Source organism: Salvelinus sp. IW2-2015, linkage group LG27 (genome assembly GCF_002910315.2).
Source record: "Salvelinus sp. IW2-2015 linkage group LG27, ASM291031v2, whole genome shotgun sequence".
Classification (NCBI taxonomy): Eukaryota; Metazoa; Chordata; class Actinopteri; order Salmoniformes; family Salmonidae; genus Salvelinus; species Salvelinus sp. IW2-2015.
In genome coordinates, this window is record NC_036867.1 from 10,951,407 (window position 1) to 11,023,495 (window position 72,089).

Consider the following 72,089-nt stretch of genomic DNA (forward strand, 5'->3'; position numbering starts at 1 on the left):
CCTTCCTTTCAATCCTTTTCTCAAAAGCGTGAGATTTCTTTGTTTGATAGTTTTATAATGTTTTGGGCCCCCCAGAGCTGCATGTCCCTGGCCCATAGATGTGGTTAGAGATGCCTGTCCCTGGCCCATAGATGTGGCTAGAGCTGCATGTCCCTGGCCCATAGATGTGGTTAGAGATGCATGTCCCTGGCCCATAGATGTGGCTAGAGCTGCATGTCCCTACCCGCGTCCCAAATGACACCCTATTCCCTATATAGGCCTGGTGCACTACTTTCACCAGAGCCCAAGCTGTGGTTAGAGATGCCTGTACTTCAGCAGCAGCTTTATAGACCCGTGGCGCAGTCCTCTAACAGGGCCTGCTGGGCCTTGCTATGGCTGCAAATCTCCAGTGTTCACATACTCATCCCAGACTCTGTCCCTAAGCACTGTGTGTATGTGTGTCTGTGTGTCGTCACAGCCTGGGAGACCATCCGTGGCATACGTGGACCGGGAATAGGCCTTATTAGAATATTTGTTTTCGTATATGGAATGTTTTCAGGCAATTGTGAATGGTAGTCAGGCCCAAATGCAGAGGACCACATCATTCAAAGCAGGGATGGTGCATATCTGGCTTTTTATTTAATTTTTGAGAGCGAGAGAGAGAGAGACACAGAGGAGAGAGGGACAGATGAGAGAGAGACACAGAGGAGAGAGGGACAGATGAGAGAGAGACATAGGAGAGAGAGAGAGATTTGTGCATTTCAAAAGTGATCTTCCATTCTTACAATAATCCCTTAGGTACAAGGTGGCGGTGGCTGTGGAGGAATGCCACACCATAAGTTGTTGTTGTTATGTTGTGTTGTTGCCATGCTGTGTTGTTACCATGCTGTGTTGTCATGCGTTGCTGCCATGCTATGTTGTTGTCTTAGGTGTCTCTTTATGTAGTGTTGTGGTGTCTCTCTTGTCGTGATGTGTGTTTTGTCCTATATTTAAATGTTTCATCTCAGCCCCCGTCCCCGCAGGAGGCCTTTTGCCTTTTGGTACGGCGTCATTGTAAATAAGAATTTGTTCTTAACTGTCTTGCCTAGTTAAATAAAGGTTAAAGTAAAATAAAATATATGTATTTTGTCTCCAGTTAATGGCTTCCTCTGATTACATGGAAAATAGCATGCAACTAAAATAATGCGTAACTAAAGCAGTGTGCAATTAAATGATATATAGTATGATTTACAGTCGACTAACTATATACTGTTCAAACATAAATACCATGAGTACAGATGATGTGAAACTGTTTATAGGAGAAGAAGGAAACACTGAGGGAATCAAAAAGTGTGTTCCAAATGGCACCCTATGCCCTACATAGTGCACCACCTCTAACCTCAGAGCCTTAATGGGGAATAGGGTGCCATTTGGGATACAGCCAATGTCATCTAACATTATGTTTTATCCGAACAGCTACGTCCAACCACAAAGCGAAYGCCAGAGTGTTCAGCTTGCGTTCCTGTTAGAAAACGGTTTGTCTTTCAGACACAGCGTGCTGCTCTTTGTCCAATCTCTGAGAGTGTTACATCTTTGACGTGAGGAGGAAGGCAGAAGCCACAACTTTTGGACAAGGCTCTCATCACACTCCAAGCAGATAGGGCTGGTACTGGTAGGCCTATAGATATGCCATAGATAGGATTTGTACTGGTAGGCCTATATGGGCTCAAAGCTGGACATGACAATGAACAGTTATGATTACGAACAGATGGCCCTTTGATGGCCCTTTGATGATATGCAAGTGTATGATAGTGGACCCTACAGTCTTGTCAGGGGTGTGAAGCACCAGTAGACAGATGGAATTTATGTTTAAAATGATGGTATTTATTTACGGGTACATCATCAGACGTTGACCAAAATAACAAAGGGCCAGTTCACTGAAGCTGCTGGCTTCTAAGGCAGAGTGCCTTCAAACTAGGCAGAGTGAATTCAAACTAGGCAGAGTGAATTCAAACTAGGCAGAGTGAATTCAAACTAGGCAGAGTGCCTTCAAACTAGGCAGAGTGCCTTCAAACTAGGCAGAGTGCCTTCAAACTAGGCAGAGTGAATTCAAAGTAGGCAGAGTGAATTCAAAGTAGGCAGAGTGCCTTCAAACTAGGCAGAGTGCCTTCAAACTAGGCAGAGTGCCTTCAAACTAGGCAGAGTGCCTTCAAACTAGGCAGAGTGCCTTNTAGGCAGAGTGCCTTCAAACTAGGCAGAGTGCCTTCAAACTAGGCAGAGTGCCTTCAAACTAGGCAGAGTGCCTTCAAACTAGGCAGAGTGCCTTCAAACTAGGCAGAGTGATCAGATTCAAAAGGTCAGTGATAAAATGGAACTTGAATTCTAAATAGACAATATTTAACATTTCTACTAGTGTGTTATCATTTATATAACAAACGCAATGCATGTTCGAAAGCTTCTAGCAACAGGAATATGCTTGTAGACGTGAACAACTGACACAAACATTAACAAACATGGGCGCAACTTTGGTTTTAGAAGTGGGGGGGACATAATATCATTTTTATTTTATCCAGACGGCTAAAAACTCCAAACAGCCTACCCCACCTCTCAGAGACGTCCGCATGGTCCTAAAGCGCACCGTTGCCTGGTTTTGTATCACATTCCCAGGATAATACTGGAGGGGCCAAAATGCAATTTCAGAATGCGGGGGGGACATGCCCATCCCCAGTGAAAGTTGTGCCCCTGTTAACAAACATTTTGCAAAGTGTGTTTGGCTCCAAAACTGAGCAAAATGAACTGTAGGCTGCACCATTTTATACTTCAGCTATACATGATAAGACTTTTATCTGCGTTTGGCTTGGGTATAGTTCTGCCTCTACAGATTCTATCTAACTGTAGTTGTGATGAGTGGATGGATATGAATTCCTAAACTGGTCTGCTATGTTACTGTGTCTGGATGTACCTTCCCTGATGCATATCTACATCCCTATGCATTCCCCTGATGTAGGTTAGACAAATGAAGCCTATCTGTTCCGCTCTGTCTCATCACCTCTCACTGATAGATTCCCACTGTCCCCTCATAGACTCTCATAGAAGGGTCAGGGCCTGATTTATTAAGCATATCAGAGTAGAATACTGATCTAGGATCAGTTTAGCCATTTAGATCAGAATGAAAAATATTACATAGACAGGGGGGCACCTGATCCTAGATGTGCACTTCGAGTTCGATATGCTGATGAATACAGATGTTTAGTGTTTAGAGAAACAGATACGGTACTGGACTACTGTAGTGTGCATACTGTGCTGTTCCCAGTGGAAATTGGAAGTCTATGGAGCATTTCCTATCATTGGGTTATCGTTTGTTTCTGTTTAAATTTCCTCTCAGGGTGAATGATGCTCATCTGAATGCTAATGGTTGGTGTGGTGTGTGTGTGTGTGTGTGTGTGTGTGTGTGTGTGTGTGTGTGTGTGTGTGTGTGTGTGTGTGTGTGTGTGTGGTTGTGTGTGTGTGTGTGTGTGTGTGTGTGTGTGTGTGTGTGTGTGTGTGTGTGTGTGTGTGTGTGTGATGTGTGGTTGTGTGTATCGTGAATTGTTGTGTGCTGTGTTAACACTAGCTGTAGAGTTAGGAAGTATGTGCTTTGCGTCGTCTGTTAAGTTTCAGCGTTTGACCCACTGTAATTGAAGAATGTGTGTTGTGCTTCGAAGGCTCAAAACCGACTTCGGGTGAATGCTTCTCATCTGAAGATAGTGGATGTTTAGCGTAAAGTCTGTATATGTTTTGTTTTAAGTTAGGGGTTGTAACGTGTGAAGTGTGATGATTTGTGTGAGTTGTTTTGACATGTGTTCAGCCTGTAGTCGTCGAGTGTGTTATCTAAGTTCTGTTTTGTCTCTACAGGCTGCAGGGGGACAGTCTGTCAGATGCCAGTAGACCAGAAGAGGACCAGCACCATGGACCCTCCCAGCACGGTCACCTCAACGTGGACCTCTCCATGGATCTTCTCATCCCCTGCTCCCAGAGCATGCTGCTGTCAACATGCCTGATGGAAATGGGCCTCATGGACCCCCCATCACTTACAACCTGTGCCTGATATCTCCTGTAAGTTAATAGTACACAAATATGCATCAAATCATCGCACCCTATTCCCCATACAGTGCACTATTAGGATGCCGCTAATAGGACCTACCCACATATTCCTTTGTCAGCTCTCGATATGTCAAATATGGCATTACTCTTACTCTTTCTTTTTGTGTGTTTGTGGGTTGTCTGGAGTAGGTTGTTTTCCCGGGGTGGACACAGCGCCGGTACGAGACCAGGATGCGACAGTGTGTCTCAGGTGTCTTTCCCAGTAAGTGTCTTCCATCCTTCTGTCCCTCCCTCTCCCTCCTACCCTCTCTCTTCCCACCATCTGTCACCAAACAATCCAGCTCACCTTACCTCATCAATTATCACTCCCACCATTTCCCCTTGCCCCCCCCCCCCCCCCAAACCTGTTTTGTAAGACTGAGCGCTAGACCCGTCTCAATAACCCTGCTATTAGGCCGAGGCCAGGCTTTAACCATCCATCTTTACAGGCCACGGCAGTTTACACAATGGACAATATAACTGTGATACAGCGGAACAAGTGATACATCTAATTAGGCTTTCCCTTCATATCACTTTACAATAGTTTCCCTAAATGTCACTTTACGATAGTTTCAGGGCTTTTTCTGCCATTTGTCTGTTAAAATGCTGAGTTTCGGTTTTAATCCGTTTCTATGTATCTGTAACTACCGACCAGAGATAGTGCTATTTAGAATCATGATACTCTTGCCCCACATAAAGGGCTAATAAAGAGACATTCACTATTGTTCTGCGTACTGGTCTGCGTGACAACTGTGGAGATCATGGAGGTTTATAAGGTGCTCCACAGATGTGGCTACAGGCAAAAGGGTAGACGAAACGACACATTAAATTCATTATTGTTCATTGGCTGGCTTTCGTGATAACTCCACCTGCTACGGGAGTTCATAGAGGGATTTGGAGTCTGCCCTATATAATACCCCCCCCCCATGGGCCCTAGTCAAAACTACACTATAAAGGGAATAGGGTGCTATTTGGGATGCAGCCCTGGTGCTGCATTGATGTAGCCATCTGACAGCTAACTAACTAACACATGACAGATTGAGCGTTGCGGTGCCACAGACACTCACATGCTGTTAATAAAGCAGTCTGTTTATGTAGACGGCGATACCTTGATGCTTAATTATCAACACCAAGTGTTGGAAAAGCCTTTAACAGCTTTTTTTGTAGAAATAAAAGGGATTTGGAGCTGCACCTCGTTGTGTGTGTGTGTGTGTGTGCGCACCAGATGGGCGGAGGCTCCAGACTAACTGGCAGCAGGACTGGTGTGAGACAATATTCAATTAAAAGCTGTAACCGGGTCGACGTTGATGGGGTTAATGGCAAAATAGCATTCTCTCAATGCTGCTAGAAAGAATATCTGATATCTTCCTTGTTCAACTCAATTAATAATGATAATAATTCAGGGGATGGGGGTGCTTATATTTGTCCGGATACACACTTGTGGGTGTGTCTTGTACAAGTGTGTCATGGAAATGTGTTTCTGGTATATTCCAACTCCTCCTGAGAAACCCACAGGGAGTGGGGTCACGATTGTCCAGCAACCCTGGAGCAATTGGGGCGAAGTGCCTTGCTTAAGAGCACAGCAACAGATTTATCACATTGTCGGCTCCGGGATTCAAACCAGTGTCCTTTCAGTTACTGGCCCAATGCTCTAACCTCGAGGCTACCAGCCACCCCCAATTGTGTTGGATTGCATTACAGGGAACCAACTGCATCCTCGGCGTTCCAGCTCCCTACACTCTGCAGTCCATGGGTCACAGTACTGACACACAAGTAACTCATGATTTTGGCTGTCTTCACCACTGTACAGTACAGCACATGTACTCTCCATTACTCTCCTCACACGGTCTCCATAGGTTCGAGCGGTTGGCAGTGTTAAGAGCAAGCTTTTAATATTCTAATTTTTCCCATATGGAAACACCAAGTGTGAATGTCTCTCTCCCGCCACCTACTGCTGTTTTTAAAGCCTAGTATTCAACCCAAATGGCACCCTATTCCCTACATAGTGCACTACTTTTGACCAGAGCCCTATGAGCCCTGGTCGAAAGTAGTGCAATGCATAGGGAATAGGGTGCCATTTGGAACTCATCCCACATGTGGTTGTTTTCCTCTTTAATGGKTTATTTTGGGCCCTTTTTGAAAGGATAATGTAATTTGTCTTCCTAATAGTGTGTTTGTTTTACTGGGCCTGCAGGGCTCTGGGGCCCTGAGGAGCTAACATGCTATGGGAAACAACATGTAATACTTTAATGAGTTCTGTTGAGTCACTTCTTGGGACAAACAATGGTTACTGTCATACAATGGCCGAGCTCTCTGTCTGTCTATCTACTGTATCTATCTCCACTCACTGCCTTTCCTATGGTTCACTGGCTGCGTCCCAAATGGGACCCTACTCCCTATGTAGGGCACTCCTTTTAACCATGGCCCATAGATGTCTGGTGAAAAGTAGTGCACTAGTATGAAGGGAATTTGGTGGCATTTGGGAGGTAATCATGGGACACAGACAAAGTATGTCCTGATTTTCTGTATGGAAAAAGCTAACTATGGAAAATAAAAAACACAAGAGTATAGACGTTTGTTTTCAGTCAATAGGGCATTTTTCAGTGGCTTCCTGTTTGTCCCCAGGTAAAGGATATCTTGTATTGTATACAGTCCAGCATTGAGCCATATAACAAAGCAGACTTGGATAGCTGAACACACACACACACCACACACACTTATGTACATTCAACTGAAATGTGTCTGCCACATTTAACCCAACCCCTCTGAATCAGAGAGGTGCGGAGGGGGGGGGTTGCCTTATTCGACGACCATGTCATCGGCGCCCGGGGAGCAGTTGTTGTTGGGGGTTAACTGCCTTGCTCAAGGGCAGAACGGCAGAAAGCAGAACACTGTTAATGGTTAACATTAATACTGCTGCAACAGCATTAGGACTACCATCTAGCTGTGCCAGCTTCTCTAGGTGATAATTGACTCATAAAGGTTATGTTCCTAAAGCAACAGCCGGAGTAATTTCCCAAGAATTTCTGCTCAATTTCCTTCATAAGTGTCAAGCACTATGTTTAATCAAACCTAGCCCTCGTAGCCCTTCGACTGGGTGTTACCGTCGTCAAGATTTTTCTAAATGTTTACATTTTTACAAGTAACAAGAACAAGATAATTAGCATGATGCAATGCTATGTGTATGTTTCTATGTTTCAGGGCAGGAATGTGATGGTTTATGTTTCCAGGGCCATTTGGATGTAGTTCAGCTGATATATTGCAGGGCCTCTATTCCTAAGTGTGTGTGTGTGTGTGACCTCTCTCGTCTCTTCCTGGGTCTTTAGTATTTGGCACCGGCCACCTCTCCACTTTATCAATGGAGCCAGCATGCTCCCACACCTCTATGCTAGTATATTATACACCTGATTATCGGCAGACCCAATCTCAATGTTTTATACTCCAGGGAAGTGTCATAAATGGCACCCTAATCCATATATAGTGCACACCTTTTGACCAGAGCCCATTGGGCCCTGGTCAAAAAGTAGTGCACTGCAAAGGGAATAMGTTGCCATTGGGGACATAACCAAGGTAACCCAATAGCTGTTTTATTCCCCTACAAAAGTCTCCAGTATTTCCAGACTTTCCATATTAGTGGTTTCCTTTCATGTGGTCTTGGTGCTCCACGTTCACAATGATTGTCTCAATGCAAAAAGTGAGTTTAGAAAACAGCTATCCTGAAGAACTGTAGGAGCTCCTGCGTTGCCTTACATGTGTCCAGTCTCCCTGGTTCCTCTAGGCTGGGACTGTTTCATTCCGGTCCTGGAGGGCCAAAACACTTCTGGTATTCATGCTCTGCTTATGCACAGGGACTGATTCAGACCGGGGACACCAGGTGAGTGCAATTACCCAGCAGATAGAAACAGAAACCCGAAGTTATTGCCTCCCTTAAGCTAATCTGGTCTGTGACCACCACTGCCTTTCCCCCCATTGTACCCTCAAGACTAGGGCTCTATCTCAATTCGTCTTTCCGTGATTTCTTGCATCCTATTTCCTCAACGCCTTCTCAACTGTAATGGAGGAGGTCCTTCCCCTCAGACCTTCTTCTCCAATGTGTTTTGAGAAGAAGGTGAGTAACTGAAGAAAGGTGAATTGTGAAAGAGCCCCAGTAGGGCCTACAACCGACACTTCTGTGCCACCTCCGTAGTTGCTGTTAGCATGATACCTGGCTCACCTGCCATTGGCCAAACAAACAAACATGCGTGTCTAGGGCAGTATAATCGTTAGGGCCACTTCATGGCTGTTGCATCGCATATTTCTCTTCCTTTTCGCACCCCTCTCTCTTTTCGCCTCGCTTCTCTCTTTCACACACAACAGTCCACCAGACAGACCCGACAGCAACACTCGCAACACACACACACACACCACACAACACCACCAAAAAAAACACCACACACCACCACACACCCAACCACAACACACACACACACACACACACACACACACTAACACACCACACACACAACACACACAACACACCACACCAACCAACAAAACACACAGCCACCAACACAAACAACACACACACACACAAACACCACCCATCAGCCAGGAGTCATAACTAATGTCTTATTTAAATTTAGTCCAAACCCCCGGCTGCTTGGGGTTTTCATTTGTTAGAACAAACAATAGCAAATTACTCACCTCCAATGGACCCGAGAAACAAAGAGCCTGGAGAGCTGGGAGCGAGGAGAGATCGTACTGCTGTGGTTTCTACTAAATATAGTCTACTAATTCAACTTTAAGAGAAACAGTCTGTTTGTCGGCAATTGATTGCTTGTGACTGCATGCAGAGCAGGGCTAGAACCCAAGCCGCTCGCTTGCTCTCCCGCACCGCACTCCGTATTAGAAAAGAAAGGCTGACTCTTTGAACTTTAGTGAGCGTGAGTTTTTTCCTTCCTTCGAGTTTTCAGTTTTCACTCTTCATGGGCCAACGTTCAATCAAACTTGCCATGCAGTAATCCCACACAGCAAGGTTAATCCCACACAGCCAGGAGATTTATCAGAAGTAACACTGTTGAAGCAAATATTTATCACTATGGCACATTGAGTGTTTTCTGCGTAGGTTAAGAGCATGCAGCCATATAAATGCTATTGTAATGTTGCTGGTTGCAAAACACATACTGTCTATATTAATAACATTAATTCTGAAGTATATGTATTTAATAAAACTTTAACCAAACATTAGGAACACCTTCCTAATATTGCATTGCACCCCCATTTTGCCCTCAGAACAGCCTAAATAAGTCGGGGCATGGACTCTACAATGTGTGGAAAACGTTCCACAGGGATGCTGACCCATGTTGAATCCAATGCTTCCCATGGTTGTGTCAAGTTTGCTGGATGTCCTTTGGGTGGTGGACCAATTTTAATACACACAGGAAACTGTTGAGCGTGAAAAAGCCAGCAGCGTTGTAGTTCTTGACACAAAACACTGTGCCTGGCACCTACTACCATACCCCATTCAAAGGCACTGAAATCGTTTGTTTTGCATATTCACCCTCTGAATGGCACACGTACACAATCCATGTCTCAGTTGTCTCAAGGCTTAAAAATCTCCTCCCATTCATCCACACTGGGAAAGAGCAGGTGTTCTTAATGTTTTGTATACTCAGTGTACARCAATACAAAACAGATCATATAAATACAAAACAGTTGCCCAGAATTCATTTGCAATAAAAAATGATTTTCTTCCATTGCATCCGTGGACACCCACTCCATCATCCTTCAGCTAACCTAACACAACCCTAAGTCAAAACACACAATGTTAGTGTATGGTGTATGGTGCAAACACACACACACACACACACACACACACACACACACACACACACACACACACACACACCACACACCACAACACACACACACCACCACACACACACACACACACACACACACACACAACACAACACACCACACTCCATCATCCTTCAGCTAACCTAACACAACCCTAAGCCGACAGACACACACACACACACACTCCATCATCCTCCCACTAACCCAACCCTAACCCCACAGCTACAGGAGGATATTAATAATATGTGGTCTAACGCTTCAGATAATACATTCCTGTTGTCTTGGCAATGGCTATGGACTCACCTAGGTTGCATCCCAAATGACACCCAATTTATTCCCTATATAGTGCACTACGCTTCACCTGAGCCCAATGGTAATATGTAGGGGAGGGGGTGCCAATTGTGACYCGGACTAACGTAGAATGTGGTCGGTTCAGCTCCCAGGCACACAGACCCAATGACACGACTGATTCAGAGCAGCCAACAGCAAACAGGATATTGACAATAACACAATTACACTCCTGATTCAAGCCTCTCCTCTCTCCTTTCTTCTCCTTTCCTCTCCTTTRCTCTCCTCCCCTCTCCTCTTCTCCCCTCTCTCTTCCCTTCCCTCTCCTTTCCTGAGAGACTACAAAGGCAGGTCTACTATGACATACTGTCTACACYCTGGGATACACAAGGCCAGCCAAACCATGGTCTTCTGGAGTGCTGGATTGTTATAGTTCAACAATAGCTCATCATTAACTGGCCAATTTTTGCYTCCCAAATGGCACCCTATTCCCTATATAGTGTACTGTTTTTGACCAGGGTCCATAGGGCAAAAGTAGTGCACTGTACAGAGGATAGGGTGCCATTCGGGACACTTCCAAGGGCAGCCAAACAATGGAGGTGTTCTAGGGTGCTGCTGCGTGCCTGCAACAATAGTCCATCATTAACTGACGGGAAAGGGATGAGGACAAAGCAATGGGGGAGTATGAAAGAGACACGGAGGGAGAAGAGTTCAACACCTTAAATGAACTGTCCAATGTTTCCAGATTTCTATGAAATGTGACCTATAATTACTTACAATATGAGTGAAATAGTTTTCCTTTCAAAAAATGGTTGGGGAGAGTGGAGCGAGTTGAGCAAAAGGGGTAAGTTGAGCCACCCTTGTTTCTCAGAAACCATACACAAAATGAATCATTTGACCAAATATTTAGGAAGAGGTCATCATTTCATGGAGTCTGTGAAGGAACCACATGGAAAAAGTGGTAAGACAGTTAGGTCCAAAAAACAGATTTTCACCATGTCAAATGAATCTATCGTGTTTAAGGTTTAATGATGCTTGTATCTAAACCAAAGTAGATCARTTTAAGTTGGGYTCTCTATAAGCTTCAATATGAGSTCCTWAACCTGCATGAAAGTYCATCCTTGTAGCTGTGTGGGCTAATATAGTCAYAATGTTTGRCTTGGGGTAAYTTGAGCCAATGTTTGAGCCAATGGCAAGTTGAGCAAATGTAAGTGTTTTCMTCCCAGGCAWAATGCAAGGCATTATRGCTGMGATATGAGGTAACAACAGGGCCTGGCCTATGTTAAGTGTTTGTTAGGTGTTAAGCCTGTGTTAAAATMATTAAAAGACCAAACAGTGATCGTGATTGTGTTGAATTGTGAGTGGGAAATAAAGATAGACATGGTTTTAAAAAGGTAGTGGTAATATTTCCCTCAGTACAGAAATMTGTAGGCGGCTTAACTTACCCTATCCCGCGGCTCAACTTCCCACTGGGCACAGACGTCATTTCAACGTCTAGTTTTGATTTACATTTGGTTGAGTTGTCAACTAATTTGAATTTAACGTGAAATCAAACAAAAAAATGACACCATGTCATTGGATTTAGGTTAAAAGTTGGGTGAAATACGGAATTCCTTTACTTTTATTACTTTTTGCAAATCCAATCAGTTTTCCATGTTGATTCAATGTCATCACATTGATAATAAAAAAATTACATGACGTGGAAACATCGTTGATTCAAATAGTTTTTGCCCATTGGGATACCCCCTATAGTTGTGCCAAGAGACCACTTTCTTTGAACAAGCTATGTTTTCAAAACTGTAATATTTACATAAATTCCAGGGATCCACAACATCCTAAAATATACAGTATGTAGATATCTTTGTTAGAAAGAATACTATATTTACCTTGGTAGAGTGATGCTGAATGTAGACCGCTGATTGGTCAGCTCATCCTCCTCAGGAGTATGACATAATACTCTATGAGGAAGTAGCAAGCATTTTTTAAACTGTAAGTTTGAGGTGGGGTTATTGACGTTTTTTTTCTTGCAGGTTGGTATTTATTGAGATGACTCATGTACTGGAGGCAGTTCTTCAGAGTGGTCACTAGCTGGCATAGCCACAAAGTCATATAATCAGATTTTTACTGTAACTTTAACCCTAACCTTAACCACACTGTTAACCCTAATGCCTAACCTTACATTTTTGTTTTAACACATTTTTACGATATAGACAATTTTGACTTTGCAGCTGGCCCATCTAGCGGAAACCGCTCAGTTCTGCCTCCAGGGCAAGATTCATGATAATAAACATCAACCTGCTGTTTTGTTTCCAATTTATGCTTTGGCCACAAATATGAATACAGAACGACAACATTGTTTGGGTATTACTTGACAGATTATGAAAAAGGTTTCACTGGACGGTTACTTCAACTACAGTGCCTTCAGAAAGTATCACACCCCTTTAGTTTTGCCCGCAATTCGTGTGTTACAAAGTGGGACTAAAATGGATTTAATTGTATTTTTTTTTGTCAATGATCTACACAAAATACAAATTCTAACGTTTGTAAAAAATGTATGAAGAATAAAACAAACATATCTTGGTTGCATAAGTATTCAACCCCCTGAGTCAATACATGTTAGAATCACCTTTGGCAGTGATTACAGCTGTGGGTCTTTCTGGGTAAGTCTCTAAGAGCTTTCCACACCTGGATTGTGCAACATTTGCCCGTATTCTTTTCCAAATTCTTAAAACTCAAATTGGTTGTTGGTCATTGCTAGACAACCATTTTCAGGTCTTGCCATATATTTTCAAGCAGATTTAAGTCAAAACTGTAACTTGGCCACTCAGGAACATTCACTTTCTTCTTGTTAAGCGACTCCAGTATAGATTTGGCCTTGTGTTTTATGTTATTGTCCTGCTGAATAGATTAATTAATCTCCCAGGGTCTGGTGGAAAGCATACTGAACCAGCTTTCCTCTAGGATTTTTCCTGTGCTTACAGTAGCTCCATTCCATTTATGTTTTATCCTGAAAAACTCCCCAGTCCTTAAGGATTACAAACATACCCATAACATAATACAGCCACCCCTATGCTTGAAAARATGGAGAGTGGTACTCAGTAATGTGTTGTGTTTGATTTGCCCCAAACATAACACTTTGTATTCAGGACAAAAATGCATTGCTTTGCCATATTTTTGCAGTATTATTTTAGTGCCTTGTTGCAAACAGGATGCATGTTTTGGAATATTTTTATTCTATACAAGCTTCATTCTTTTCACTCTGTCAATTAGGGTAGTATTGTGGAGTAACTACAGTGCTGTTGATCCATCCTCAGTTTTCTCCTATCACAGCCATTAAACTCTGTAACTGTTTTAAAGTCACCAATGGCCTCCTGGTGACATCCCTGAGCGGTTTCCTTCCCCTCTGGCAACTGAGTTAGGAAGGATGCCTGTATCTTTGTAGTGACTGGGTGTATTGATGCACCATCCAAAGTGTAATTAATAACTTCACCATGCTCAAAGGGATATTCCATGTCTGCTTTTTATTTTATTTTTTACCCATCTACCAATAGGTGCCCTTTGCGAGGCATTGGAAAAGCTCCCTGGTCTTTGTTGTTGAATCTGAGTTTGAAATTCACTGCTCGACTGGAGAACCTTCCAGATCATTGTATGTGTGGGGTACAGAGATGAGGTAGTCATTCAAATATTATGTTAAAACACTATTAATGCACACAGAGTGAGTCCATGCAACTTATTATGTGACTTGTTAAGCARATTTTTACCCCTGATCTTATTTAGTACGTGCTTCTACACCGWCATTGCTTGCTGTTTGGGGTTTTAGGCTGGGTTTCTGTACAGCACTTTGATATATCAGCTGATGTAAGAAGGGCTWTATAAATACATTTGATTTGATTTGATTTAGGCTTGCCATAACAAAATGGTTGAATACTCAAGACACTTCAGCTTTTAAATTTGTATTAATTTGTAACAATTTCGAAAACATTATCCCACTTTGACTTTATGGGGTATTGTGTGTAGGCCAGTGACCAAAAAATCTCAAATTAATCAATTTTAAATTCAGGCTGTAACACAACAAAATGTGGAAAAATTCAAGGGGTGTGAATACTTTCTGAAGGCACTGTATATTTCTCACTGTAATCTACATTATTAGCCTGGTCCCAGGTCTGTGTGTGTTGTAGCTAACTTCTATATGGTTCCTTGTCATGCCAAACATGCTGAAAACAATAGTTTGGCTAAACCTACTGTATGTTACTGTTGATCGTTATGTAGTGAAGTGAGTTYGACTTAAAGTCAGTGGCACCCACGGCCCAAGGGGAATTTCCTCTTTGTCTAATAGTTAATATGTTTGTTTTCCACGCTGGGGGACCGAGTTTCGGATCCCACTACTTACAATTATTTGACAGCTTACAGAGACAGTAATACGCTCTTCAAAAACTGTATTGTTGATGAAACTTTTGTTACCCCAAAAAAGCCTTCTAACAAATATCATATCGTACCAGGTAAACAACGTTGTTATAAATACCATTTTAAAAGATAACATTTTTACACCAAACAATGAGGAAACAAACCAGATGTGTAGTCGAGCTGTCTCTCACATGCCTAACGCCCATAAATCAACCAGTTGTTTTCAGTGAGCTGTCAGAAAACTCAAGGGACACATGCAAACAAAGGAAGAAATATGACTAAATCATATTGGATTACTTTCTCTTCCTCTTTCCCTCTCCCCCCTTTTTCCCCCCCTCCATCTCTTCCTCGCACTCTCATTCATCTCTCCCTCCCTCCCTCCCGTCCTTTCCCCCACTCCATCTCTTCCTCCCTCTCTCGTTCATCTCTTCTTCCCTCCGGCCCATTCCCTCACTCCATCCCTCCCTATCACGTTCATCTCTCCCTCCATCCTCATATTCTGAAAACAACAGGCGTGCCAGGAGTCTTCTATTAACTGGTTTGAAGAGGTCAACCTGTGGTCTTATAGGGGATGAGGTAGCGGTGGTGGTCTGGCTAGTGGTGTGTGTGTTCCTAGCTGCTTCCTGCTCCACTGGGGTTGCCCACTAGCAGTCCTTCACTAGACCAGGCTACAACGCGCTGCGATGGGCAACATGTGGCCCAGGAGTCATGTGGGCAGACCAGAAGTCCAAACATTGCACCTTTTTTTTTTTACCAGGGTCCATGGGGTATCAAGTATCAAAGGTGATGAACGTGGCTTAGAAGCAATATTTCCCAAAATAGACAACCTTTCTTACCAGTTATGAATAGATCAGAACTTTATTATTCATGGTAGACCAGAGTAAGAAACCCAGACAGGAGTCTTTTTCTGGCCTTTTCCTGCCCTCAAAAGGGCAGAGTTTAAACGACAGCATACTGTCTGTCTGTCTCTCTAGCTCTTCTTCTTCACCACCACCAAGGCCCGATGGTGATTGAGGTTGATGACTGCATGCACACAGCCCTGACAGTCCTGCTGTGCACCGGGGCCGACTGGGACCCAAAAACTCCCCGTTAGTGGTGCTGGTGGATATTACTGCTGACCACACACGCATAGCTGCACACACACACACATGTAAACAGTGAAAGATTTCAATCTGGACTCCCATCCTCTCTCTCTCGCAACATGGATCTAATTTAGGTAGAAATCAGATCCATGTTTGTTAGTTGGACAGAAGCATCACCACCAAAGGATTTTCTTCCATTTTCTTTGTTCACCCTGGGCTTGGCTTTGGGTTCTGCAGTGTTGGCTGGGAGTGGAATTATACAACTTTGGTTTTCTAGCCGTTGACATGAATGACCTCATCATAACTCATTACCAAATTATAAAAGTACTTTATCTCAGAGATGAACACAACAAACCTTGTTCTTTTGATTTGTTGTTCATCTGGATGAAATAAAATGATTTGCATCGATGCATCCAACAAACAAATGAAACAAAAACAGTTTGACTCATTTGGGTCATCATCTAAACATACATCATTATCAATACACTTACCAATTGCAATGAATGCATAAATGACTGTTTCAGACAGCAGTGATTGGCAGCAGGTCTATCTCTATCGGGACTGGAGCTCTACTCCTCTATAGTCAACTACTTATGACCAGAGCTCTATCTCCCCTCTATAGTCAACTACTTATGACCAGAGCTCTACTCCCTCTTATAGTCAACTACTTATGACCAGAGCTCTACTCCCTCTCATAGTCAACTACTTATGACCAGAGCTCTACTCCTCTATAGTCAACCTACTTATGACCAGAGCTCTACTCCCTCTATAGTCAACTACTTAATGACCAGAGCTCTACTCCCTCTATAGTCAACTACTTATGACCAGAGCTTCTACTCCCTTATAGTCAAACTACTTATGACCAGAGCTCTACTCCCTCTAAGTCAACTACTTATGACCCAGAGCTCTACTCTCTCTATAGTCACTCTTATGACCAGAGCTCTACTCCCTCTATAGTCAACTATTATGACCAGAGCTCTTCTCCCTATAGTCAACTACTTATGACCAGAGCTCTACTCCCTCTATAGTCAACTACTTAATGACCAGAGTCTTACTCCCTCTATAGTCAACTACTTATGACCAGAGCTCTACTCCCTCTATAGTCAACTACTTATAGACCAGAGCTCTACTCCCTCTATAGTCAACTACTTATGACCAGAGCTCTCTCCCTCTATATCAACTACTTATGACCAGAGCTCTACTCCCTCTATAGTCCAACTACTTATGACCAGAGCTCTTCTCCTCTATAGTCCACTACTTATGACCAAGAAAGCTCTATCTCACCTCTACTAGTCAACTACTTATGACCAGAGCTCTACTCCCTCTATAGTCAACTACTTATGACCAGAGCTCTACTCCCTCTATAGTCAAACTACTTATGACCAGAAGCTCTACTCTCTCATAGTCACTACTTATGACCAGAGCTCTTCTCCCTCTATAGTCAACTACTTATTGACCAGAGCTCTAACTCCCTCTATAGTCAACTACTTATGACCAGAGCTCTTCTCCCTCTATAGTCAACTACTTATGACCAGAGCTCTACTCCCTCTATAGTCAACTCTTATGACCAGAGCTCTTCCCTCTATTAGTCAACTACTTATGACCAGAGCTCTACTCCCTCTATAGTCAACTACTTATGACCAGAGCCTCTACTCCTCTATAGTCAACTACTTATGACCAGAGCTCTACTCCTCTATATCAACTACTTATGACCAGAGCTCTCTCCCTCTATAGTCAACTACTTATGACCAGAGCTCTACTCCCTCTATACGTCAACTACTTATGACCAGAGCTCTAACTCCCTCTATAGTCAACTACTTATGACCAGAGCTCTTCTCCCTCTATAGTCAACTACTTATGACCAGAGCTCTACTCCCTCTATAGTCAACTACTTATGACCAGAGCTCTATCCTCTTATAGTCAACTACTTATGACCAGAGCTCTTACTCCCTCTTAGTCAACTACTTTTGACCAGAGCTCTACTCCCTCTATAGTCAACTACTTATGACCAGAGCTCTTCTCCCTCTATAGTCAACTACTTTTGAACCAGAGCTCTACTCCCTCTATAGTCAACTACTTATGACCAGAGCTCTTCTCCCTCTATAGTCAACTACTTATGACCAGAGCTCTACTCCCTCTATAGTCAACTACTTATGACCAGAGCTCTACTCCCTCTATAGTCAACTACTTATGACCAGAGCTCTACTCCCTGTATCGTGCACTACTTTGACCATTTGTTAAATGTCTGGAAGCGAAGGATATTCCAAAAGGCAGGTTTTTATGATTTTCTGACACTAGGTCCAAGTGCAACCATCTGCAGTGGAACGCTGTGATCTATTTCACCAAAAGCAGATGCTGTCTGCATTCCAAATGGCTTCCTATTCCCTATATAGTGCACTACTTTTGACGAGAACCCTGTAGGTAGTGCACTATATAGGGAATCGGTTACCATTTGGGACGCAGAGCTGTGTGTCCACATCACGATAGGCAGGCAAAGTTCACACAGTACAGCCAGATAGATAAAATAAGAAATTCCATCCAGGCGATATCAAAGCCAGTGTAACAGCTTTCCAATTTGATCAATGCGCTGCAATATTTACAAGACCAGTTGGTTCTTTTGGATCAAAAGTATATTCACTGGCCCATGTGGGAATCCAACCTGACACACACACACTCTCTCTCTCTCTCTCTCTCTCTTTCTCCCTCTCTCTCTCTCTCTCTCTCTCTCTGAAGGTACCACGTTCATCTGTACAAACAATAGTACGAAAGTATAAACACTATGGGACCACGCAGCCGTCATACCGCTCAGGAAGGAGATGCGTTCTGTCTCCTAGAGATGAACGTACTTTGGTGCGAAAAGTGCAAATCAATCCCAGAACAACAGCAAAGGACCTTGTGAAGATGCTGGAGGAAACAGGTACAAAAGTATCTATATCCACAGTAAACGAGTCCTATATCGACATAACCTGAATGGCCGCTCAGCATGGAAGAAGCCACTGCTCCAAAACCACCATAAAAAAGCCAGACTACGGTTTGCAACTGCACATGGAGAAAAAGATCGTACTTTTTGGAGAAATGTCCTCTGATCTGATGAAACAAAAATAGAACTGTTTGGCCGTAATGACAAACGTTATGATTGGAGGAGAAAGGTGGATCCTTGCAAGCCGAAGAACACCATCCCAACCGTGAAGCACGGGGGTGGCAGCATCATGTTGTGGGGGTGCTTTGCTGCAGCAGGGACTGGTGCACTTCACAAAATAGATGGCATCATGAGGCAGGAAAATTATGTGGATATATTGAAGCAACATCTCAAGACATCAGTCAGGAAGTTAAAGCTTGGTCACAAATGAGTCTTTCAAATGGACAATGACCCCAAGCATACTTCCAAAGTTGTGGCAAAATGCCTTAAGGACAACAAAGTCAAGGTATTGGAGTGGCCATCACAAAGCCCTGACCTCAATCCRATAYAAKATTTGTGGGCAGAACTGAAAAAGTGTGTGRGAGCAAGGAGGCCTACAAACCTGACTCAGTTACACCAGCTCTGTCAGGAGGAATGGGCCAAAATTCACCCAACTTATTGTGGGAAGCTTGTGGAAGGCTACCCGAAACGTTTGACCCAAGTTAAAAAACTTAAAGGCAATGTTACCAAATACTAATTGAGTGTATGTAAACTTCTGACCCACTGGGAATGTGATGAAAGAAATGAAAGCTGAAATAAATCATTCTCTCTACTATTATTTTGACATTTCACTAAGACAGGGAATTTTTACTAGGATTAAATGTCAGGAATTGTGAAAAACTGAGTTTAAATGTATTTGGCTAAGGTGTATGTAAACTTCCGACTTCAACTGTATATGACCTTTGACCAGTGGTTCTGACCAAAAGTAGCACACAAGCTAAGAGTATTATGTAGCTGGGGAATAGGGCGCCATTTAGGCCACATCTGTGAATGTCCAATTTCAAGTGTTACAGTCAGGTCTAGAGGGTCTCAATAGGGAACATGCTGTATGGGAGATAAAGAACATGTTTAGGACAAGTCAGCCAGTCAGCCAGACAGCCAGTCAGCCAACCAACCAGCAAGTCAGTTAGCCAGCAAGTCAGCCAGCATGCCAGCCAGTGAGCCAGTCAGTCAGTAGTTAAAGCAGTTGGTCTGCGGACTACAACACTCTGCATTGTTTAGCTGGCTCATTACGGCTCCAGACATATAGCCACCTGGAACACTTGAGCCTATATACTGTAGGTTCATTTGGAGTCTCATATGAGCCACAAACACTGAATATACTGTTCTGTATGTCTATGTGTGTGTATACCAACTGATCCTAGGTCTGGTGTCTATGAAGAACTTCAACCCAGAGCGAGAATTTAGATGTGACTGCGATACTAAAATGCTTTGTTCTATGGAATGGGCAACTCATCTGGGTAAAGTCATGTAGTCAGAAAATAAAAGATGATGGCAGGATCTCCCATAACAGACCACAACGAGTTCTGTTTAAATGGTGGTCTTTTATGGGAGATGCCTTCTACCCAGAGCCTGTTTGTGTGTGGAGATGTCACGAAAGATGTCACAGAGAGAATACCCAGAAAAACATGACTAGATGATGTCATGCTGAAGGGAGAGGGACGAGGGAGAGGGACGAGGGAGAGGGACGAGGGAGAGGGACGAGGGAGAGGGACGAGGGAGAGGGACGAGGGAGAGGGAGAGGGAGAGGGAGAGAGAGAGAGAGAGAGAGAGAGAGGAACATGTCATGTAATGTTTCACCCTGCTGGCTGGCTGGTTAGAGGGTTATAATTACTGATGGGTTGTGGTCTTACCGCCACAGAGCTCTTCATGTCGCTAATAGGCAGAAAGACCAACTCCAGGGCTTTTTCCCAAATAGCACCCTATTCCCTATAGAGTGCACTACGTATGACCAGGGCCCATAGGGCTCTGATCAAAAGAAGTGCACAAAAGGCTATAGAGAATAGGGTACCATTTAGGAAAAAGCTCCAGACTCCCCCAAAATCACGTTTTGCCATTTATCCTTGGGCAGCGCCCGGCAACGGACCCTGTTGTTTTTCGTCATTCCTTTTCTATGCGGGCATGTTTTAAGACCTCTCACTCAATCCACATTCAGATCAGGGGGCCTACAATGAGTACCAGTGTTAGGCTAGGGATGTGTCCCGAATAGCACCCTATTCCCTATGTAGTGCACTACTTTTTACCGGAGCCCTATAGACCACTCATCAAAAGAAGTGCACTATATAGGGAATAGGGTGCCATTTGGGATACAACCCATGTGTAAGGTTAGCTATCCCTCTGGGTTGGTCTATAAATGTAGTGGAGAGAAGTTGTATGTCTCTCATCAGATCTGTGCCTTTAGACGGTGTGCGTCCCAAATGGCATCCTTTTCCCTATATAGTGGACTACTTTTGACCAGAGCCTTATGTGCCCTGGTTGAAAATAGTGCAGTAAATAGGAAATATGGTGCCATTTGGGACCCATACATACACTAGCCTGCCTGGACAGTCCATCATGTCAGTGGGCGCTAACAGTGTCCAGTGATGTCACAGTTGGCAGTGATGCCACCATAACTCATGTTAGGGTTCAGTACAACTACGTCCCAAATAGCACCATATTACCTATTTAATGCGTCTACTTTTAACTAGAGCCCTATGGCCGTCTTATCATTGGACACACAAAGGTCCACTGGATTAACAGCTCATCTGACCTGTCTGTGATCACTGGGATAACGGGGGGGATTATGTGTACTCCAATTACAGAATCTGGCAACCCCGGCCTTACTAAATGATGTCTGATGCCAGGAATAGGTATGGCATGGCAGTAATACTTGGCAACCCAGCTACCCCAGCAGCCAGTTGCAACCGTAGTCTACTTTGCTTATTCATGATCCCTGAATGTCTGTTCATAGAATTTTGAAATGCAATTCTAGTTTTGATATCATTAAAAAAAAAACGGGTATCCATAAGCTTATGAAACTATATCCAAACATGGTTTGTTAGATGTATTGTTTGTTAACTGCCTATACTGTAGATGGATCAGCGCTCTCAGACAGCCTGGCAAGCAGGAGCCTTAATCTGCATCCCAAATGGCACTCTATTTCCTACATAGTGCACTGCTTTTGACCAAAGCCCTATGGGCCCTTTTCAAAAGTAGAGCACTAAAAATGGAATAGGGTGCACTTGGGACATAGCCTTGCACTCCATTTCAGAATTTATTGATTGTTATTTATAAAAATCCCCTCAAACGACCACTACTGACAGTCTAGTAGTCTACCAGTCGATGTTCTACCATCCGAGGCTAGCCTAAACCCTGCGCCGCCAACCCACCCACCCACCCACTTTCATCTACACTCTGTGGTTACCCAAAGTTTTTCTAATGCCCATAAAATATAATAATTGCCTCTTGTTACAACAGATATGGCTGGGGCCTGCCCCCATTTTGAGCATTTGAGCAAAAGCTTGATTATTCAATGATGTTGTAATTGAGGGGGTCTTTCTTTCTTCTAATGTGACCTTCTCTCTTTCTTCTAATGTGACTTTCTCTCTTTCTTCTAATGTGACTTTCTCTCTTTTTTCTCCCGCTCTCTCTTTTTTCTCTGTGTCAGCGTCAGGCAGTCTGGGAGGCTGATGTGAAGGTGGTTAAAGGAGTAGGAGGAGGGAGCTCGTCCAGGGAGCTGCTGGGACAGACGGGTGGACTGCTGCTAAGTGACTCCCTCTTCTCTAAAGAACTAGAAAACATGGGAAAACACCTCGCTGGTAGGCATCTATCTTGGGTGTGTACGGGTGCGTTGTTGGTGTTGTGTGTGTGGGGGGGGGGGGGTTTATTTGTGTGACGGGGATTTTTTTTTTTTTTTTACAGTGACAAACACTGTTGGGTAACCCAGATCAAAAACAGACACACACACACACACACAACACACACCACCACACACACACACACACACACACACACACAACACACACACACACACACACACACAACACACACACACAACACACACACACAACACACAACACACACACACACCACACACACAACACACACACATCCACGACACACTACACACACACGCTACACCGAGTGCCTGATTCCATTGAATGACGTCTGCATATTAATGAGCAGAGAAGAGAATCATGGGGAGAGACACCCAGAATTAACCTAGCTCCTGCCAAAGAACATATTTGGGCGTTGTGCAGTGATTGGCTAATTAAAAAGCTGATTCCAATTACAAAGTGTTTGGAAAGAAAAAGAATAACATTTACCCCTCGGCATCTTTCTTAATTTAATACATACAGCTCTGGTAAGTCGTTAAACCTTCTGTGAAATTGACAGCATATACACACACACACAACACAACAACACACACACACACACACAACACACAACACACACACCCACACACACTATATGAACTGACAACATTTTAATTTATAAAACCACACACACACCACACACACACACACACACACACACACACACACACACACACACACACACACACACACACACACACACACACACACACTTCGCATGCTGTGACCTGACACATTTTAAGTTCTTAGAACCATGACCAAAATATGGGAGCAGTCACTGTGCCTTTCCATCAGGCTTGATCTCTCTCCTCTCTTTGAACGATGGTTGACGTGACGTCTGTCTGGGTGACTCTCTGAGACGTTCGTCACGGTCGTTACGGGTGGCTGCGACGTAGATTATTAATTTATTAACCAGATGAAAGTAGACCAAAGAGTGAAGTCGCCATCCACAGTCAACCTAAGACATGTGTCACCCAATTGTTTGTTTCTGCACATTCCTCCTTTAAGCTGTGGTTATCTCTTCTGTGTCCCAAACGGGTTTATAAGGGTCTATATTCCCTTATTACTGTAGTGCACTACAGGCCCTGGTCAAAGTAGTGCACTATATAGGGAATAAAGTGCCGTTTGGGATGCAGCCTCTGCTGCACGTGTCTACATTCTAGGGTAATGTCCAGCATTTTGACCACACTTAGTGTAACTATTAATGTCACGCAGAGGCACTCACAGCTGGTAAATGTCTTCTGCGTCTTCTCAGACCTCAGCTCATCTGCTCATTGGTAGCCTGTTGTATGTATGGGTCTGTCTCCCTCACACAGGGTTTTCACTAGCAAAACAGAACCCTGTCTGGCACTTTGGGGACACAGTGGGGAGGCCCTATGTTGGCAACATGCACACTTTGAGCTTTTGAAAATGCCACTGCTGTGTATCTCATAATTCAAAAAAGTATCGGCTCATTGGTAGCCTGTTATATGTCTCTCCCTCACAGTCCCGTCAGGAGAATAATACACTGGCTGACTTTGGGACACAAGAGGAGGCCCTGTGTTGGCAACACGTTCACTTTGAGCAGCTAGTAAAGGCTCTTAAAAATATCACTGTTGGGTGTCTCAATAATTAATCTCCACAGCGATAGACTATTGTCTCCCACACCCTCCTACTGATTGCACTGAGGTAGAGGTTTCTCTTAACCACAGATCTAAGATCTGATTACTCAACTCCCAATACTCTCCGTAACCATTAAATGGATAAAAAAAAGATCTGACCCTGTATAAGCAGTTAGGGGCTACTTCTCTACCTACTCCACTGAACTAAATGCAATGTCTTAGCAATTTCCCTCAGGGGCTAATATTCCAAACTTCTGCCTAAGTGAAAATGTAAGTGTAAGTTAGGATTTTCCCCTGAGTGTATAGAGATGTGTACACTGCCTGGCACTATGGGGCACGAGAGAAGTCCTTAAAGTCGTTGTGTTGACAACATGGCACACTTTGCACTCTTTCTTTATGAAACACCCTCAAGCCATCAGATGGCATTGATTTCTAGTTGTTTTACTTAAGTTAGGCTGAGTTAGGCTGTATTGAATCAGGGGGCTCCCCACCAGGCAGTTGAAGGGAGACGTTGAACAACTTAATTCCCTGTCTTTCATGCCTCTATTAGCTGCTAATCTGTTCCATGTTTCAACCCACCGCCTCTCCTTTTATCTCCTCTCTCACCCCAAATGATGTGGTCATGGTGCATTCCCCTTCTACTAGTCCGTTTTTGAAATAAAATTAGGTTAATCTACTTTCTTTTGTAATCCCTGTGGACATAAGTAATAGGTTACTTTTTCCCACCAAAAGATCCCATTTGATTATTAGACATGTCTCAAGTAGAATACTAGGATTGCATAATTCCGGTAACTTTTCCAAGATCCCCAGGTTTTCCAGAAATACCGTTTGGAGAATTCCAGTTGGTGAATTACCTCATTGCTTAATTCTCCTGATTACGGGAATCCTCCAACGAGGAGTTCTGGAAAACTTTTTTCAGAATTTTGGGAAAGTCACCAGAATTTAGCAACCCTAATCTCTTTGATGATTGAAGTCTGTGCGTAATACTAGCTTTAGTCCTATGATATGGAATGTGAATAGTCAGAGCAGTTGGCTAATAAAACATGCTGTTTACCGACCTGGAACCAGTCTAGGCTTAGTCTGACTGCCAGTCTGTTTGTCTTATCATGCCAACTCCTTGTCGCTCCTTGTTATGCCAAACAAAGGCAGCAATGGAGTAGTCTTGAGCACACACAGATCTGGGATCAGTTTTAGGGTAATGCTAAAACTGATGATTCATGATAATTCTCCTCTCCGTTCTACATCATTTATCTGTAATCATGTTGTTTAATGTTATTCAGGGAGTACATCTCATTCTGGCCGACACCATGCAGATTTTATCCAAACGAAAAGAGATGACTGATTCGTTAACGTGTGTGTGTGTGTGCGTGCCTGTGCGTGTGCCCGCCAGTGTGCCTGTCTTTAAAGTTTCCATTTTGGAGAGGTTGGAAGCCGGAGTCAATAAAGCATTGCATGTGATCTAACAGTTGTAAGGGTGTTGTAATGCTGTGGTCCTGCACTCTATCACTAAATACCTTCTCTTTCTGATCAAAGAGTTTCTCGTTGATGATATCTGCCTCCTCCCTCCCACCCGCCTTGTGCTAAGTGCATTTGAGTCCTGATGCCTCCAACCTTGATTGTCTTTTAAACAATTGTCATCACTTATTTTAGTCTGGAGGCCAGGCATCAGCCCAGACTGTGAACACAGAGCACAGTACTTGAACTACAGCGAGTTAATCAAGTTGGATACAGATAAATACATTCCTGATTTTTAGAATGTGTCCCAAATGGCACCCTTTTCCCTTTATAGTGCACTACTTTTGACAAGGACTCTGGTGAAAAGTAGTGCACGATACAGGGAACAGTGTGCCATTTGGGACGTCGTCTTAGATGTTTAATAAACGGGATGTGAGAGCCATGTTTTAATTGGAGAGGACAGGAGGAGGAGTGGAAGGGGAACTATCTTCGTCACACTTACAGTAACAGCATGACTGCATCAACACCCAAATCATTTACGATCAGGAAGAACGATTTTCCAAACCGAGCGAAAGAATGCTTTTGTTTATCATAACATCAGTAAGAAGCTCAAGATGATCATATCGGCTTTATGGGAACCGATTATTTTTCAGCATATCCTGTTTAGTTGAATCAAACACCATCTATATTGGTCATGGTAGAATGGGTGCTGTGTGGGAGAGTATGACATTTCACGCCCTCATACCTATGACACTACTTCATTTTCTTCACTGCTTATAAACACTCGCATAACACTGACCGAAATATGTCATTATAAAAGCAGCTTCCTGTACAGTTTCTCAACATTAGAAGTAGTTGTGTATTCATGTATTACTTGCTGTGTACAGTTGGATATTCAAGTCGCTTCCTATAGGTATACATTTGGTGTTTCAGTAGATGTTTCCTGTTTTCTCAAGTTACTAACCCAGATCTGACACTGTGATGAAATAGTATGGCAATGCATGAAGAACCCATGTACAGCGTCTTCAGAAAGTTTTCACACCCTTGACTTTTTCCATATTTTGTTGTGTTACAGCCTGAATTTAAAATTGATTAAATTTCGMMTTTTTTGTCACTGGCTTACACACTATAGAGTACCACAGTATGAGTCATACTACCCATAAAAACTAGCAGTCAAAGAGGGAAATGGTTCCAATTGTTTTTCCACAATTCATTTTTCCCATAGGGGATTTTAGAAACACTTCAAATAAGGGCTGTGTTTTGTGTTTTGTGTAGGCTTACTGTCACACCCTGGCCTTAGTATTCTTTGTTTTCTTTATTATTTTAGTTAGGTCAGGGTGTGACATGGGGAATGTATGTGTTTTTGTAGTGTCTAGGGTGGTTGTATGGTTTAGGGGGTTAAATAGAGTAGATGGGTTTGTGTTTAGTATAGGTGTCTAGCTGTGTCTATGGTTGCCTGAATGGTTCTCAATCAGAGACAGATGTCATTAATTGTCTCTGATTGGGAGCCATATTTAAGGCAGCCATAGGCACTAGGTTAATGTGGGTAATTGTCTATGTTGTACGTTTGTAGCCTGTGTGTGCACTTACGTCATTAGCTCAGATTCGTTCGTTTGTTGGTTTGTTTCAGTTTGTTAAAGTGTTTGTTGCGTGTTTTTTTCCTTTCTCTACAATAAAAGAGAATGTATTTTGCACACGCTGCGCCTTGGTCCACTTCTCTCAGCAAGACGATCGTGACAGAATTACCCACCAAAGGACCAAGAGCGGTGTGAAACAGCAACAGGACCCACCTACACAGGATTCATGACATGGGAGGAGATATTAGATGGAAAGGGACCTTGGGCACAACCGGGAGAATATCGCCTCCCTCGTGAAGAGCTGGAGGCAGCTAAAGCCGAGAGGAAGCTCGTGAGTACAACCCAAACATTCTTGGGGGGGGGGGGGCTGAAAGGGAGTGTGGCGAAGTCAGGTAGGAGACCTGCGCTACTCCCTGTACTTACCGTGGAAGCGAGAGTACGGGCAGACACCGTGTTACGCAGTAGAGCGCATGGTGTCTCCTGTACGTGTTCATAGCCCGGTGCGGGTTATTCCACCTCCCCGCACTGGCAGGGCTAGATTGAGGATTGAGCCGGATGTCATGGAGGCCGGCCCAACGCATCTGGCCACCAGTGCGTCTCCTCTGGCCGGCTTACATGGCACCAGCCTTACGCATGGTGTCCCCGGTTCGCCTGCATCGCCGGTGGCGGGTTTATTCCACCTCCCCGCACTGGTCGGGCCGACGGGGAGCATACAACCAGGTAAGTTTGGGCAGGCTCAGTGCTCAAGGGAGCCAGTACGCCTGCACGGTCCGGTTATTCCGGCGCCACCTCCCCGCCCAGCCCAGTACCACCAGTGCCTACACCACGCACAGGCTCCTTTGCGTCTCCGAAGCCTGTTCCTCCTCCACGCACTAGCCTTGTGGTGCGTGTCTCCAGCCCATTACCACCAGTGCTACACCACGCACCAACCTTCTGTATGTCCAGAGTCCTGTGCGTCCTGTTGCTCGTCCCCGCACTAGCCCTGAGATGCGTGTCTTCAGCCTGGTACACCAGTGCCGGCACCACGCACTAGGTCTAATGTGCGTATCCAGGGTCCAGTATGCCCTGTTCCTTCTCCCGCCCTAGCCTAAAGGTGCGTGTCCTTAGCCCGGTACCTCCAGTTCCGGTACCACGCACCAGGCCTACAGTGCGCCTCAGCCGGCCAGAGTCTGCCGTCTGCCAGCGCCATCTGAGCCATCCGTCTGCCAGCGCCATCTGAGCCATCCGCTGCCCAGCGCCATCTGAGCCATCCGTCTGCCCAGCGCATCTGAGCCATCCCGTCTGCCCCAGCGGCCATCTTGAGCCATCCGTCTGCCCAGCGCCTGTCTGAGCCATCCGTCTGCCAGCGCCTTCTGAGCCATCCGTCTGCCAGCGCCTTCTGAGCCATCCGTCTGCCCAGCGCCTTCTGAGCCATCCGTCTGCCAGCGCTTCGACCATCCGTTCTGCCCAGCGCCTTCTGAGCCATCCGTCTGTCCGAGCGTTAGAGCCGCCCGTCTGTCCGAGCCGTTAGAGCCGCCCGTCTGTCCCGAGCCGCTAGAGCCGCCAGTCAGCCAGGATCCGCCAGAGCCGCCAACCGCCAGGATCCCCAGAGCCGCCAACCAGCCAGGATCCGCCAGAGCCGCCAACCAGCCAGGATCCGCCAGAGCCCCAACCAGCAGGAATCCGCCAGAGCCGCCAACCAGCCAGGATCCGCCAGAGCCGCCAACCATCCAGGCTCCCCAGAGCCGCCAGCCAGCCAGGACCGCCAGAGCCGCAGCCAGCCGGAGCCGCCAGAGCCGCCAGCCAGCCAGGAGCGCCAGAGCCGCCAGCCAGCAGCAGCCAGCCAGCCAGCCATGAGCCAGCCAGATCCGCCAGCCAGCCATACACCAGATCGCCAGCCAGCCATGAGCAGCGATCCGCAGCCAGCCATGAGCAGCCCAGATCCGCCAGCCAGCCATGAGCAGCCAGATCCGCCAGCCAGCATGAGGCAGCCAGATCCGCCAGCCAGCCATGAGCAGCCAGATCCGTCAGCCAGGAGCTGCCGTCCCTCAGTCCGGAGCTGCCGCTCCCTCAGTCCGGAGCTGCCGTCTCAGTCCGGAGCTGCCGTCCTCAGTCTGGAGCTACCCATCCGTCCGGTGGCGCCCTCTGGGATGGTCTTCAGTCCGGGACTTGCTACAAGGGTCGCCGCTCCAGAGCCGCCACCAAAGCGGTATTGACAATGGTGGAGTGGGGCCTCGTCCCGCGCCCGAGCCGCCGCCATGATGGGGGCCACCCCGGCCCCTCCCTTCTGTTTCAGGTTCTGCGGGCGGAGTCCACCCCTTTGGGGGGGGGTACTGTCAACCCTGGCCTTAGTATTCTTTGTTTTCTTTAATATATTTTTTTAAGTTAGGTCACGGGTGTGACAGTGGGGACTGTAGTATTTTTGTAGTGTCTAGGGTGGTTGTATGGTTTAGGGGGTTAAATAGAGTAGATGGGTTTGTGTTTAGTATAGGTGTCTAGCTGTGTCTATGGTTGCCTGAATGGTTCTCAATCAGAGACAGATGTCATTAATTGTCTCTGATTGGGAGCCATATTTAAGACAGCCATAGGCATTAGGTTAATGTGGGTAATTGTCTATGTTGTACGTTTGTAGCTTGTGTGTGCACTTACGTCTTTAGCTTCACGATCGTTTGTTGTTTTGGTTTCTGTTTGTTAAAGTGTTCGTTGCGTGTTTTTTTTTCCTTTCTCTACAATAAAAGAATGTATTTTGCACACGCTGCGCCTTGGTCCACTTTCTCTCAGCAAGACGATCGTGACACTTACCTTGGTGTGACGTTTTGATAACTCTGTAAATCTCTCGACGCCAGATTTTAAAATAATTAAAATAATCTACTTAAATTATTATACAAAATTCTTGCAACCAATAGAATGCAGATTTTGCTGCAAAGAAACAGAATCATTAGATCATTTGTTTTGGTACTGTCCATATGTAGCTTCTTTTTAGTCGCATGTTCAGGTATGGCTGAAGAGTTGCATCATTTACCTGGAGCTAACCCTGCAGATAGCACTTCTTAGTCAATCGATCAATAATATACTACTTTTATCAGAATATTTATCTTTAATTTACAATCCGTAGAAACTATGAGACTAGAAAGGTTCAGAACATTTGTGAAATATCACAGCACAGTTGAAAAATATATGGCAAATAGAAATCAAAACTGATTGGTGTTCGTAGATAGATGGGAGGGGTTGAGTGGAGCTAAAGGGTGGGATTAAAAACAAACAAAAGATAACTATTGTAAAACACACTGTTTTCCTTAAAATGTACACTAACGTTGAAAAGTTTGGGGTCACTTAGAAATGTTCTTGTTTTTGAAAGGAAAGCAATTTTTTTTTGTCCATTAAAATAACATAAAATTGATCAGAAATACGGTGTAGACATTGTTAATGTTGTAAATGACTATTGTAGCTGGAAACGGTTTATTTTTTTATGGAATATCTACTGTACAGTCATGGCCAAAAGTTTTGAGAATGACACAAATATTAATTTTCACAAAGTCTGGTGCCTCAGTTTGTATGATGGCAATTTGCATATACTCCAGAATGTTATGAAGAGTGATCAAATGAATTGTAATTAATTGCAAAGTCCGTCTTTGCCATGCAAATGAACTGAATCACAAAAAACATTTCCACTGCATTTCAGCCCTGCCACAAAAGGATCAGCTGACATCATGTCAGTGATTCTCTCGTTTACACAGGTGTGGGTATTGACGAGGACAAGGCTGGAGATCACTCTGTCATGCTGATTGAGTTCGAATAACAGACTAGAAGCTTCAAAAGGAGGGTGGAGCTTGGAATCATTGTTCTTCCTCTGTTAAACATGGTTACCCGCAAGGAAACACATTGCTTTGCACAAAAAGGGCTTCACAGGCAAGGATATTGCTGCCAGTAAGATTGCACCTAAATCAACCATTTATTGGATCATCAAGAACTTCAAGGAGAGTGGTTCAATTGTTGTGAAGAAGGCTTCAGGGCGCCCAAGAAAGTCCAGCAAGCGCCAGGACCATCTCCTAAAGTTGTTTCAGCTGCGGGATTGGGGCACCACCAGTACAGAGCTTGCTCAGGAATGGCAGCAGGCAGGTYTGAGTGCATCTGCACGCACAGTGAGGCGAAGACTTTTGGAGGATGACCGGGTGTCAAGAAGGGCAGCAAAGAAGCCACTTCTCTCCAGGAAAAACATCAGGGACAGACTGATATTCTGCAAAAGGTACAGGGATTGGACTGCTGAGGACTGGGGTCATTTTCTCTGATGAATCCCCTTTCCGATTGTTTGGGGCATCCGGAAAAAAGCTTGTCCGGAGAAGACAAGGTGAGCGCTACCATCAGTCCTGTGTCATGCCAACAGTAAAGCATCCTGAGACCATTCATGTGTGGGGTTGCTTCTCAGCCAAGGAAGTGGGCTCACTCACAATTTTGCCTAAGAACACAGCCATGAATAAAGAATGGTACCAACACATTCTCTGAGAGCAACTTCTCCCAACCATCCAGGAACAATTGGTGACGAACAATGCATTTTCCAGCATGATGGACCACCTTGCCATAAGGCAAAAGTGATAACTAAGTGGCTCGGGGACCAAAACATCGATATTTTGGGTCCATGGCCAGGAAACTCCCCAGACCTTAATCCCATTGAGAACTTGTGGTCAATCCTAAAGAGGCGGGTGGACAAACAAAAACCCACCAATTCTGACAAACTCCAAGCATTGATTATGCAAGAATGGGCTGCCATCAGTCAGGARGTGGSCCAGAAGTTAATTGACAGCATGCCAGGGCGGATTGCAGAGGTCTTGAAAATGAAGGGTCAACACTGCAAATATCGACTCTTTGCATCAACTTCATGTAATTGTTTAAAAAAAAACTTTGACACTTATGAAATGCTTGTCACTATACTTCAGTATTCCATAGTAACATCTGACAAAAATATCTAAAGACACTGAAGCAGCACACTTTGTGGAAATTAATATTCGTGTCATTCTCAAAACTTGGCCATGACTGTACATAGGCATACAGAGGCCCATTATCAGTAACCATCCCTCCTGTGTTCCAATGGCACGTTGTGTTAGCTAATCCAAGTTTATCATTTGAAAAGACTAATTGATCATTTGAAACCCTTTTGCAATTATGTTAGCACAGCTGAAAACTGTGGTGCTGATTAAATAAGCAATACAACTGGCCTTTAGACTAGTTGAGTATCTGGAGCATCAGCATTTGTGGGTTCGATTACAGGCTCAAAATGGCCAGAAACAAAGGACTTTCTTCTGAAACTCATCAGTKTATTCTTGTTCTGAGAAATGAAGGCTATTCCATGCGAGAAAATGCCAAGAAACTGAAGATCTCGTACAATGCTGTGTACTACTACCTTCACAGAACAGCGCAAACTGGCTCTAACCAGAATAGAAAGAGGAGTGGGAGGCCCCGGTGAAAAACTGAACAAGAGGACAAGTACATTAGAGTGTCTAGTTTGAGAAACAGACGCCTCACAAGTCCTCAACTGGCAGCTTCAATAAATAGTACCCGCAAAACACCAGTCTCAACGTCAACAGTGAAGAGGCGACTCCGGAATGCTGGCCTTCTGTCCAGCGTCTGTGTTCTTTTGCCCATCTTAATCTTTTCTGTTTATTGGCCAGTCTGAGATATGGCTTTTTCTTTAAACCTCTGCCTAGAAGGCCAGCATCCCGGAGTCATTGATTGGAGTAAACTAAAGGACAACAATACTTCTACTGCTACTTACAGATATTTTTGCTCACATGTACGGTACATGTAGTTGAATAATTATACATACTGTACTGTATATTCCTAATTTCCTCTTTCTGCAAGTGCTGGATTTTCACATACAGAGTCCAATCAACTATTCATTCTGATCTTAACTCCAACCCTCCGATGTCCACAGATTAACCCATCTTTCTCAGTATAATAACATTTTGCTATTTCCCTTTGCAATACCACCCTCCATTTTACTGTGAGGTCTTACAAGGGTKTTGAGCCTCCCTATTTATACTGATATTGCCCTAAAAATAATGACTTTACCCAAAAGTATAATGATTTTTCCCATTGACTGATCAAGGTTTTTCCGATCCCCAAACAGCACAGTTTGCAGGTTCATCTGAACCCTGATATTATGACATAACAACCATTCCTMGACCTGACTCCAAGAGTGAGCCACCGATGGACAGTACCAGAAACCATGTTCTATTGATTCTGTTTCCTCGTGGCAGAGTCTGTGTAAGGCTGACTGTTCAATGCCCCATCTATTAAGCATTGTCTTTGTAGCAAGTATTGTATATAATATCTTCAATTAAAACGAACGGATTGACGTGTCAGTTGATTTGTATAAACCAGTTCATAGACCAGATTCCAAGGTATTGGGACATCAAAGAGCCTGATCCCAACTGACTTGAATTTTATGCGGCGTTGCTGTCAAACCATTTGACTCATTTTTTGCCTTTTCATGTTTTTAATGGGTGGCTAATAGACTAATTCTTTAATTTCTTCTTTAAGTAATTGCCTCTTCCAATTATGTGGCAGAGCCGCAATGAATTGGCTTCATTTAAAAAGGAGGATACTTTACAGGGATTGCCAATCCACCGAAAATGTGTGGTTTTAAGCTATAAAGGTTCCCATAATCTCAGTTGCTCATATATTCTCATTTCTACACACAGGTACATTATTCCCTATATATGCCCTATGCGCCCTGGTCAAAAGTACTGGCTATATAGGGAATAGGGTGCCATTTGGGATACAGGCATGTTCTCCTATATTATATAGCTCTATTGGATCAGAGGTCAGCAGGTCTACAAACACAGTCTATAACAGCATATGGGCTAAAACAACACGACTCAATGTTAGTGTATGGTGCAAACACAGACACACACACACACACACACACAGTATCTGAGTTTAATTTAAAACAACAAAGAACACAATGTCAGTATGATGTACACACACATACAGTAAGTGAACATATTGCCATGGTGTAGTATCTCTGTCTGGTTTCAAGAGACTGTTACAATTACAACTAATTAACTACAGATCCAGCTATATAGTTATCCACGTCATGGAATTAAATACACAGGGTGCCGGATGGACGCTATACAATACAAACAATTTAGATGAGTTTTCAAACAAACTTACAGACACACACTTCTTAAACTTTCAAACAAGATTAAATCATCTCTCCAACTCTGCTCAGTGCTCTTGTATAATGTTAGTTGACCTACAGTATCATAGTAGTTTTGGAGTATTTTGCAATATGTGGATCGACTGTAGCTAGTAATTTGCGATGAGTGAACATGTGTTTTGGATTTTTGAAGCGTGGAAAAATGAAATGTTGTTTGTTTTGGAGAAGTCTCTCTTTGCTCATAAATGGTTGAAGTCAAGGTTTATGAAGTACATGTAATGCTTCCACTACGTGTCATTTATTAAATGTCACAAATACACGGTTCTCTGAGAATGCTTAGGGAGTTAGGGTCCATCCCAAATGGCATAATATTTCCTACATAGTGCCCTACTTTTGACCAGTGCCCATAGAGCTCTGGTAAAAGTAGTGCACTATAGGGAATGGGGTGCCGTTTGGTACGAACTCTTCGCGGTGAGTCATTCCTGAAAATATCCCTCTCGCATGATAACTCCCAGCTTGGATCGCTGAAAACCCAACAGCGTCAGAGCCTTAAAAAGGACAAAAACAGGGAGATGAGGAGCGGAGAGCAGGCTACCCCCAGATGTTCTCATTGGCAGTCCTATCCCATCCTCTGACAAACAAAACTGTTTTCGTAACTACCAATAAAGCAAACAAATATATTTTCAGAATTTTGGAATAACACTTCTGTGTGTCCCAAATTGCACACTGCTCCCTATGTAGTGCACTGCTTTTGACCAGAGCCCTATGGGCCCTGGTAAACAGTAGTGCACTACATAGGAAATAGGGTGCATTACATAGGAAATAGGAAATTGGGTGCCATTACATAGGAAATAGGGTACCCGTCCCAAATTGCACTCTGCTCCCTATGTAGTGCACTGCTTTAGACCAGAGCCCTATGGGCCCTGGTCAACAGTAGTGCACTACATAGGAAATAGGTTGCCATTTGGGACGAAAWCTTCATGTTATGTGACATTCGTTTTTAATGTCAATCCGGAATTTTTACTGAAGCAGGATTCACCACAATTTACAGAGTCAGTAAATATTGTTTTCAATGACCAGTGAAAGGGGTTTTAAGACAAACATCACGAAAAGGAAAGGCAGCAGTCCCACTCTCCTGTTATGAAGCCTGTGATATCTTCTGGGATGTTTTGTAATGTAAATGAGTCCATCCTGTGTCTCTAGTCCAGAAACACACATCAATGAAAGCGTTGCYATGCTTTTTTTGAAAGATTTGAAAGATAAACGTGCACATCTGAACATGGCCCACCTTTGCCCTTTCTCTGTTTTATATAATAAGGCCCAGATATTTTGTTGACTATGTCCCTTGGCCTTACTTTTATACAGTATGTTATTTGTCATGAATTCATTTAATTATCAAACCTGTCTGTCTTTGTCTCTGTGCCCCTCCAGAGGTGGAGAAGGACCTGGCCAAGCTGGCAGAGCAGGGGAAACTAGCCCAGCGGAGCCCCAACAGCCCCCACAGTAGTCTGCTCCTCACCCCTCTGTTCCACACCTCCCTCCCGGGGGGAACCCTCCCCAACACTCTACCCTTACCAGGCCAGACCTCCAGACCACCCTCCAGACCCCAGTCCCCCATCCTCAGCGCCCGCTCAGCCAAGCCCAGCTCCATAGGCTACCCCCTGGTCAGCCCCAAACTTAGCCCTCTGCTCACCCGGAAACCAACCTCCCTCACCATGACGACTGGTCACAGAACTCATTCTCCCAGCAACCCCGGCAGCAGAACTACAACTCCTAGAACCCCCAGCAGCAGGCCCATGACCCCCAACAGCCTGCTGACCTCCAGGTCGGCCATGACGGCCGTGACCCCAGGTGTTGGAGGTCACGGGGGTCATAAGGAGGTGACGTTCAGGAGGTCGAGGAGCAGACCGGTGACCCCTACCAGTCAACCGACCCGACCCAGGCCCCTGCTCACCCCTCCTGGGCTGAGTACGACAGATAGTCTGGGCAAGGCCTCCAGCCTCAGGGCCTATCTGTCAGAGGTACCCACTCACACCGGGGGGATGTTTCCTTAAAGCACAGATCTAGGATCAGCCTTTCAAAATCATAACCTAAACTATAAGAGGGATAAGTCAAAACTGACCTTCGTTTGTCATGCAGTAGGTCATTTAGGATGAACCAGTGTGTAAAATAACAGAAAAACCCAGGTTTAATTACCATAAACCTTGGGTCATGGAAGTGAAATTTACCCCTAATTTATTGTAATTCCTTGGGTAATGTAATGGGTTGTAATAGGTTGGCATTAGAACATGAGAGCACGTGAGGGTGCATAGAACACACACACACACACACAGAGACATCATGGGGGGTGTGGCATAGTGATGGGAGGTCCATACAGTAGGATGTCTACTCACTGTGGAAAAAATGTGTCTGGCTTTAAAGGGGAATATTTCAATGGGATTTTTTTGTCTCAAGTTCCTTTTCATGGTCTACTTCACAGCCACATTGTTAAATATGAGACCCCCTTTCTGAGGGCTTTATTAATCGCGGGCAGGAGTTTTGTGATTCCTCTGGATTTTTTGGACAGTTGCTTGAGGTTGACGCCTACTGAGATTATCAAAAACACCAGCGAGCGGAGCGGAGTCACCTGATTCTGATTCACAAATGATTGGAGCCACCTGGACCAGCGGGATGACTAGTGTCCACTGAGAGAGAGAGAGAGAGAGAGAGAAGAACAGAGAGAGCCATCAAATCAAATCAAAGTTTATTGCAGTAAAATGTCAAAGTACACAAATAATTAAAATGTAGAAAGAGTACAAAAGAAACAAGAAATTAACAACCCAATTAACAACCCAAATAGCAGTGTAGCAGTAATCAAAATACAATCTAGACGTATGTGCAGTATAGCTGGAGAATTTACACCAGATATACTAAGAATTATATGTACAACAGTAGATATATTAGAATGAGCTATGTCAATAATCCAGAATGTAAATAAATATGTGGTGTGTATAAACAGTGTAAGAATACATCGTGCAGTAGTAGAAATATTAGAATAAGCTATGTCGAGGATACAGTATTTAAATACACAGAGTGAAACGGGAAGTGTCCAGTGGTTCAATGTCTCTATAACATGTGACAGCAGTGTTGGCTGTGAGTGTGTGTGTTTCTGTGAGTATGAGGTGTGTGTGAGTGAGTGTGCATCACCTGGTAGACAGCTAGTGATGGAGAGAGAGAAGTGGAGATAGAGAAGTGGAGATAGAGAAGGAGAGAGAGAGAGAGAGAGAGAGAGAGAGAGAGAGAGAGAGAGAGAGAGAGAGAGAGAGAGAGAGAGAGAGAGAGAGAGAGAGAGAGAGAGAGAGAGAGAGAGAAAAAAAATCCTGGGCCTGTTTATAAAACTGGATGTACAGAAAACAAGGGAGAGGAAGAGAGGGGAGCAAGAGAGAGGGGAGCAAGAGAGAGGACAGTAAAGAATGGATGTACAAACCTGATTCTTCCTCTTCCTGTTGTAAACTCTTCTTGAAACACTGCGTTTACGTCCCAAATGGCACCCTACTCCCTTTAATAGTGCACTACTTTTGACCAGGACTCGACAAAAGACAGTCATACTGACTGGCTAAATGACTGACTGACTCACTGAGTGGCTGGCTGGCTGACCAGCTTACTGACTGACTGGGAAACATCCATCACCTTTTAACACTGAAAAACTAGAACACATAAAATCCTTTCGACGGGAACAAAACTAGAACACATAAAAGCCATTAGAAGGGAACACGGGCAATTTATTTATTAAAGTTTGGCCCCGAGGACTATACTCCAAGGTGTACTTGGTTTTAAAAGCTGTAGAACTAAAATGGGGAACTCTTTGGTTTCTAGTTCACTAACAATTTCTCTGTAATTTTCCTTTTAGACAGAGCGAGAGAGAGAGAGAGGAGATGGAATGAGAGAGGAGATGGAACGAGAGAGCAAGAGCGACAGATGGAGATGGAACAAGAGAGAAAGAGAGCGAGGAGATGGAACGAGAGGGCGAGAGAGCGATAGATAGATTTTCTCTGTTTTCAACCATCGAGACGTTTAGAAATACAAAYAAAAATTAAAATAAATGAGTGGTTTAAAAATGACAGAATCTAAAGGCTCAGAAACATCAACAGTTTGCCAGCCGAGAGTACTTAGTACCTCTGAACAGAGTGCCGGCAGTAATTTGCAAACCGAGTGCGCACCGGTTTTACATGTAGAATCGACCTAAATGTCGTCAGTCAGACGTCTACAGTGGGTGGTCCATAAAACACAGCGTGCTGAACGATCGGCAGACGAACTCTAGATCCACATTCTGTGCGATGTGTTCAAGCCTCAAAGTTGCTTACAGACTTCTAACAGCTGTATCAGATATATATTTTCCAGAAGAACATGTTTTTTTTATGGTTCACTCTAAACCTTAGCCCAGTTCATGTTGTATGCCTACGTTTGTAAATGTATAGCTATGTATGCTGCTTTCCATCATGATGATTCAATTATTTATCTCTCTAATTCCAAACAAGTTGTATGTATAGTATACATTGTTGTTATGCTATCACGGCCAGAGCTCATCACTAAATGGAGCTCATCGCACTTTGTTAAACTTAAAAACAACCTCTCAAAATGATTTGTAGGTCGTTTTTTTATACTCAATTAGACACCTGTTGTTTACCTACAGCTTGAGTCAACCCTGTAATGTCTCCTCCCATCTCCTCTCCTCCCATCTCCTCTCCTCCCATCCCATCTCCTCTCCTCCCATCTCCTCTCCTCCCATCTCCTCTCCTCCCCATCCATCACCTCCTCCTCTCCTCCCATCCTCTCCTCCCCCATCCCTCTCCTCTCCTCACTCCTCTCCTCTCCTCCCATCTCCTCTCCTCCAATCCATCTCTCTCCTCCACCATCTCCTCTCTCCCATCCCATCTCCTCTCCTCCATCCATCTCCTCTCCTCCATCCCATCTCCTTCCCTCCATCCCATCTCCTCTCCTCCTCCAATCTCCTCTCCTCCCATTCCCATCTCCTCTCCTCCCATCCCATCTCCTCTCCTCCCATCTCCTCTCCTCCCATCCCATCTCCTCTTCTATAGGATGAGTTCTACCAGCAGCTGCAGGCCATCAGACAGCCATGGCACATTCCCAGTGACACAGAGAGTGACCTTCTGGAACCACCTGAGCAGGACAAGTGTGAGTCCTTACCTGACACTTTTCATCCACTCTCTCTCTTTCTCTGCTCTATCTCTTTCTGGCCCTGTCTCTCTCTTTCTCCCTTTATTGCTCTCTTTCTACCTCTGTCTCCATCTTTATCCTCATTGCTGTTTATTTCTCTCCCCACCTTTTTGTCTTTTCTCTCCCATACTGACTCACAAGGGAAGTCATTTTTCCTCAGTGTTTCACAGTGTCAAACTTTTTCATGAAGTCAGTGGTATTCTACTGTCCCATAAGATGACCGATCACTCTCTTAATGCCTCTTAATGCCAACACTGTAATTTCCGTAGTTCAATTTATTTATGTCATTACTTCAATTTTCTGTGATTAATGTACAGAGTATGGCTTTCCGTCGGCCTAAAAAAGGGGATTTATACCTTAATGTACGCTGTTAAATTCAGTACAAGAAAATGAGAGTTTAGTGATGAAATGACCATTGCTACACAGGAGGCAGACATCTTGTTAAGTTTTAAAAGCTGAATATGTGATTTCTGGGTGGATAAGGTTGTTGATATCGTCTAAGATTACATCTCCAGCCGTCATTTAAGAGATTTATTCACATTAAGAGCTAGTCGATGGACATGAAGGACTCTCCGTTGCATCTCATGAATCCATAAATCGTTATATAAGTCTGGCTTGGGTACGACGTAGCTCTCTCTCTCTCTGTCCTTTGAACATGACATCACTAGGAGTGTGTCCCAAATGGCACCCTATTCCGTACAGGGCCCATAGGGCTCTGGACAAAGTAGTGCACTATATAGGGAATAGGGTGCCATTTGGGACGCAACCTCCATCTTTGAACATTACATAATTAGATCAGAAGTCCCCTCTTGATGTTCAGATAAATAAATCGGTTGAATGTAGTAATATGTCATAATTATTCATATGTAATAAATAATAAGATAATATGGTCTCAATAGTCCTATCAAGCCATCAAATGTACGTGCTCTTAACTTTTATGGTGAGAGTTGCGTATCGCCACATCCTCAGAGATGGCTTCAGATCCTGGTATTGTACAAATGCGTCAATGAACACACACACACAGAACACGTGCCTGACGTTGGCCTTGTAGTTAAGACCACCGCCCTCAGCACATATACGATTCCCCTGACTGTGTGGGCACGAATCCCGGCACCTACCGGCCCAACTSAGTATCTCCCTTCTCTCTGTCTCCCCTTCATTGCATACCGGTCTCTGTCATTGAAAAAACATACAGAAGGAGAGTGCATATCCACACATAGCCAACTTCTTCAGTGTGGGTGGATTATACCGCTACAGTGTAAGTACAGTTCATCGTACATAATTCTGTTCATGTTGAAGTCAATTAATTGAATTTATCTATCAAGCCAGATGGAACTAAATCTGTCATTTGGCCCTAATTCCTCTCTTTCCCAGAACAGTGACAGAAATATTCTGCAAATAATGTATCACATAACGTGTCCCAAATGCCACATTTTTCTCTATGAAGTGCACTACTTTTGACCAGGATCCATAGGGCTCTGGTCAAAAGTAGTGCACTATATCGGGATTAGGGTGCCATTTGGTATCCACACACAGTTTTCTCAGTAAACAACAGGGCCTGTAACCATCTGCTTGTACTGAGACTGAAATGCAAGTGGGAATTGGAGTCAGAGGGCCAAAGGTTTTTATGGAACTCATGAAACAGGGACTGCTTCCCAAATGGCACCCTATTCCCCATGTGGTACACCACTTTTGACCAGGGCCCTTAGAGCTCTGGTCAAATGTAACGCACTATATAGGGAATAGGGTGCCATTTGGGATGCATCCAGGAATTCCAAGTCAAACCAAACATTGCGTTACGCAAAATGGCGGCACTCAAATGGAACTGTAAGACTACATGACAGGTCTCCCTTGTGTATGGAGGGTTGTTGTGCCAAAAGGAACATAGCTGGTGAAGTGACCAAACGTTTTCAGCTAATATACTCGGGCTATGGCAAAGATGTGTTTTTAAAAGGATACGAGCCACACACTACTGGAGAGAGAGGGAGGGAGAGAGGTGGAGGAGGAGGAGAGGGGAGAGAGATGGAAGAGAGAGAGAGAGAGAGAGGAGGAGAGGGGAGAGAGATGGAGAAGAGCGGGAGCAAGAGAAAGAAAGAGAGAGATGCCCAGCTGCAAGACACGAGAGAGGGCTCATGGGGTGAGATGACTGCTGACTGACTCAGTAAGTGTGTGTGCGTGCGTCTGTGTTGACATTTGTGCGTACGTATGCCTGTGTGTGTTCYTGTGTGTGTGTGTCATTAGATGTATGCTTAGCTCATTGGCACAGTGACACCCCCCCTCCTTCCCAGCCACCCTCCCCTCATCTCTGCTGCCATGCCAGTGCCTTGGTTCGTGTGTCTGAGCTGGCGCCAAGTCTATGGCACAGGGCTACATAATAAAGAAAAAAAAGCCATCCATAGCTATTTCCTGTTATTCTAGAGACTTCCACAATGGGGTAACCGCAGCGACCTCAATGAGATGAAAGTAGTGAGTAGTCAATGGAGTAGTCAGTCCCCCTCCTGTCCCCTTCTCTTCCCAACCACCCTGTGGCTCATGTCTCAGACTAACTACCCAATTTAATAAATATAAAGGAAAACTCCACTCCAAAACTATCTTTTGATATTTTTTTCATTAGTCCACTGCTAACATGCAACACATTCTGGGACTACATCAACAGTGGCCTCATGAAAAAAATACAAAAATATTCTTTGCTTTAACTTGATGAATTAACATGGTAATGTGTGTATACAACTGCCAACGTCTCTGTAATGATGGTTTGTACGTACTCTAGGTAGTTTGATGGGTGCTGATAGAGTTGTTTTCATATGATATTGGCAGCAACCCTTGATGAGGGTGTCACAAACTCCTCCAAAGGAGTTATCTGCTTTGGGGTTGTGGTTCGAGTCCCAGCTGGAATKCCCCTGAAAACGCTACAATATGTTGCCATGTTGGATGGGATGTCAGTCAGAGTCCCAGTCATGTGGACTAATTAGTGTTATTGTCTGTTCTGATGTATTCACAGGTGGGGTACGAGATGCCAATAAGAGATCAGTGTTCTCAGGTGAGCACCTAAACCCAAAGGTACTAGTCTGTCACAATCAATCATAATCACACCAATAAGATAACCCAATCAACTGTAGTCATTATCAACAATCATCTCTCTGTCATATTCCTATTTTTAAAATCATGTTATTCACGCTTTACTCTTAAAACGGTTTCATATTTATGCAAAATACGGTAAAATATGGGTTTCACAATAACATCATAAAAACGTGGTCTACCAGCCCACTGGGCACAGATGTCAATTCAACATCTATTCCACATTGGTTCAACATCGTTTCATTGAAATGACGTGAAAACAACYTTGATTCAACCAGTGTGTGCCCAGCGGGAGACTACCAAAAGGCGTTATACAGTACCAGGTAGCATGGACATGATTACAGCATATGGATTTGATTATGATTATATGATTATATGATTATATGGATGAGAAAGCCATCCAATAAGACCGGAAATCAGTCTGTCATTATACCGTACACATTTACAAAACTGTAACATATTTCAACATCACTCATATAAGTGTAAAATAATTTACACTCAAAAGCATAACAACCTAGTCTGGCAAAGGTGTTATGCCAGGTAGCAGTCATGGATTATAGAAATACGGATTATATTCTCCTATATCATTGTGATATTATGATATATTATTATATGGATCAAAAAGCTATCCAATAACACCGTAATATCAGCCGGTCTGTTTCTTATTAGTGGTGTCTGAAGCCACCGCGTTGGGTTGAGACGACTCCTTTATCCCATTAGAGACGAGAGGCGACTTCATTTGATGGAGCCTCCATGTCTGTCTGTCAATGACCTCACTCAGAGTCCCCGGCAACCACTGCAGTGTATGTTGCCKCGGCAACTACCAATAGGTGACTCAGAAGCCTCCATTTTCCTTTATAGACCCTCCAATTAGTCCTTAGATTGGAAGACGTACCGGCTCTGCAATGCGATTGGTGGACATCGGCCATTTTGGAGAGAGAGAGGAGAGTGAGAGAGTGCGAGAGAGACAGAGAAGGAGAAAGGCACCTCTTATACCCAGGTCCATTAAGTCAGTATTGGGTGCTTAGGGAAAAGTGTTTACAGGGTTTAAAATCACTGCAGACAGACAGCGTCAAGTCTTTAGAGAGGGTTTGGGCAGAGGGAAWGTGTGTGTCCCAAATGGCACCCTATTCCCTATGTAGTTCACTACCTTTGACAAGCGCCTGGGTGCCATTTGGGACGTAGACAGAGAGTGTCTGGTTGGTTTAGACAAGGTTCTCTGCGGTTCTGCCTTCTTGTGGCGCTAGCTGGTCGACAAGTTCTGCCCACAGTTCCCAGAGTCAAAGAGAGAGAGGGAGGGAGAAAGGAGGGAGAGAGAGAGTGTGTGACAGTCTGGAGAGAGAAAGAGCCAGGGACAGAGAGTGAGAGAGATAGATGGAGAAAGAGAGCGCCAGGTTGGAGAGAGAGAGATACATAGAGGGGGGGTATATATATAGAGAGAGAGCCTGCATAGAGGTGTTAGAGAGGCCCTGGTCGGGCCGACGCTTTGGCTATCTGACACGTCATGAGCTAACAATGCTGCCACAGTAACTATAGTAACAACCAACCCAAACCCTAGCTCTGGGTGCTGAAGTCACCATGCACTATCACTCATCTCCCATATGCTGTGACCCAGATGGCACCCCGTTCCCTATATAGTGCTCTTCTTTTGACCAGGGCCTATAGGGCTCTGGTAAAAAATAGTTCACTATGTAGGGAATAGGGTGCCATTTGGGACACAGACCCAGAACTCAGAGCCAGAACTCAGAGCCCTCTGGAACCATCTCTCTCAGTCCCCAACCAACCAACCAGGCTTCATTCTCATTTTCCAACTCATGTTTATCTTTGACATGTTCAAATATTAAAGTCTGTTTTATTGTAATTGCTTAGGCTATTATTTCTTATTAGCGGTTGGTTGTTGAATTGTGTCTGAATCTTGGTTTCTAAGGAGACTGATGTTTTCATCTTTGTGTGTGTGTGCTGTGGTGTGGTGGTGGGTGGGTTGTGTGTTGGGTTGTGTTGTTGTGTGTGGTTGTGTGTGTGGTGTGTGTGTTGTGGTGTTGTGTGGTGTGTGTGTGGTGTGTGTGTGTGTGTGTGTGTGTGTGTGTGTGTGTGTTGTGTGTGTTGTGTGTGTGTGTTGTGTGCGTGTGCGCGCGCGCGTGTGCACGTGTTTTCACAGGCCTATATGATGAGACAGGAGAGAGACATTGATCCAATCAAATAATTATGCAAACCACTGGGCATTTTCAATATTGTGTACAGAGACCATTATTTTTTATAATTCACTCAGTGAGGAATATAAAAAAAGATTGTATACTTTTTCCACAGAGGGTGATATTTCTGAGGCCATGTAGCGCCAAGATGTGTGAACTATTGTCGAAAATAGGACAACTTTAGAGTATGAAGTATGAAATATAACTGAATATTTCTTTGTGCTTGCTATTTTAGCATGCTTACGTCTTTTGGGGAGTTGAAAGAAAAAAAAGCATTGTTGTTTCCAAGCTAGAAGCATACTTTGAGACTGTAGCACATGTACTGTACTGTATAGAGCCAATCTCTGGATAGGCACTTAAGGGCTGGTTTTTAAAGTGGAATGGCTTTCAAGGGAATAAAATAATGGAGCAGATATTCACCTTGAATTGAAGATTATTTTTCCCCACACTACATTCTGTAGCCTGATCCCAGATCTGTTTTTATTCTATACCTAAAGTTCCATTGTTTTAAAAAACAGTAGCTGGTATGCAGGCTTTGTTACAGATACTCACCTTGATTTGAAAAGGATATGCTTCCTTCTTTTACACAACATTTTGTTCATTCTAAATTCTGTTCATTCTAAATGTTGTGCATTCTAAATTCTGTTCATTCTAAATTCTGTTCATTCTAAATTCTGTTAATAACTTGAAGAATGTTTCTTCACCACACCATGGGTCTGTTCAGGAGACTGCGACTTTAGAACTTGCCCCTGGTAAGGGAAGTCTGGAATCCCCATTCCTCCTTCCAGGATTTCTTGGGAAAACCTAGACATTTTGGGAAAGTTAACAATCCTGGTCTACACTGTTATGTTGATCTACGACTGTTCCTTTGGTAGCTATGAGTTTTGTTATACTTCTGTTGACATGCAAATACTTACAAAATGGATAAAAAGATTGTTTCTTTTTTATGCACTGACTGAACCATTGAATAAAAACCTGGAAGTGATTGATGCCATGTTTTTACATAAGTAAACCTATCATAACACATTGTATGCGTCCCAAATGGCGCTCTGTTCCCTATATAGTGTGCACTATGGGTGTTGGTCAAAAGTACAGTAAAGGAAATGGGGTGCAATTTGAGATGCACACATCATCAATTATTGCTCTACCATTTTCCATCCAAACCAGACAGACCTGGGTTTAAATACTATTTCAAATAATTTGCTTTATCTGTGCTTGATTGAACTTCCCTGTTGCAATGGAACCAATACAAAGTCCTGGCACTCCAGGCAGGCTAAAGCAAACGCTGAAAGTGTCTGACAGGTTTCTAATAGTTATTCAACACAGGTCTGCAACCAGATGATCTCTGTAGGTTGTGTGTCTTGTGCTTTAAACACTAGCTGTGGTGATGAGCAGCAATGATCCCCACTGACCACAGTTACGTTTCTAACAGTTCTCTGTTTGCCTGGGCGTGTGGAAATTAAACTGTGGCTGTCTGCGGGTTGTGTGTGTTCGTGTGTGTGTGTGTGTGTGTTTTCCTGGGCGTGTGGAAGTTAAACTGTGTGTCTGTCTGTGTGTGCGTGTGTGTGTGTTTGCCTGGTAGTGTTGAAGTTAAGCTGTAGCTGTCTGAGCAGAGGAGACATAAGTGCAGATTCAGTTTTCCATGCGCAAAGGCTCACACAGACACATACAGTATGTAACCACGTGTACACACACACACACACAAACACACACATGCACCCGACACACACACCCCTCCCCACGTACACCCACCACAGACATTATGCTGGTTTGAGTGTGAGAAGACACCCCGCTCCGGCACCGTATGAACGCCTTGTTCAAACGTGCGCCCGCCATGTCTCACCAAGCGCTGCCTGTTTCAACTACCTCCATCCCTCCCACCCTCCAAAACGGGATGTGGTCTAAAGAAAGCCTCTCAGCCCCAGACGTGTGTCCCAATGGCACTCTATTCCCTATGTAGTGCACTACTTTTGACCAGGCTAGTCAAAAGTAGTTCACTGTATAGGGAGTAGGGTGTCAGTTGGGACGTAGCCTGAGGGTTGTTCCTGTACAGGGATGCGTCAGGATTACCATCAGCATTCTCCCTCCCATGCTAACACAGACATATAATAAAGCATGGTATGCAGACTACAGCCATCCAAGGTATTTCCACAGAACGTTTATTCACGTTTAGTGGGGAAAGTTTATTCAGTGGAAAGGGATGTGGTTTTTCAAAAGGATCCTTGCCAGAAAAGATGTGTATGAGTGTGTTGATTTGGCCTAATCAAGTCTCAAGGGCGTGTTGATTTGGGTGTAATTAGCACCATTGTACATGTAGCTTTCAGCAACGTTCCTCTTTCCTCGTGTGAAATGAGATCATCTTCTTTGATATTTCTTTATTAAAGACTATGTTCACATCCCAAATGGCACCCTATATCCTATATAGTGCACTACTTTTGACCATAGCCCTATGGGTCCTGGTCAAAAGTAGTGCACTAAAAAGGGAATAGGGTGCCATTTTGGACACTCTTTGTTTGATGGAAAACTATGTTGTTTGATTGCCATCTGTTATGTTTTATTTCACAGATAGATTATTATTTGCCAGTAACGCTTGGTTCGTTTTTAGTATCAATATTTTCTCTGACTACATGTGTCTCTCCTATTCTCTTATTTGTCATGTCATCAAACTATCAAAGCATGAAGGGTTTCTGAAGAATGAGAAGTTAAAGAAGTCCCTGCCACACAGATGTCTTATATGCTTTCTCCTTTAATGCTGTCATTCACATGGACAGTACGTATGGGAACATATCTCGATGTGTCATAACTCATACACATGACTTGGTGTGTGTCCCAAATGGCAACCTATTCCCTAGTGCACTAGCTTATAGGCCCTGGTCAAACATAGTGCACTATATAGGGAATAGGGTGCCATTTGGGATGTACTGTAGACATTGTGACGCCCTACTGTTCCCCATATTGCTTTGTTATCGTCATCGCAGCGTATGGGTGAGATAAGTTCCCATGGCTGCATCCCAAATAGCACCCTATTCCCTTTATAGTGCACTACTTTTGACCAGGGCCCATAGGGCTCTGGTCAAAATTAGTGCACCATACTGTATATAAGGAATAGGATACCATTTCACATTGTATGTGAAAGATAAAAAGGATTCCCCTCAAATGCAATGTTATTGAGTATCAGTGGGGATTCTCTTTCATATCCTTATTATTATCCCCGAGAGTTCGGAGAGCCTCCCAATACCCGAGAATCTGTTTACCATTCTGCCTTTAATAAACCAGGCCTAGTTGAAGCAACTGAGGCAGTCCAGGCCACCCAGGAGATCCAAGCGGGGGCCATTTTGGATCCAGACCACCACGTCTGGGTCTCAAATGGCACCCTACTACCTATATGCTGTCCCCTATATAGGGAGTAGGGTGCTATTTGGGATGCAGACCAATCTGTGGTCAGCTATCGAACTGTCCTGCCTCATTATTTACAGCCTTACGGAGGCAGATTGATGCTGATTCACAGCATTAGTACATCTATAGAGGTCGACAAGTATGCTTTGAAGGAGTATACAGTGGAGTCTAGAATTCAGGCTACGAGACCCGCCCTGTAACTTTCCCATAGACCAGGGTGTGTGTTTCTGTGTGTGTGTCCGTTCGGTGTGTTGTGTGTGTCTCCGGCATTTATCCTATGCATTTGCGTGTGTGAATCCACAGAGCTAATTGGTAATGGATAGCCCTTTGGAACTCCTATCTCTCCTCATCATTCTAGAGGAAATGTTCCATCATTCCAAGAGACGCTGTGGGAGAAAGAGATMACCCAATTTAGGAGGATTTAGGAGGAACGGACGATCCGAAGAGGATTTGAACCAGCAACACGGAATTTGGAGGGCAAGTGCATTACCTATGTCTCATATAGTACTCTAATTCCCTATGTAGTACACTACTTTTGAGTAGGGCCCATAAGGCTCTGGTCAAAAGTAGTGCCCTATTTAGGGAATAGGGCGCCATTTGGGATGCGTGTCCTGACAGTGGCCATAGCACATTGCGGGGAGCCTATACAGTTCTAGCCCACTCAGTCAAAGCTTTCTGATCAGCTTTGAATACTGGACAAGTGCACTCACACACACGCACTGCATATCCAATTCATTACCACCATCACGACTTCCCCCGCCCGCCCAATCAAGAGGATGTTTGCATGGTTGCCTTTACTGCTGCTTTTAATAAAAACAAGATAAAGCAATGCTTTCTCTCCCACTTTTTTCTTTGCTCTCTTTTTTTCCTCCCTCCTTTGTCCTAATTAAACACACCCCCAGTGTGTTTTTACTCGGTGTTAATTTCTTCCCGTTTGTTTTGTTCACGTGAAAACGACCTCTCAGAAGTCTGAAGAGGTATGAGGCGCTTGGAGTGCGTCCCAAATGGCACCCTATCCCCTATACAGTGCACTGCTTTTGACCAGAGCCCTTTTCAAAAGCAGTGCACTATATAGGGAATAGGGTGCCATTTTGGATGCAGGTCTTTCTCTTTCCTCTCACACCAAACTAGGCTAATAATGAAAGCACTTGGGTGTGAAGTGTTTTGTAGTTTGGAAGAAGAAAGGGGTTATTCGCGTTATTGGCACATTATGTGGCAGTCAGCAACCTCTCTAATGAGGTAGTCAAAGAAAATTTGAAAATGACAGATACATTGTGTAAAGGCCTACACATGTTGTCAATCTATTTCACACGTTTCCCAATGCAGCAAAGTCATGGTGGAGATGCTGCTTTCTTTTCTGGGTATAAATGACACCAGCTATTTGTTTCGTATCTACATTATTCAATGTCATTACTGAAAGAATAAGTGTTTTTAAATCAATTGTGTGTGTTGTATTCGTTGAATGGCTCAGCAGCAAAAACAAAATGACCCACTTTTCACATCTGTGAGAGTGTGGACTTCATCACTCGTTCAAGGTTTGTTAAAGGGGCAATCTGGGATTCAAATAACAACAAAGTGGGAACCCAGCCACTTTTTTGGTAACCAGCTGAGGAATTGGCTTTGAGAAATTTGTTGTTTGTATCCCAGATTGCCTTTTAATTAACCAATTAAGACAGGTGAGTGCATGAGCTCAGTAACATTGACCAAGTAGCACTCTTCTACAATGGATTGATGTAGTCTACACAAAACGTAGGATAAAACAAAGCATTTACTTAGGCTACGACAATAACATTGGTAGTCTATAGTCCAAAAGAAGAGAAGATTAAAGTTGAAATCACGTCGAGGAGAGCATGTGTAGTTCCTGCTAATAGTATTGGTCACACCTTGCAGCCTCCTGCCCTGTATTGTTCCATTCAATTTCAGAAATACCGGTTTTCACCTCATTTTCTGGCATGAACAAGTAGAATACAGTGCGAAAGAAGATCTACTCATCGGTAAGTGCTCACTGTTCTGGGAACGCATTTGACTTCGTGTGTGTGTGTGTGTGTGTGTGTGTGTGTGTGTGTGTGTGTGTGTGTGTGTGTGTGTGTGTGTGTGTGTGTGTGGTGTGTGTGTGTGTGTGTGTGTGTGTGTGTGTGTGGATTGGCTTGTACTGTGTTGAAGGACAGATTGCCAGTATGAAACAAGTGTATTATGGCTGAGACGTTTACAATGTCTACTGAACCAGGGCAGTGCCCCAAATGGCACCCTATTCTCTATTTAGAGCACTAGGTATTTTCACTATAAGGGAAAATGGTGCCATTTGGGACACAAACCAGGTTTTTTACTTACCCTTGAACCTCACTAGATGTCAGCTGACATCTCCTACAATATTAAAAAACATGTTTTGTCATGTCCCGAATGGCACCTTATGCCCTATATTCTGCACTACGTTTGACCAAGCCCCATTTAGAGAATAGGGTAGGCGCTCCATAGGGTTCTGGTATAAAATGGTGCACTATAAAGGGAATAGGGTACCATTCAGGAGGCAGACTTTATATTTGATGTACTCCTTGGAAGATGACAGTGTAATGGTTAGATCCTGTGTTTCTGTCTCGTCTGCGTCCACAGACGTCCACACCCAGATAAATATTGGGCCTCGCCGAGACTTTGTGATTTTTTTTCTTCTCTGGAACATGATCATTGTGTGTCTAGTCTTCTCTGCCATCCGTTCCAAAAAGCCGTTCTCCAAATTTTCCAGAGGAATACAGTTTCAATGAATATGCTGAAATAATATGGAGATTTCTGTCTAATTGAAGGGGTTTTGAGTCAGCTGTGTTTAAGGTTGACAGGAAGGTCAGGTTAAGGAGGTGTAGTACAGCCGTGTGTATGTGTGCGTGCGCAGTACGCTGGCAGGTGGTGCGGTGGGTGAGGCTCAGACCTCGGTCAAACGAGTCGCACAAACTTGGCGTCCCTCTCGCTCGCTCTCTCAAGTCAATAAATGCTTGCTTGGCATGAATGGGTGGTTGCCACTGTTGCCAAAGCATGACAGACCAGGACAGTATCTGCAGCAAGATCTTCTCTCTTGTTTTCTCATAACAAAATGCAGATTTTCTCAACAAGCAGTTCAAGTCTCGCTCTGTCTTTCTGTCTGTGTGTTTGTCTCTGTTTATATCATAGAATCATCAGCCCCGTATAACTGGTGTTATTCTTTAAAATGGAAAAGATCTGAGCTGAATCCTGTGGCGAACCGTCTTCTGTATATGTTTTGATATGTGTTTATGTTTTATCCCGTTCTGGAGAGGATTGAAACAGAATATGATGGCAGGGAGACAAAGTACTGGTTAATGTGATATTTAGACCTATTGTAAAAATGGTGTGTGCCAATGATGGATCGTATTCGCTCTCTCCCACACAAGCAGTTAAACTCCCCTCAGGCTAGTGTCTGTGTCAAATCAAATCGGATTTGTCACATGCTTCAGAGACAACAGGTGTAGACTAACAGTGAAATGCTTACTTACGGGTCTATTTCCAACAATGCAGAGTTAGATATAAGATATAAAATAAAAACTATGAATAGTGACATGAGAAATAAATACACAGTGAATAACAAATAACAATAAAGAGTAAAAATAACATGGCTATATACAGGAAGTACCAGTACCGAGTTGATGTGCAGGGGTACGAGGTAATTGAGGTAGCTATGTACATATAGATAGATGTAAAGTGACTAGGCAACAGGATAGATAATAGACAGTAGCAGCAGTGCATGTGGTGAGTGTGAAAGTGTGTGGTGTCAGTATGTATGTGTGTGCATAGTATGTGTGTTGGGGCGTGTGTGTGTAGAGTCAACGCAAGAGAGTTAGTGCAAAAAAGGGTCAATGCAGGTAGCTATTTAGCAGTCTTGTTTAGAAGTCTTGTGGCTTGAGGGTAGAAGCTGTGCAGGGTAATGCTGGTTCCAGACTTGTTGCATTGGTACTGCTTGCTGTGCAATACCAGAGAGAACAGTCTGTGCTTTGGGCCTTCCTCTGACACTGCCTGGTATAGAAGTCCTGGAAGGCAGGCAGCTTGGCCCCAGTGATGTACTGGGCCATACGCACTACCCTCCGTAGCACCTTGCGGTCGGATGCCAAGCAGTTGCCAAGTGGTGATGCAGCCAGTCAAGATGCTTTCTGGTGCAGCTGTAGAACTCTTTGAGGATCTGAGGGACCATGCCAAATGTGTGTGTGTGTTTTCCCTGTCCCATTCTGCTCCCGAGTACTAAAGCCTGAGTTGGGCTACTCATGATCCGGTCAGATCTCGTCTCTCTTATGTTAATTTACATATAAAGTTGCAGTGAATTTGGTGCTCTTGCATATGGCTTTTGATTTAAGCCCTTATTTATTACGTATGTTCATACTGTTTCATTTGCTGCCAGCTTCAGCTCTTATTCGTGCCTTTCCCCATTTTTCAAAGAATTGGACAAATGCTGCTGGATGACAGGGGAAGGAGAGAAGGACTTTAGTGTGGGGCCAGAAACTCGTCCATGGCTTCACTTCTTTTTATTGGAGAGTATTTGTTTGTCTGTTGAGTATCCCGTAATAATTTTCCTGTCCAAGTTTTGTCGCTGCGTGAGTGAGTCGTGTGTCATCAAATGCATGGCTCCCTCTCTTTTCTACATTCTTAAATCAATGCCTTTGCGTTCCAAATTCCCTATATAGTGCTCACCCTACGGGCCCTGGTCAAAAGTAGTGCAGTAAATAGGGAGCAGGGTGCCATTTGTGACACAGGCCCAGAAGTTGAGTAACAAGGGCTTTGGGTCTTAGAGGAGGTATCTAATCTGAAGGCAGCAGCACATTTGTGTTTCATGGCTCTCTTTATGATTCTAATCTCCAGATGTTATTGAGTGTGTCCCAAAAGGCACCCTATAGGCCCTGGTCAAAAGTAGTGCGCTATAAAGGAAATTCCATTTGGGATGTATCTATAGACAGACAATCCAACGTGTTGTTTACTCCCCCTCTCGCTCGCTGATGTAACATTACTAAGCAAATAGGACCAAGGAGCCATGATAATACAGCCCTGACAGACACTAATTGGAATCACGCCTCAGTAAATGCACTGTCATCGACATGAATATTGTCTACCAGTCAGAGATATGGCCATTAATCTCATCTCCCAGTCAGATATATGGCTAGCTAGCTGTCTGGGAGAGGCCAACGCACATTCATGTGTATGGGGGGATGCTATGTTAGATGGGTAACTGATGGAGATTGATAGCCTCACTCAGTTTGAAATGTCTCTACCCGCACCATCGAATTGATAGCTTTTGGTGGATACAATCTGGCTACAATGTTTCAGGAGGGCGGTCACGTGTGTTTGCGAGACAGACATCCCGAGATCCAGTCTGGGTGTGAACTGGGGAAGGTAGAAGAGGTACTTTTAACCACCTGTTACAGTGGTGCTGTTAGAAAGGGTCGTTGATGAACTTGTAGAACTTCTTACTGGCAGTTAGACAAATTAGTCTTTCAATTTCTGTCAGGAAGATATACAGTGGGGAGAACAAGTATTTGATACACTGCCGATTTTGCAGGTTTTCCTACTTACAAAGCATGTAGAGGTCTGTACTTTTTATCATAGGTACACTTCAACTGTGAGAGACGGAATCTAAAACAAAAATCCAGAAAATCACATTGTATGATTTTTAAGTAATTAATTTGCATTTTATTGCATGACATAAGTATTTGATCACCTACCAACCAGTAAGAATTCCGGCTCTCACAGACCTGTTAGTTTTTCTTTAGAAGCCCTCCTGTTTCCACTCATTACCTGATTTAACTGCACCTGTTTGAACTCGTTTACCTGTATAAAAGACACCTGTCCACACACTCAATAAACAGACTCCAACCTTCCTCGATGGCCAAGACCAGAGAGCGTGTGTAAGGACATCAGGGATTAAAATTGTAGACCTGAACAAGGCTGGATGGGCTACAGGACAATATGGCAAGCAGCTTTGTGGAAGCAACAACTGTTGCGCAATTATTAGAAAATGAAGAAGTTAAGAGGACGGTCAATCAACCCCGTGTCTGGGGTCCATGCAAGATCTCACTCGTGGGGCATCAATGATCATGGGAAGGTGAGGGATCAGCCAGAAACTACACGGCAGGACCTGGAATGACCTGAAGAGAGCTGGGACCACAGTCTCAAGAGAAAACATTAAGTACCCACTACGCCGTCATGGATTAAAATCCTGCATGCACACGCAAGGTCCCCTGCTCAAGCCAGCGCATGTCCAGGCCCGTCTGAAGTTTGCCAATGACCATTTGGATGATCCAGAGGAAGGAATGGGAGAAGGTTATGTGGTCTGATGAGACAAAAATAGAGCTTTTTGGTCTAAATCTCACTCGCCGTGTTTGGAGGAGAAGAAGGATTGAGTACAACCCAAAGAACACATCCCAACCGTGAAGCATGGAGGTGGAAACATCATTCTTTGGGGATGCTTTCTGCAAAGGGGACAGACCGACTGCACCGTATTGAGGGAGGATGGATTGGGGCCATGGATCGCGAGATCTGGCCAACAACCTCCTTCCCTCAGTAAGAGCATTGAAGATGGGTCGTGTCTGGGTCTTCCAGCATGACAACGACCCGAAACACACAGCCAGGGCAACTAAGGAGGGCTCCGTAAGAAGCATCTTCAAGGTCCTGGAGTGGCCTAGCCAGCTCCAGACCTGAACCCCATACGAAAATTCTTGGAGGAGCTGAAAAGGTCCGTATGGCCAGCGACAGCCCCGAAACCTGAAGGGATCTGGAGAAGGTCTGTATGGAGGAGTGGGCCAAAATTCCTGCTGGCAGTGTGTGCAAACCTGGTCAAGAACTACAGGAAACGTATGATCTCTGTAATTGCAAACAAAGGTTTCTGTACCAAATATTAAGTTCTGCTTTTCTGATGTATCAAATACTTATGTCATGCAATAAAATGCAAATTAATTACTTAAAAATCATACAATGTGATTTTCTGTATTTTTGTTTTAGATTCCGTCTCTCACAGTTGAAGTGTACCTATGATAAAAATTACAGACCTCTACATGCTTTGTAAGTAGGAAAACCTGCAAAATCGGCAGTGTATCAAATACTTGTTCTCCCCACTGTATATAATTATCTCTTTGGGAGGGTGGTACATACCTTCTCTTGCTATAGGCTAAGCATTCATAAAAGATGGCTTTTTATAGCAGGAAACATGTTAATGGAGTGTTCAATACAATCAGTCCAACACGTTGGTTGCCGAGTTCAGAGCGTCGCTCTAAGATCCAAACTGTGTCGGTTCCAGTAAGTGACACCATGGATGGGTCGGCCACGGAAAGGAAGGGTGTGGTGGGAGAGACATGGGGTTGTAGGCCCACAGGGAGAGGAGGGAACGAGGGAAGGCGCTCCCTCCCTCAACACCCCTGTTTACTAGCCCAGGACTCCTCTGATCACAGTAACCAGTAACACAAGAAAGGTGTAGCCACCATCCGCCTCCCTCCCTTCCACAGACCCAGCTGCTGCACGCACACACACACACCCATACACACGTGCTGCCAAAAGTCTGATGTCAATTTCCCCAGAAAAGGGAAAGGAAGGGAGAATTATCCGGCCCTCAAAATGCATCAGCTTCAGCTACGATCTGGGACTGTGAGATGTGATGGGTGGATCAAGAAATTAAGAAGTTGTAGAAGTTTGTTGTCGTGAGTTACTGTCATGTTTCGCTAGCTAAAGATGGTAAGGACATCAGCGCTGTGGGACATGATTCAGTGACTTTCTTTCTCAGCCCTGGCGTCGCGTAACTTTTTTTATTTCACAGTGCTTTTTAGCTCTAGAACACATTTAGGAAAATGACTCCGTGTTTTCACTTTGGCTGTAAAAACGCTTTCCGGTTTTCTGGGCTCCAGTTATTATTTCCTTGAAGCAAGGAAGGAGCGAGAGAGAGTGAGAGGATGTTTAAAACAGCTGTCCTAACCCACTAACTCTCTTTCCTTACCCCAACGTGCGCGCGCGCGCACATACACACACACACAGCCATCCCGAGGACAGTTTAAACCTCCCCCGTGATTTACTTCCATGTACGACCGGCTGTAAACGTAATATTTATTCACAGATTGACTTCCTCCGACCCGTCAGCAGGTCGTTGGAGACACGAGTTGCAGGTTGTTCCGTACCAGAATAAAAGGCAGGGGTCAGAAGGTTACGTAGTAGGTAGAATACTACTATACTACCGTAATGTATGGGCCTACCTTAGCAAAGGCCCAAGAGGTGCACAAGGTGTTTGGTAGCATTTCAAATGGCAGCCTATTCCTATATAGTACAGTCTTTGACTGATACTCTACTCTTTAAGGGGTTAACAACATGACCAAACTACCTGAATGTATGGTACCAATAGCGCGATATCACAATGATACATTTTCCATATCAAAAAAAGAAAACCCGAAGTAGCCTAAAGTCTATGGTCCTTTTTAAAAACCTTGGTGTATGTAAATAACTGTGTGCTATAGTTTGGAAAATAAACAAATGTCACTCAACAACTGTAACAACAAAAGGCTGTGAGTTTACAAGATTAGAACTGTTTTCTGAGTATCGTAATACTGGTTTCCGCTGAAATTGTTGCAACCCTTATTACTAGCCTATTCAACCTCTCTTTCGTATCGTCTGAGATCCCTAAAGATTGGAAAGCTGCCTCGGTCATCCCCCTCTTCAAAGGGGGAGACACTCTAGACCCAAACTGTTATAGACCTACAGTTGAAGTCGGAAGTTTACATACACTTAGGTTGGAGTCTTTAAAACTTGTTTTTCAACCACTACACAAATTTCTTGTTAACAAACTATAGTTTTGGCAAGTCGATTAGGGCATCTACTTTGTGCATGACACAAGTAATTTTTCCAACAATTGTTTACAGACAGATTATTTCACTTATAATTCAATGTATCACAATTCCAGTGGGTCAGAAGTTTACATACACTAAGTTGACTGTGCCTTTAAACAGCTTGGAAAATTACCAGAAAAGCTTCTGATAGGCTAATTGAGGTCAATTGGAGGTGTACCTGTTGATGTATTTCAAGGCCTACCTTCAAACTCAGTGCCTCTTTGCTTGACATGATGGGAAATTCAAAAGAAATCAGCCAAGACATCAGACAAAAAATTGCAGACCTCCACAAGTCTGGTTGTTTTATTCCGACTGTCGATACAGGACTCGTTTTACTGTGGATATAGATACTTTTGTACCTGTTTCCTCCAGCATCTTCACAAGGTCCTTTGCTGTTGTTCTGGGATTGATTTGCTCTTTTCGCACCAATGTACGTTCATCTCTAGGAGAAAGAACGCGTCTCCTTCCTGAGCGGTATGACGGCTGTGTGGTCCCATGGCGTTTATACTTGCGTACTATTGTTTGTACAGATGAACGTGGTACCTTCAGGTGTTTGAAAATTGCTCCCAAGGATGAACCAGACTTTTGGAGGTCTATCATAAGGGAATTTATATGTTTAAAGTAATGACTAAAGGATTCCACCCTGAAATCATATAATTGTATGAAATGTGTTAGTAGTCATAATTCTATAATATGTGTGACTAGACCATTGTGTTGCTGTGTAGTGGTGTGAGAGTTGAGAGAACAAAGGACAACAGGAAAGAGGCTCCTTCCAAGGTCCCTCTTATCTGGGGAGGTAAGGAACGGTGAGAAACTGCCAAGGCTGGTAGAAAAGTNGTCTGTCTGTCTGTCTGTCTGTCTGTCTGTCTGTCTGTCTGTCTGTCTGTCTGTCTGTCTGTCTGTCTGTCTGTCTGTCTGTCTGTCTGTCTGTCTGTGTGTGTGTGCGTAGAGGGGGTTATAAAGACTGTTCAAATTTTGGTTGACTTTAGAGCTCTCTGAATAAAGAACCAACCTTTTGCAGAAATCTGTGACTTTGCCTAATTCTTATTAACCCTAGCTTTACAACCTAGGGGTAATTGGTCAAAGCTATAGTGATTGTTATCATCAATGGGATTGAAAATTCTCGTGGCAGCTTGGTCTTTTCGAGCCGGATCTCAATACCTTTTTCTGTCGTCCCATGGGACACCGAAACCGTGCACGGGCGGATGAAATATCCGTAGATTAAAGACCTGGCCCCATTCTGAGGGTTCTTTACAGGCCGATGGCGAACTGGTGCACGACAGAAACGGTGACGAGATCCAACCTACATTGAAATCTCAGCTGCAAGGATAAGGTCAGTAATCTTTATTCATTAGTTTGGGGTTAAATTCTAAACTTACTGAAATTGACTTAGAATAGACWGGGTTAAATTCCTATGAAGCATTGGTCAAGATAAATGTGAGGGAGGATTTTAACTGTAAAACTAACAGTAATTAAGATTTGTATCGGGTATACCGTCCATATAATCTAATGTTGAGAAAGTTTAAGACAAAAGTATCTATGTTAGTGTTGGCGGCACTGGATTACAGATCCCAGTAAGACATTTTGAGTAAGTAAATTTGGGTACGAAATGACTCAGGGTGGTTGAGGCCATTACCAAAAAAAACTAAGTAAGTTACGTTAGTCTAAGACTAACGGGAGTAAGTGAGATTAAGTATAATAACAGTAGGAAGTAAAAGCACACACATAGGAGTTAGAGATACATACAGAAATAATTATTTCAAATTTTAAAAAGCACACACATAAGACGTTTTCAACGAGGATAAGAAGATACTTGCGTCTAAGATAAATATATGAATCAGTCGAAAGTCATAAGAAACAATGGAAAAATAGGCTGTTAACCAGGGCCTTACAACAACTGGGAAATAGCTTATTGAACGTAAGAGTTCTGGTGTTGTATACGTGTGAGACCTAATAATCTATCAAAAGTCATAKAAATTATTATTCTAAGATCCTAGGAGAGATCAACGGGAGGTATTTATCKACATGGAAAGTAAAAGCACATACATATAAATTGTGAGATTAAGGATCATAACAGATTATAGAAACACACACATAGATTGTGAGAATAAGCATAGTAACAACAATAGTAATTGAATAAACATGGGTGGCAAATCATCAAAGAAGGTCCTGGAATTAACCCGGAGATGAGAGATATATATGGATTCTAAGGATAAAAGGAACATTTATTTCGGCCCAAAATGGAGAAAGAAGTACGAATTTGATGGACGTCTAGATGTACAAAAGCTAGAATTAATGATAAAACAGATACATAAGACGTGTGTGGATAATCAAGGGAAACAGCAGGTCGAAGGTTTGGATACAGTCAGGGTGTGGCTGTCAGAGGCCCGGAAAAGAGTAGAAGGTAATAATAAAAGGGCAAGTGAAAAGAAGGAAGAGCCAAGTAGGATTAGAGAGCGAGAGCAAAGTATTCAGGAAGAAACAATGAAAGACAGATTGAGAACAAGGGCAAGAGAGAGAGAAAGATATGAACACGAACAGAGAGAGCAAGCCATAGCCAGGAAGAGGAATGAAGAGCCGGAACCAAGAGAGTCTAACCTTAAAAACAGATTAGCACCATATAATAAGCCAGGGCTGAGGGAGGTTCAATCAGATTGGGAAGAGGATCAGTGTCCTCTCATAGAGTTTCCTAATCCTAGGGCAGGCGAAGCTGACCAATCGGATACCTTACAAGTGTATCGACCTTGGACTCAGAGAGATGTAGCAAGAGCAGTTGAGGGAATAGTACATCCAAAAACAGGAATAGAAGGGTTTAGGAGAGATATGGAGGGACTGACCGAGAGTTTTAAACTAAATACAGGAGAATTGGAAAGGGCTGTRCGACAGATAGTGYGGAAAGACTGGGCAGSAGTGAGGGGAYCCTGGGTTCCAGGGCAAGGAGGAGAACCGGTTTTACCATGGGCAGGAGATGGGGATTATGCAGACAAATTGACACAGCTCTGTAATAATCTTAGGGACTATTACCATAGACATGCAGACTTTTCAAAGATACATGAGTGTAAACAAGGGGATGGGGAAACTGTTAGCTAGTTTTTAGAGAGACTGAGAGACGTGTTCAATGCTAACAGTGGACTGTTAGATCCTAGACAGGGAGACGAGGGACCTTACCACCAACAGTTAAAAATAGCCTTCTTGAGTGGTATGAAGCCTGAAATTTGCCAGATCATAAAAAAAGACTCTGATAGGGTGGGGAACAGTCAAATTGGCAGAAGTAAAGAGGTGTGAGCAGAATGGCAAGGAAAAGAAAAGTAAGAAAGAATATTTGATCGCCACTCTTGGGAAAATTGCAGGAAAGAGCAGGAAAGATTTTAAAGAGAAAGGGGGAAACAGGGAGAGTAGAAAATGGAWAGAACCTGAGGACAGAAAGTGCTACAACTGCGATAAAACAGGCCACATGGCAGATGATTGTAAGGCCCCACCAAGGAACAGTAGACAGAGACAGTTTAGGCATAGACAGAAAAGGGAACGTAGGCGAATGAGAGAGCGAGAGGAGTAGTAGGAGCAAAGGCAAGAACAAGGAGTAAAAGGTCAGGCGCCCACAGCCAGACTCAGAGGAGGAATAGAAAAGAAAGAACAGAAAGGAGGAGAGTATCTAATAGTAACTATCGGGGTAATTGTAGACCAGCATAAGGGAGGATTCAAGGGTAGGAAACCTGGGAAAGACAGTGGTAAATGGACCGGTAGCGATTGGAAATGTTTTAATTGTGATAAAACTGGCCATTTCGCTGGAGACTGCAAGGCACCCTGTTCCAGCTGTCATAAACCAGGGCATATTTCCCAAAACGGTAAGACCAAAGGGAAAGGCAGGGGAGAAGATAAGGGGACATACAGAAAGAAAGAGAGAGACAGAGACAGAGACAACGAGAGCGAGAGTAATGAGAATCATCACCGGAGTAATGCTTGGACCATTAAATTAGGGCTATTTTCTGGGAATTGCCTCGGTAGTATGTGCCTGATTTTACGACTACAGACAATTATAAATAGGGTTATTTGCGGGGAGTCTTCGTCATTCAATAGCTTTGGTGGTTCAGTGYTAGAATTCTTGCCTGCCACACGCGAGGCTCGGGTTTGTTTCCCGGCCTATGCACCAATTGACAAAAATCTGGTTTCTGATTGTAATTCAACTATTGGTATGTTTTGCCTGCTAAGATACAGTCGTTAGTGTTTGTTTAAGATATAAACTGAACGTTTTAATAGCTTGTTTAGTTTAAATTTAAAGACTAAATCATTCAAAATAATAGCAAGGCGATTTCGATGCAATACGTTGTCTGTTGCCTAAATGGTCTGCTGAAATAACATATTGAGAATGGAGTCGTATTTAAATAACTGAATCAAAGAAGAGACAGTTACCTAAATCTAATGAATTCTAATAATAAGCGGATAGGTAATTGCGATAGAGTTGTGCCCACCGAAATGTGTTTTTTTATTCTAAAGGGTTGACTGATCTATTTGATAAATTTGGCGATTTARTCTTACGCTGATGAGACAGCATCAACTTTTTAAAGGTTTGAGATTTGTTAAACAACAGGATTCTTTCTTCCCAGGATTATTGTATCTAAGGGTAGCGCATGTTCAATTAAGTACATATACACATTGAGGAAGTTTAAAACTAATGATTGGAGGGAGTACAATGGAATTATCATTATAATTAGGTTTTGTTTGTAGTTAACTTTTGGGTTTCTGAATCGGTGTAGTATAATGAATGCTGACCAAGTGTTTGTGTTTTTTTCTGGGAAAATGAGTGTTTCATTGTCTCTTTTTGGAATGTTTCCTGGGCTATAATCTTGGAGAGAGTGAGTGAGATAGAGGCCGTGAACTACCAGGTTGAAAGGGCCTGGTAAGTTTTTGTTTGTTGTTACCTTAGGGTTTATAAATACCCACACACAATACATACTGTATAACTATTTGTTGGTATTTAAAATATATATATATATACACTATGTTTGATTCATGTGTACTATTTCTTTTGGGTTTGGTGAAGTTTCCATTTCTCTTAGTGTCAAGGTCTCTTAAAGGGGCACGCACACAAATGGAATTTTAGAAGTTTTTATTTTCTAAGTTTTAATTAAATACGTGAATTCTTTTGATAAAGGAATGTTCTGGGAACCTGGTATACAACATGTAGAAAATGTAGAAAATGTTTGTATTATTATATTTTGTTGTTGAAGAAAGTTATAAAGTTAGCAAGAATAAGTTTTAATTATGGTAGACTTAGGTTAAGTATTTAAGACATATTTTAAGCCTGAAGGAGTAAGAATAAATGGGGAAAAGATTTTGGTCCGTTCAGCTTCCGGACATCAGGTAGTAGAACGATTATTTTCCATAGGTTCCAAAAACAAGAGGAGTCGGGAGGGCAGGGCAGGCATGTATTCCAGTCCTTATCTCCAGGTTATGTCTASTTAATCTGTTGGGAAGAGATACAATGACTCTGTTGAATGTGGCCGTCACCCCCACATAAAGCCCGAGGCCATAAATGAGATTACTCCCACCTTTGAGGAATTGGTAGAAGGGGGTGTAATTAGAGAAGGAGATGTACTGTGCAATTCTCCAATGTTTTGGGGAAAAAAGCAGCCCAGAGTAATGACTGGAGGATGTTATATATACTCGGCTACTAGAAGGAGTGATTTAGAGTGGGGGCCAGTACGGGTAGTCTAGGATTCTGCCTCAGTTGTACTCTGTACAGTTGTACAATCATGAATTGACCTTAAAAGTTCCACATGCAGTATCCGTTTTGTTATTAGAACATAAAATGGCCTACATGTCACCAGCTAGACATCTGTCTTGTAGGATAATCCTGTTAAATATGCTTAATTTGACAATAGAGCGACGTACTACTCTAAACCCCTCCACATTAGTTCCACTTGCAACAGATGGCAGCCGACATGATTGTGTAACGGAAACTGAGAAAGTTGTCTTACCAAGACCCGATTTGACAGACCTAGCCTTATCCGATGGGGAACTGACTATGTTTGTAGATGGTTCATCTAGGAAGAACCCTGATGGCACAAATGCCACAGGATATGCTGTAGTTACAGAAAAATAGTTTTTAGAAGCAGAGTCCTTACCAAGGAACTATTCAGCACAGCAAGCGGAGATAGTAGCACTCACCCGTGCATGTCAGTTGGGGAAAGGGAAGCGAGTTACCATTTATATGCATTTAATACAGTACATATATTTGCAGCCCAATGGAGAAACAGAGGTATGGTAGCCACTTCTGGGGAACCTATTACACATGCTCAGTTGATTTTGAATCTATTAGATGCTGTACTTTTGCCAGAAAAGTTAGCTATTTGTAATTTATAAAGATGGTATTTGGCATCATGATAAGTTACCCATACTACCTAAGTCATTGTTTAGATATGCAGRAATATTGATACATTGGCAGAGCCATGTGTCAACAGGGAGGATGGATGGTAGAGCAGGTGGTAAAGCAGGTTAGGAAACACTTTGTGGCCTATGGGATACCTATGGGATATTGAACTACTTAATTTATTTTTATTTTTATAATAGATAAGTATATTAAATGGGTAGAAGCATTCCCAACTTACTTGGGGGACACGATTAGGGTAGCTAAAGTATTAGGTCCAGATATTATCCCTAGAGTTGGTTTACTAGGATCTATCTCTTTTAATAATGGATTACATTTTAACTAATCAGGTAGACCATATAGAATGCCAGAGTTAGGGAGACCAGAACAGGTAGACATAGAGGTTGAYGATATACTAGCAGAACACATGAGAAGACTGTTTGTTAACCAAACCCGTATGTCCAAGATTTTGTGTCCAACAGGTGAATTACAGAGGAAGGTGATTCAACTCAATCCAACCAGGAGACTGAGTGTGGATCCAGTCCCTAAGGAGAAAAGACTGGAAGCAGCCCCGTTGGGAAGGCACATACCAGGTTCTGTCATTGATAAGAAGTAAAAGACAYACTATATAAAATACTGACCATCAAGGACGAGTGACTTACAGAATAGGAGTCAAAGAAGGTCAAGATGTAGGATTTAAGGTAAACATTAAACAATTCCCTAGGAAAGCAAATAACTTTACAGGGATTGGGATGGCCAGATTGAAGTACTCGGCCTACCCACCTCYCTTCACTTGAACTCCTGATGAGTACCAGTGTTATAGATACAATAATGGCACCAAGAACTTAGGTGATTTTAATGGCTGTAAGGCAATAGTTAATGTGACTGACTTAGATTTGGAAGTACAGGAGAAAATTCTTAACCTCACAGCACCTATAACTGATGTAAGGTGGGCTTGTACCAGCAAAGGACGCATACGATAGATACTACCAAAAGAGTGGTTAGGAACTTGCGCCCCGGTGTTATTGGTCCAACCAGTTCGAGTTAGTRATCAGAGGCCAGTTATAGGAGGCTAAAGTAGGCTCAGGAGGAGTTTTGACCAGGATGGGAGTAGCCTTGTCTAGATGGATGCTATTGGCATCCCCAGGGAAGTTCCAGATGAATACAAAGCTATGAATCAAATAGGTGAAGGCTTTACCACTACGTTCTTTAGGTGGTTGACAATAAATAAAAATGTGGATTGGATTAATTACATCTATTATAATCAACAGAGATTCATGAATGAAACCGGGGATGCAGTAAAGGGGTTCTCTGACCAATCGATTCCGAGCTCCGACCGTTGGGATGACAACTACATGCCCCCAGGCCTAGTAGATGGCTCCGATTCTTACAACCACGAGGAGCCCATGTTGGATGAGACTATCTTCAATGTTTAGACAGACTGTTTATTTACTGAAGATTATATTGAAAATCCTAAAAAGAGGAGTTATAATTGGATATAGGCCTAGAACAGTCATTGATGAGTATTTGATGTAAATACATGTATTGGTTTTGTTTGCTTTTGTGTGACATTTATAATTCCAAATGAAGGTTGACGTATCAGTGTGTAATATTTAGTCAAAGGGTGGATTGATAAGGGAATTTATATGTTTAAAGTAATGACTAAAGGATTCCACCCTGAAATCATATAATTGTATGAAATGTGTTAGTAGTCATAATTCCATAATATGTGTGACTAGACCATTGTGTTGCTGTGTAGTGGTGTAAGAGTTGAGAGAACAAAGGACAACAGGAAAGAGGCTCCTTCCAAGGTCCCTCTTATCTGGGGAGGAAAAGAACGGTGAGAAACTGCCAAGGCTGGTAGAAAAGTCTGTCTGTCTGTCTGTCTGTCTGTCTGTCTGTCTGTCTGTCTGTCTGTCTGTCTGTCTGGGTGCGTCTGTCTTGTCTGTCTGTCTGTCTGTCTTCTGTCTGTCTGTCTGTATCTGTCTGTCTGTCTGTCTTCTGTCTGGTCTGTCTGCTGTCTGTCTGTCTGTCTCTGTCTGTCTGTCTGTCTGTCTGTCTGTCTGCTCTGTCTGTCTGTGTGCGTAGAGGGGGTTATAAAGACTGTTCAAATTTTGGTTGACTTTAGAGCTCTCTGAATAAAGAACCAACCTTTTGCAGAAAATCTGTGACTTTGCCTAATTCTTATTAACCCTAGCTATACAACCTAGGGGAATTGGTCAAAGCTATAGTGATTGTTATCTTCATTGGGATTGAATTCTCGTGACAGTCTACGATTGTTTTTCTGAGGTCTTAGCTGATTTCTTTTGATTTTCCATTGATGTCAAGCAAAGAAGCACTGAGTTTGAAGTAGGTCTTGAAATACATCCACAGGTACACCTCCAATGATCAAATGATGTAAATTAGCCATCCAGAAGCTCTAAAGCCATGACATCGTTTTTGAACATTCACAGCTGTTTAAAAGCACAGTACACTTAGTGTATAATAAACATTACCCATGGAATTTATGATTTATAAGATGAAATAATCTGTCTATAACAATGTTAGAAAAACTATGGTCATGACAAGTAGATGTCCTAACCGACTTGCCAAAACGATAGTTTGTTACAATACTATCTGGAGTAGTTGAAAAACAATTTTAATGACCCCAACTAAGTGTATGTAATCTTCCGACTTTCAACTGTAGAATCTGGCCCTTCTTTGGACACTGTGCTAACAAACCTCCAACGAGCTTCAACGCCATACAACTTTCCTTCCGTGGCCTCCAACTGCTTTTAAATGCTAGTAAAAATAAGTGGATGCTCTTCAACCGATTGCTGCCCACACCCTTCCGCCCGACTAGCATCACTACTCTGGACGGTTCTGACTTAGAATATGTGGACAACTACAAATACCTAGGTGTCTGGTTAGACTGCTCCTTCCAGACTCATATTAAGCATCTCCATCCAAAATTAAATCTGGAATCGGCATCCTATTTCGCAACAAGCCTCCCTCAAACATACCCGTAAAACTGACTATCCTACCGATCCTTGACTTTGGCGATGTCATTTATAAAATAGCCTCCAAACATCTACTTCAGACTACATCCAATTTGCTATCGCAGTACCATCAGTTTTTGTCACCAAAGCCCCATATACTACCCACCACTGCGACCTGTATGCTCTCGTTAGCTGGCCTCACTACATATTCGTGGCCAGACCCACTGGCTCCACGTCATTTATAAGTCTTTGCTAGGTAAAGCCCCACCTAATCTCAGCTCACCATAGTAACATCCACCCGTAGCACGTGCTCCAGCAGGTATATTCACTAGTCATCCCCAAAGCCAACACTTCCTTTGGCCGCATTTCCTTCCAGTTCTCTGCTGCATGTACCGGAACGAATTGCAAAAATCACTGAAGCTGGAGTCTTATATCTCCCTCTCTAACTTTAAGCGTCAGAGCAGCTTACCGAGCACTATACCTGTACACAGCCAATCTGTAAATAGCACACCCAACTACCTCATCCCCATATTGTTATTTATCTTCTTGCTCTTTTGCACCCCAGTATCTCTACTTGCACATCATCATCTGCACATCTATCACTCCAGTGTTAATGCTAAATTGTAATTATTTCGCCTCTATGGCCTATTTATTGCCTTACCTCCCTACTCTTCTACATTTGGACACACTGTACATAGATATTTCTATTGTGTTATTGACTGTACGTTTGTTTATGTGCAACTCTGTGTTGTTGTTTTTTGTCGCACTGCTTTGCTTTATCTTGGCCAGGTCGCAGTTGTAAATGASAASTTGTTCTCAACTGGCCTACCTGGTAAATAAAGATGCAATCAAAAATAAAGAAATACAATTGTGACAACCCTATCTGAAAGGAAGCCAGGGTGTAACCATGTTGTTGTTTGTTTGGAAAACAAATGCTAGTAAGATGGGGAGAGAGCAACTTAGAACCGTGTAAAAGTGCATTGTGTAATACACAAATGTATCGGTGCTGTCTGCGTGTAGGTGGTCAATTCCACTGCACGCAAACAATCTTCCGTGATCTCACTATCAGCAATGCTGTGCTACAAGAGAGAACTTGAACTGGAACTGTGCCACGAATGGCACCCTGTTCCCATGGGCCCTGGTCAATAGTAGTGCACTGTGTAGGGGGAAGGGTGCCATTTGAGTAGATTTATTGTACGGACCTGAGACGCTTCTTTGGCATCCGACGCAGGTTCTTGTTGCCTTGTTTGTCTGTGGGAGGGAGCAAGAGCTTGTTATCACTAAGGTCTTACTATYATCATTCATTCAGCTGACACATTTTACTACCTGTTAGCGAGGTGAAGTATCGTACCGTCCTCACGGAACCAGACAGTAAAGAGGTTTTGGGTGTCCTGCCAACTCAATCCCACGTAACTGTCTTGAAATTTCTTCACCTCTTCTCTGTGTTAGTATTAGCATCTCAAATGGCACCCTATTCCCTATGTAGTACACTACTTTTTACCAGGGCACATATGGRTCTTGTCAGAAGTGGTGCACCATATAGGGAATAGGGGGCCATTAGGGTGGCAACCTTAGTTGGTGCATCTCATCCATTGGAGACCAACTGGGGTGATTCCTCACGACAGCAGAACACAAAAAGATAATGATTTGGGGGATTTTTTAAGACATTTAATCCATAGAAGGGTCCTTTAGAGGAAGGATTGTTAACGGTTGTAGAAATTCTCAAGGGGCCTTTGAGAATGGGTTGGGTTGATGTTTCCTTCAAGTCCTACTAGTATTAGTATGTTTTGTGCAGTTACCCTAACTCAATAACTCCAGTTACCKTAATTCAATAACTCAATCAACTCAATCCATCCTGTGAGGATCTCTTAAGCATCCAGACTACATCCCAAATGGCACCATATTCCATACATAGGCCKTATGGTTCCTGGTCAAAATAAGTGCATTAAGTAGGGAATAAGGTTCTATTTGGGATGTAGATCGAAGCAAAACCTTAAAGTAGGCAATTATCACTTTATTCAGCACTGGCACCAAAATCACGAACCATAAACCGTTTTACTGCTGAGAGATTTGTTGAAGATTGATGTAGATGACTACTGTGCATTGGCTCTGAATCGACACAGAACCAAATGGTTCCTATTACCGGTTAGTTTCCGCTTCTTTCTGACTCATCCCGTTCCATCATCGCATCGCATCACCACCATCTCAACGGGACAGAAGCTGCTTGTAAAATCCCTCGTTCAGACTGCTCTATGCTATTAATGTTACAGGCTGGTTGAGTCACCAATGACACCCAATATCCTATATAGTGCACTACTTTTGACTCGGGTCTATATAGAGAATAGGGTGCCAACTGGGAAGCAACCACATTCTGGTCGGCGTTAAAGAGCGGGACGCTGAGGGATAAATATTGGCTCAACTCTATTGGCTGATCCCTGGTTTAGTTTCATCCCTATTGGCTCAGCCATGGATTCGGCTGATTGCTATTGGCTCATCCTGGTTTCCTGGGGAAGTTCTGCTCACTCGTCGATAACGGAGTGCGTTTCTTTAGCGTTGGTTTCTCCATGATGTCAGTGGCAGGCGAGGCGAGGCGAGGCGAGCTTAGCTCACAGTTGAAGTGGGCTTATTGGACACAGCACCACTGCAGTTTAAGAGGCTTTTAAGCCCAGTCAAAACATTGATGGCTTTGGGGGTGATATTATTTTCTCTAATCCATTTCCATAAAACTGAGAGGTGCATGCCCTCTGCCAGAGAGGCAGAGATGCGGGAGGAGGGAGAGGGTGGGAAAAGTTAAGGGAGTAGATTGAAAGGAAYAGGTGTGGAAAGTTGCCTGCCGACGCATTCTCTTCTCTCTGGGCCTGTAAGAGAGAGTGAGTGGAGGGAGTGAATGAGCGAGAGAGAGGGAGGAGAGCGAGTGAAGAGAGTGGCTGTCCGTTGAACTGTGCCAATCTTCCACTAGAGGTCATGTAGAGTCAGCTGACATTGTTAAAGGGCCTGTTTCCCCTCCCAGAATCCTTGTCATGGTTTTGATGACATGCCTGTTGGGCAGCCATAACGTTGGTCTCTGCTATGGTCATTACTCTCCTGCTGTTTGTTCATTATTAGCTGGGGCTGGTGTTGACTTGACTGAGGGGGAAAAATTCCTTTTAGGGACATTACAGCACTCATATGGTCATATCTCAATGATGACTGACATGAAATTAACTCAATTTTGAGTGTGTACTGCTCTGTGTTGGAAATAAGGTTATTAGGAATGACTTATTCACCCAAATTGCTAAATGACATATTGATTTTCCTACCCTGTAAGCAGTCTARGGACAAGTATGATCGCAATCCATGCTTTTGTTTTGTTTACCTGGCCACYGTTTCAAATGCTAACTTTTTAGAATTATTGACACAAATCCAATGCGCTTCATGTCCACAGTCTATAAGTAACTTCACTGAGTTAAACAATCAATTTGTAGATACTTTTGTTATTCCTTTTTGGGAAGTCTTGATTGCAATGTGGAGTGATGTTTGCTCTTACGACTAGGCAGAAAAGCATTTTGCTACTACTAAGATGCGTGACAGCCGGCAACAAATTGAAACAACTTTTGTTTTACAGTTCAGATGGGCATCGAGCAGTGCCAAGGGTTTTTAACTGAGGCATGTCAAGGGGCTGCATAACATCCAGCGTTATAAAGTTAGAGTTTCATTATATAAGCCTTAATCCTAGTGTTATGGCTGTTTATGTTTCCTCTGACTGGGAGAGACTGAACAGGGTCTAATCCCTACGGAGGAAACACACATTAGTCAGAGACGCTCCATCCCTCTCCACCGTTCCTCATGTCACTGTTAAACTATTACTATAATCCAAGCTAAACAATGTTTTTCTAATGAAGCCACGAGTGGAAGCGTTTACAGTTTTTGTAATTGTTAATAAATCATTGTAATGATTTCAGGGCGTGCAAGTCTTTACTCTAAACTCTAAACCCATGGCATGGTCCTATGTATTCAARGGCATGACAGAAAGACAATGCATTACAGTTTCCTCCCCACGATCCTACTTCTAAACCCAATCAATTTGTCACATTTAAACAATCATTCAGGGACTGTTCTCGTTTTACCGTGTATCAAGTGACTTGATGACAATTGGCCAGAGAGTACGTGATATACATGTATTCATTACTAAACCAAGATCATGGCTTGCGTCCCAAATTGCACCGTGTTCCCTTTAGTATCTTAATTTGAGCCAGTTTGCTAAAGCAGCAACAGGAAATGTGAATTATTTGGGGGATTATAATTAATGGAACATTTTGTAGGGATTGATACATTTTTCGAAAGGGAAAATCAAGTCTGAAATTTCTAAGTGGAAATTACAAACTTCAGAAGCCTTTTTAAACCTGTAGTGCAGGAAAGTTCTCCTTCAACAGGGTGATCAWARTCAGATTCTACATCTGTAGGGAAATGGATGCCATTTGAGACGGATATCCTGGAGTAACGGAGATACGGCTGATGACATGTGGTCCTAATATTCCACTGGACATGACGGATGATGGTCAACTGCGTTTAGTCTACTATAGCACCCTTATGATGACAATGGACATCCTGTCTAAATAACAGTTCATCCATATKGTTTAGCCTAGTGTTAATGACCACTAAACTCCACCTCCACCCTATGGACTCATCTAAGGATTTGTATCAATGTAATGTAACACAATTACAATTATTCTATCTGCCTATGTAAATGCATACGTTTTAGGACATTACAGGATCGTTTAGCAGATTTAGCCTGCTTCTGGACTAAAAAGCATGCTAAATGGACAATCTTCATAAAAAGACTAATTCTTGAGATAACACTTTCTGCCGATGTACAGTAACTACCACGTAAATATGCTGAACAAATACATAAACACAACATGTAAAGTATTGGTCCCATGTTTCATGATCATTACACAGGGGCACCTTTTGCTGGGGACAATAAAAGGCCACTCTAAAATGTGCAGTTRTTTCACACAACGCAATGCCATAGAGCTGTTGCCAGAGAATTGAATGTTCATTTCTCTACCATAAGCTGTTCTAGAGAATTTGGCAGTACGTCCAACCGGCCTCACAAGCGCAGATCACGTGTAACCATGCCAGCCCAGGACCTCCWCATCCGGCTTCGTCACCTGCGGGATCATCTGAGACCAGCCACAATGGACAGCTGATGAAACTGTGGGTTTGCACAACCAAATAATACCTGCACAAACTGTCTGAAACCATCTCAGGGAAGCTCATCTGCGTGCTCGTTGTCCACAGCAGGGTCTTGACCTGACTGCAGTTCGGCATCGTAACCGACTTCAGTGAGCAAATGCTCACATTCGATGGCCACTGGTGGGCTGGAGAGTGCCCCAGCCAAGGACAACAAACACAATTGCAATTTGAATGCACAGAGATACCGTGACGAGATCCTGAGGCCCATTGTCGTGCCATTCATCCGCCGCCATCACCTCATGTTTCAGCATGATAACGCACGGCACAATGTTGCAAGGCTCTATGTAGTTCTGTCCTTGAGCTGTTCTTGCCTATTAATGTTCTGTCATCTTTAATGTTCTGTGTGGACCCCAGGAAGAGAAGCTGTGGCTTTTGCAACAGCTAATGGAGATCCTAAAAATATACTATCTGTACACGATTCCTGAAAGTGGAAAATGTCCCAGTTCTTCCATGGCCTGCATACTCACCAGATATGTCACCCATTGAGCATGCTCTGGATCG

The 72,089-nt window shown here is 43.5% G+C and overlaps 1 protein-coding gene across 1 annotated transcript; it reads left to right on the forward strand.

Annotated features, from left to right (window-relative positions):
• Window positions 1–4,045: 4,045 nt before the first annotated feature.
• Window positions 4,046–43,930, forward strand: LOC111953664 (uncharacterized protein C8orf34 homolog). Its single transcript, XM_023973084.2, has 6 exons — window positions 4,046–4,053; window positions 4,231–4,303; window positions 22,298–22,448; window positions 35,705–36,294; window positions 39,352–39,448; window positions 42,492–43,930. Exons 3-6 carry the CDS (start codon window positions 22,430–22,432, stop codon window positions 42,575–42,577), a joined length of 792 nt encoding a protein of 263 aa, XP_023828852.1. The 5' UTR covers window positions 4,046–4,053; window positions 4,231–4,303; window positions 22,298–22,429; the 3' UTR covers window positions 42,578–43,930.
• Window positions 43,931–72,089: the final 28,159 nt, after the last annotated feature.

Bases quoted from the DNA above. Each gene is read 5' to 3' on its own strand.
- LOC111953664 (XM_023973084.2), top strand. The intron at 36,295-39,351 runs GTACCCACTCAC...CCTCTTCTATAG, and splicing joins TCAGGGCCTATCTGTCAGAG to GATGAGTTCTACCAGCAGCT. The intron at 39,449-42,491 runs GTGAGTCCTTAC...ATGTATTCACAG, and splicing joins ACCACCTGAGCAGGACAAGT to GTGGGGTACGAGATGCCAAT.